This window comes from Schistocerca americana, chromosome 6, assembly GCF_021461395.2.
Source record: "Schistocerca americana isolate TAMUIC-IGC-003095 chromosome 6, iqSchAmer2.1, whole genome shotgun sequence".
NCBI classification, from domain to species: Eukaryota; Metazoa; Arthropoda; class Insecta; order Orthoptera; family Acrididae; genus Schistocerca; species Schistocerca americana.
In genome coordinates, this window is record NC_060124.1 from 397,764,417 (window position 1) to 397,836,505 (window position 72,089).

Genomic DNA, 72,089 nt, shown 5'->3' on the forward strand with positions numbered 1-72,089 from the left:
ATCGAATCTTTGAATCCATTGTGCCTTGCAAAAGTGCTTTAGTTCCAAAATGTTCACGTTAAATATTTTATTTATCCGTAACGTAAATCGTCTCTGTATTTTCTTTTCTTCACACCTCATAATGGAGCAGTGGAAAGTTACCCTTTGATACTATGCAAATACGTAGTTTACGCGATTCTACATCTACATCTACATTTATACTCCGCAAGCCACCCAACTGTGTGTGGCGGAGGGCACTTTACGTGCCACTGTCATTACCTCCCTTTTCTATTCCAGTCACGTATGTTTCGCGGGAAGAACAACTGTCTGAAAGCCTCCGTGCGCACTCGAATCTCTCTAATTTTACATTCGTGATCTCCTCGGGAGGTATAAGTAGGGGGAAGCAATATATTCGATACCTCATCCAGAAACGCACCCTCTCGAAACCTGGCGAGCAAGGTACACCGCGATGCAGAACGCCTCTCTTGCAGAGTCTGCCAATTGAGTTTGCTAAACATCTCCGTAACGCTATCACGGTTACCAAATAACCCTGCGACGAAACGCGCCGCTCTTCTTTGGATCTTCTCCATCTCCTTCGTCAACCCGATCTGGTACGGATCCCACACTGATGAGCAACACTCAAGTATAGGTCGAACGAGTGTTTTGTAAGCCACCTCCTTTGTTGATGGAGTACGTTTTCTAAGGACTCTCCCAATGAATCTCCACCTAAGACTATAACATGCATTAAATGTCTTGTCAAGAGACGGTTATCTTCTCCTCTACAACCATGCTTGATCAGCTTGATTTTTGCCCAGAGTCTCTTGTATAGCTAACAAGAACTGTCAACTGCGTGCTTAGCACGTCATTTTAGCACATCACGTGTTATATAACAGTTATAGATGTAGGTATATTATTACTGTTTCAGTTAATTTGAGAATCCACATTTAGGGTGTTAGGGGATTACGCGATCTCATCCTTTCAACTTGTTGGGTGTTTACATCTTGTTTTGGGAACATTATAAAGCTTCCATTGTGTATTAATATAATATGGAGTGGAAGTGATACAAAGCATTAGAAATATCGTCATAAAGTATCATTTCTAACGTAGCGTGTGCGCTTAAGTACCATAAAAATATAACGTTGATGGTTAAACACGTTATCACGTGTATGTTAAAGTTCTAACGTAATACAAACAGAATAGCTTTCAGTAACATCGATTACATTTTTCTAATGGATAACAATAAGCGTAAAACTTCCACCCCCTGCCCCCTCCATAAACTCGCTTCCCGCGCCCGGGTTCCGGGGTTCGATTCCCGGCAGGGTCAGGTATTTTCTCTGCCTCGTGATTACTGGCTGTTGTGTAATGTCCTTAGGTTAGATAGGTTTAAGTAGTTCTAAGTTCTAGGGGACTGGTGACCATAGATCTTAAGTCCCATAGTGCTCAGAGCCATTTGAACCAATTTGTACACCTCTATAAAAGTGCTCAATGAAATGAAGCATCACCGAAAAACTTAACAATATGTCAGATAGGTCAGGAGTCCACTACACGCAACAAGCGGCTACACGGGTAGCAGCGGTGTATGGCGTGTGCTGGGCGGTTTTTTAGGTTAGACGGCCTTGGGCAAGTACAGAAAGGGCAACAGCCTCAACGGGTGCGGGGCAAAGTCAGGACATGCGGGGACCAAGCAGCAATCGGTATTGTAATTGTCAACTGTCGAAGCTGCGTTGGTAAAGTACCGGAACTTCAAGCGCTGATAGAAAGCACCGAAGCTGAAATCGTTATAGGTACAGAAAGCTGGCTGAAGCCAGAGATAAATTCTGCCGAAATTTTTACAAAGGTACAGACTGTGTATAGAAAGGATAGATTGCATGCAACCGGTGGTGGAGTGTTCGTCGCTGTTAGTAGTAGTTTATCCTGTAGTGAAGTAGAAATGGATAGTTCCTGTGAATTATTATGGGTGGAGGTTACACTCAACAACCGAGCTAGGTTAATAATTGGCTCCTTTTACCGACCTCCCGACTCAGCAGCATTAGTGGCAGAACAACTGGGAGAAAATTTGGAATATATTTCACATAAATTTTCTCAGCATTTTATAGTCTTAGGTGGAGATTTCAATTTACCAGGTATAGACTGGGACACTCAGATGCTTAGGACGGGTGGTAGGGACAGAGCATCGAGTGACATTATACTGAGTGCACTATCCGAAAATTACCTCGAGCAGTTAAACAGAGAATCGACTCGTGGAGATAAGATCCTGGACCTATTGATAACAAACAGACCCGAACTTTTCGACTCTGTATGTGCAGAACAGGGAATCAGTGATCATAAGGCCGTTGCAGCATCCCTGAATATGGAAGTTAATAGGAATATAAAAAAAAGGGAGGAAGGTTTATCTGTTTAGCAAGAGTAATAGAAGGCAGATTTCAGACTACCTAACAGATCAAAACGAAAATTTCTGTTCCGACACTGATAATGTTGAGTGTTTATGGAAAAAGTTCAAGGCAATCGTAAAATGCGTTTTAGACAGGTACGTGCCGAGTAAAACTGTGAGGGACGGGAAAAACCCACCGTGGTACAACAACAAAGTTAGGAAACTATTGCGAAAGCAAAGAGAGCTTCACTCCAAGTTTAAACGCAGCCAAAACCTCTCAGACAAACAGAACCTAAACGATGTCAAAGTTAGCGCAAGGAGGGCTATGCGTGAAGCGTTCAGTGAATTCGAAAGTAAAATTCTATGTACCGACTTGGCAGAAAATCCTAGGAAGTTCTGGTCTTACGTTAAATCAGTAAGTGGCTCGAAACAGCATATCCAGACACTCCGGGATGATGATGGCATTGAAACAGAGGATGACACGCGTAAAGCTGAAATACTAAACACCTTTTTCCAAAGCTGTTTCACAGAGGAAGACCGCACTGCAGTTCCTTCTCTAAATCCTCGCACAAACGAAAAAATGGCTGACATTGAAATAAGTGTCCAAATAATAGAAAAGCAACTGGAACCACTCAACAGAGGAAAGTCCACTGGACCTGACGGGATACCAATTCGATTCTACACAGAGTACGCGAAAGAACTTGCCCCCCTTCTAACAGCCGTGTACCGCAAGTCTCTAGAGGAACGGAAGGTTCCAAATGATTGGAAAAGAGCACAGGTAGTCCCAGTCTTCAAGAAGGGTCGTCGAGCAGATGCGCAAAACTATAGACCTATATCTCTGACGTCGATCTGTTGTAGAATTTTAGAACATGTTTTTTGCTCGAGTATCATGTCGTTTTTGGAAACCCAGAATCTACTATGTAGGAATCAACATGAATTCCGGAAACAGCGATCGTGTGAGACCCAACTCGCTTTATTTGTTCAAGAGACCCAGAAAATATTAGATACAGGCTCCCAGGTAGATGCTATTTTTCTTGACTTCCGGAAGGCGTTCGATACAGTTCCGCACTGTCGCCTGATAAACAAAGTAAGAGCCTACGGAATATCAGACCAGCTGTGTGGCTGGATTAAAGAGTTTCTAGCAAACAGAACACAGCATGTTGTTCTCAATGGAGAGACGTCTACAGACGTTAAAGTAACGTCTGGCGTACCACAGGGGAGTGTTATGGGACCATTGCTTTTCACAATATATATTAATGACCTAGTAGATGGTGTCGGAATTTCCATGCGGCTTTTCGCGGTGATGCTGTAGTATACAGAGAAGTTGCAGCATTAGAAAATTGTAGCGAAATGCAGGAAGATCTGCAGCGGATAGGCACTTGATGCAGGGAGTGGCAACTGTCCCTTAACATAGACAAATGTAATGTATTGCGAATACATAGAAAGAAGTATCCTTTATTGTATGATTATATGATAGCGGAACAAACACTGGTAGCAGTTACTTCGGTAAAATATCTGGGAGTATGCGTGCGGAACGATTTGAAGTGGAATGATCATATAAAATTAATTGTTGGTAAGGTGGGTACCAGGTTGAGATTCATTGGGAGAGTCCTTAGAAAATGTAGTCCATCAACAATGGAGGTGGCTTACAAAACACTCGGTCGACCTATACTTGAGTATTGCTCATCAGTGGGGGATCCGTACCAGATTGGGTTGACGGAGGAGATAGAGAAGATCCAAAGAAGAGCGGCGCGTTTCGTCACAGGGTTATTTGGTAACCGTGATAGCGTTACGGAGATGTTTAATAAACTCAAGTGGCAGACTCTGCAAGAGAGGCGCTCTGCATCGCGGTGTAGCTTGCTTGCCAGGTTTCGAGAGGGTGCGTTTCTGGATGAGGCATCGAATATATTGCTTCCCCCTACTTATACCTCCCGAGGAGATCACGAATGTAAAATTAGAGAGATTAGAGCGCGCACGGAGGCTTTCAGACAATCGTTCTTCCCGCGAACCATACGCGATTGGAACAGGAAAGGGAGGTAATGACAGTGGCACGTTATTCTGCATTTTGATCAGCAGCAGTGTCATGTGCATTTCGATAAATAATATAATTTTAGACACTGAAATATTGTAACATACACCAAATTTATCACTATCTTAACACAGTCTATTAATAAATACAGTCAATTTAGGTAAGGTAATACTTAATTTGGAGAATTGGTGGCTAGTGTAAGGTACAGAGAACAAAGTTAGCGATTGGCAGTTTCGTTTTAAAGGCAAGTTTAATACTGTACTCTGACTGGCTGTTTCAGTTTTCGTGGCTGGTAAATTACTTGCGTGAGACCGGAATACTGAGACATAATGAAATGACAGGAATAGGCACGGCTTAGGCAGGGACATGACCCCCACCTGCCACAGTCGGAGTCTCTACCTACCATCCTCAGAGGAAGGAATGGTGTGCACACCTGACCCAAAAACCCCTTACGTTTCTACTGACGAAGAGTGCAGGTAAGGCGCGCGCAGGCAACCTCACTCTAATTTTAAACGATTAGCGAGGTGGGATCAGCACAGTTGGTATACTCAACGTATAATTAACATCTAGCAGAACCATAATATCTCGATACATCAGTCTGTATTGAACTCCGACACAATTCTGTATCTCAGTAACAGTGAGTTTGTATACAGTGGATAAAAATCACCATTTGGCCATGATCATGGAAGGAGGACGTTCATTTAATCAAAACATTAATTAACCCAATAATTTTAGGTCTGTATAAGATGATAGTTACAATACTACGTAAATGCTGGGAGGCTACCATATGTACCGTTACATTACTATGGCCTTTGGTATTACTTGCATTATACAAGTGCTACTTCATTTTTAATTGTATCAGAACTACTTATTTTTAATAAGTTTACCTATCCAGTGAACCAGTAGCCTCTTGAGGAAGACTGTGGATAACGGGTTTAGTTATTAATTGGTGCACATACCCCCCTTTTTCCCATTATGTGTCAGCATTTTATTACCGTGTAGATAGCGTGGAGTGAGTCACGAGCATGAATATTTGCTGGTGTATCCATAAATGCACGTGTAATGTCAAGTTGTTACCTACCTATGTTTCAAGGAAAGAATGCAAACAAAACAGTTATGACGGAGATACACAATAGTCTGAAATGTGTTGTGCCGTGGTTGGTCACGGAAGTGATTCAATATATTCTACCGTGGAACAGAAAGTCAATGCTGCCTCATCTGTATGCCACGATGAGCATCATATCTTCGTCTTTTAAGTGAGCGGTAGTTCCGTCGGAATGTCCCGTTCACGTGACTGTCTACGGTACAACAATGAGTTATTTAGTAACTGATTAATCGCTTTCTTGCAGGTCTGTTAATAGTAGGCGTGTTGTAACGCAAATACATTTTTATACTTCTGGTAACTTCAGTAGGGACAGCTTAGTCTCGTGGAATTTCCTTTGTGCAGTCATTGAATCATCAGTGTGCGTGAATATTTGCCCAAGCCTTTAGCTTTAGGGCTGCTGTTGTTATCATTATTTAGTTACAGGTGCTCCGTTCTTATTTTTCTAGCAGTTTGTGTAGGATCAACTGATGATTTCTTTGTGTGAAACGTATCAGCCATTGCCTTCCAAGGGCTATCGTTGATGGCCGCACAGACGATTACCTTTCAATTTAACTCGGACATTTCATACCGAATAAGTTGCGTGTTTTCCTGTGTAGTCTATAAAAATATTATAGTGTGAACGTTCTTACAATGATGAATGATCTCACGGTCAGTAAACTGTATGTCACGGTTCTCCATGTACCACGTGGCCATGGCTACACATACAGTGAGCTCTCATGGTTCATCAATGGCTCTCATTTAAGGCAGCATGCGTGTGCAAACATACATTGAGAAAGAATATTACTGTGTGAATATTATCGGAATCAAGATCTATTAAATGGTGAGTAATGTGTATACCATAGTCTTAAAAAAGCCATGTGCGCATGACTGTACAGACAATGGGCATCCGTTCCTTGTGCATAGCTTTCAGATCAGCCAGTGTGCGTGTGTTAATGTGAATTTGATATAAATCTTTTGTGTGCCTTGTAGTCGATGCGTGGACGATGTCGCTGTAAGTAAGGTATATGAAATTTATCTTCTACGCTCGCACGTGGTCAGAACTCCATAGTCGATGAGGTTTCTTCTTTCTTGGCCTGTGCGATGTTGTGCATTCTGTTACGCTGATATACCGATGAGCTCACCTTCTTTTTGTTATTACGGTTACTTGCTTAACTTCTACATTCAGTGGGTAGGTGTGCTCTCTCTGTGTACCGTGCGTAAATATTCAGTCTCCGTTCTGATTGCCCACAATTTCTGGTAGGCGTATTGTGCCCCAGTTGATTTCGTAAGACTTTTAAAGTGACTGTATTACGGCCCAGCTATAAACCCGGCCAGTTAATTACTGAAGACACTTCCCCTCCATACCCATTTTACTGAATTAAATAATAATGAGACCATTTAGCATACTGAGATGCTACATCACACTATGCACCTACTGTATGTACTTACAAGGTTGTATGCTTTGTTTTCCCACCACACATTTGCTTTCAAATAATACACGTTGGTGTAGCATACGGAAAAAGTCTCTGTTGCTCACGCACGTACTTTCGTAGCCCATTAATCGTAAATAACTGGGTCCTTTTACATATTTCTGATGAGCACATAGTGCAAGAATACTCATTGAGGATAGGAATGAATGGTATAATTAAGCTGAGCGGCTTACGATACATTTCTTTCTCGTTAGAACGGATCATATTACCGTGCTACGCAGATGAGAAGCTGGTCAGACAAGGATACGTGCTCGAATGTGGACTTCTCCCCACAGCACCACTCCTACTCTATTTCTCCTCTCTAGGGATTTTCCCGAGTTAAAACGAGAGGAAAACTGGAACAACCCAATTTATTGCGCACATATTATTAGCGAGGAATCATATAACTACTCATACCATAAAATAATGGGAGACAATTCCTCTCTATTGAGGCTTGACATCAGTTTTTATATTCCGGCACGTCATGACAGTATTTTTAAACAAGCTACAGGGAAACTCGATGGAGAAGCAGGGAGCACCACAAACAAAATGTCCCAAATCTGTCAACTCTCATATTTAAGGATGTACGCTTCTACTTCAAACAAGTTAGCTTCTTAGGGGAGAAAAGATTAGAGCAATCTCTGCAATATTCTTTTGGCATTTTTCATCCAACGTACTCCCACACGTGTTGCTGCCATGAAATACACAGATTGGTGACAAGTGCGGACAATTGTCCAGGCAGTGATCCTACCCAGAGTCATTAGAGACATTGGGCCAACGATATTACGACTGGTTACCTAACACTCTCTAGCCACTATAAAATCAGACTGCGTAAATCGGCATTATGTGGTGTTTGCAATACAGAAGTGAATGTAGCACTTACTGATGATTATTATCTTGTATATATCACAGACCTTTCAATGTCACTGAAATGAGCTTCATAAATGCCTTAGCCTGAGTCCCGGGTTTAGTCTACTGTTGACTTCATTGCAACGACAGGGAGACAGTAGGCTATTGAATAAACGGAAAATGAAACGTACTTTCATCTCGGCAACTATTATTGCTGCAGATGTATACTAAAAAATAAGATAACAATTGGTGAAATACGTAAAATTTATTTTTTTGATTTAAATAAACCAAGGATAGATATTGAAAATTGAAAAATGAATAAACACAAACAACATTAAATGAACGCAAAAAAACGAAACACAGAACTCAAAATGAAACCAAAAAAAAAAAAAATAGAACAAAATCTGAAAACAAACAAGAACTTTAAGAACAAACATATTTTTCAGTGGGTAAAAGCGGTACCCAAGAGTTGGCTACAAAGACTCCCGGCTGCCCCCTCCTCCACCTCTACACGGACTTCCTCCAACTTGGCAGCGCCCCTGAGACTCACTGCTGCGTCCTCCTCTAGATATCTAGGGGCTTGTTCCGTCTTGGCAACATTCACGAGAGTCTCAGCTGACCCTTCCTCCTCATCTTCACAGTCATCAACAATCTTGCCAGCACCCATGTGACTCTCAGCTACCTCCTCCTTTAAATCTGGATGGGTTTGTTCCACCCTGGCAGTATTCACGAGACCCTTAGCTGCCCCTTCCTCCTCATCTCCACATTCTGAGTCAATCTTTACAGCATCCATGGGACCATCATCTGCCCCTTTCCCAATCTCTCCAGACACTTCGCCCATCTTGGCAGCACCCATCAGACTCTCGGCTGCCTCCTCCTCTAAATCTTGATTGGCTTGTTCCATCTTTTCAGCATTCACAAGGCCCTTAGCTGACCCTTCCTCCTCATCTACACATACTGGGCCAATCTCTCCAGCATCCAAAAGACCCTCATCTGCGGCTTCCATATTCTCTCTAAACGCTTCACACATCTTCGTAGCACCCATGATACACACAGCTGCCTCCTCCTCTAAATCTTGATAGGCGTGTTCCATCTTTTCAGCATTCACAAGGCCCTTAACTGCCCCTTCTTCCTCATCTACACATACTGGGTCAATCTCTGCAGCATCCATGAGACAATCATATGGCCCTTTCTCAATCTCTCCAGACACTTCGCCCATCTTGGCAGCACCCATCAGACTCTCGGCTGCCTCCTCCTCTAAATCTTGGTAGGCTTGTTCCATTTTTTCAGCATTCACAAGGCCCTTAGCTGCCCCTTCTTCCTCATCTACACATACTGGGTCAATCTCTCCAGCATCCATGAGACCATCATCTGCCCCTTGCTCAATCTCTCCAGACACTTCGCCCATCTTGGGAGCACCCATCAGACTCTCGGTTGCCGCCTTCTCTAAATCTTGACAGGCTTGTTCCATCTTTGCAGCACTCACAATGCCCTTAGCTACACCTTCCTCATCATCTACACGTACTGGGCCAATCTCTCCAGCATCCATGAGACTATCATCTGCCCCTTCCTCAATCTCTCCAGACACTTCGCCCATCTTGGCAGTACCCATCAGACTCTCGGCTGCCTCCTCCTCTAAATCCTGACAGGCTTCTTCCATCTTTGCAGCGTTCACGAGACCCTTAGCTGCCCCTTCATCCTCATCTCCACATACTGGATCAATGTTAGCGGCATCCACAAGAACCTCATGTGCCCCTTTCTCAATCTCTCCAGACACTTCGCCCATCTTGGCAGCACCCATGGGACTCTCGGCTGCCTCCTCTTCCAAATCCATCTTGACAGCAATGACGAGACACTCAGCTACTATCTCCTCCTCTTGATCCATCTTGGCACCATCCACCTAGGCAACCAAGATAGTGTTAGGTGCTTGGTTAAACTAGAAACAACATTATGCTCTAGAACTTACATTATGAAATAATAATGGGTAAGAGTTTTCAGACATTGAGGTGAACAAAAGGTTTATATGGATCGTCACAATTTTATGTCACATTCAAAAGAAATTCATTAAATGAATAGTAGAGATAATATTTAACAGGGAGTAAGCTATTGGAATATAATTAAAGCTTGGCATTAGAAGCTGATGACGATGTATGGTATGAAAAAGAGGGTCTTCCATTATCACCGACTGCACAATAATGTATCGCTGAGGTCCTCATACTAGCAGCATGCCTATAACTAAAAAGTTTCGGGCCTACTGAAGAACAGGATGCAACCCGTCGGCTCTGACCAATGACGTCAGAATTTGCCAGAGATGATTTACTACATAGATTTAACAGCTGAGACAAGTGTTTATAAACTAAGGGATGCAGGAGAGAAAAACAGGTGGTAGACATATTTAACGTCCAGTAATATTTCTACCATAATCTTAAGGATATCGCTTGTTTGAGTCCTAGTGGTATGTAAAAAATAAACGGAAAAAAAGACAGAAGTAGTGGTAGTGTAGAATACCTCAGTTGACATATATATGAGCTGTATCTCGAAATCTTCTATTTAGTATATAGGTCAACTGAAGAATAAGATACTAGTGCTAACGAAAACGAGGAAATCTACGTACGTAACATTGGCAACCTGTTGACCTATGTATGTCAACTGAAGTGTGATATACAACTTATTTTAGGCTTCGATACTAACAGTATCGACTGAAATTTATCACACGCTTGCTATCGACGACAAGAAAACCAGTAACAGTGACATTTGTATCCCATTCTTCAGTTGAGCTATATAGGTGAACTGAGGCCCTTAGCTGATGCTAATTAGTATTAGCGAATGGGAAATAACGGAAATTATAACATGTGTATTCTGAACTTCAACTGACCTATAAAGGTAAATAAATTCAATGTTACATATGTCGCTTTTTTCGTGTAGCTAGCACCAGTATACCGTACTTTAGTTGACCTGTATACGTCAACTGAAGTACGGGATACAAATTTTACGTATGCCGGTCTTTTCGCCTTCTGTAGTGCTAGTATAGACTCGGAAAATAATACTGCCACCTGACGAAGAACTGTGTCAGTTACAAGCGTTATGTGATTTGGGGAATCGCAAATGACACAGAATTCCCCAGTTGCTCTTATTCCCTATGTTTTCAAAGCCGCTCAGATTGTGATTAACGAGACAGCGATTTGAAAACCAGATTTTAAACTAATTTTTTTTCCAGGAGCAGTTATGGACTATATCCATACTTAGTTGGATACAAACGGCTAATTGAATTTGAAAAAGCTGCAGCAAGATTGAAACCGGGAGAAATGGTCAGAGGTAAGTCCAAAACCCACTGAGAAAGGGGAATCATTGCATTAGAAAACGAATGGAAAGCTTGAACACATGAAATGGAAAGGGCAGTAGAAAATCAAATGGGCAAAAAGATTATTCCTAATAGAATTCTTGCCTAATTCACCAGATGCTGCTCGTAACTGTTTAAAGAAGAAAATTAAAAAAGAAAAACAGGAAATGAAGCCTCAAATGTAAAAATAAGTTTTGCAGTAAGCTGAAAACATGAAAACAAGGCTGGATGCAGAAGAAATGCGGAGCAATAGAAGCGTGTGCAACAATCTGAAAGTTAGATACCATATATGGGAAAATTAAGGAAACCGTTAGAGGAGCGAGATTCAGATGCATAAATATCAAACGCTTACCTGGCAAGCCATTACGAACGAAAGGACGGAGGTCTGAAAGCTGGATTTAACGAAGGAATGGGTCCTACAAAATAAACCAGCTTAAAAAAGGAAGTGAATGAAGATTCGATGTGAAATATGGTACACTAAAAAGAGTTTCATACAGCAGTAAAAGACCCAATTCGAAGAAAGACTCTTGGCGTACGCTACAGTGTTTCAAAATTGTTAAGATCACTGGTAGGGAACCTGAAAAAGCTGTTCCAAGTGATATGTAAAATATCCTAAGCTGGTGAAATACACCCAGACTTTCAAAAACATCTAATAATCCCATTCCCAGACAGACCAAATGCTCACAAGTTTCAAAGTTAAGTCACGAGAAATCTAATACGAATTAATGAAGACATCAGTAGCGGAGGTTTCGCGGAAGTATGGGGACGAGTAAGTCATTTCCGACCTTAAGACTCTGAAGACAGATTGCTGCAAGGCAAAAGCAAATCGGTAGGAATTCAGTTTCTGAGGGTCACAGTGATAAAATACAGGGAGTGATGTTGTCCAAAACTTGTGCATAAAACAAAGTGCAATTATAAAGGTCTCATGATATGTCAGGCATACATCAGCTAGGACGGGAGTGAGATACGTTTTTAACCTAGCAATTCAGCAAGCAGAATGGAGAGTAGACAGAAATTAGGTACGGGAATTGAAGCTCAGCGAGAAGAAATAAAACTTTGAGTTCATGACATAACAGTTCTGTAAGATACACCAATTTCCTTTGATTATCAGTTGAACGAAATGAGTAATGTCTCGAAAAAAAAACTATAAATGAATACTAGCAAAAGTAAAAGTAGGAAAGTAAAATGCGGTAGAACTGAATTAGTAGTTGAAGGTGGAAAAATATTAACAAATGACACCGAGGGAAGTAAACTGAGGTTTGTTGTTTGGGCAAAAGTAACAGATTATTAGCAAAGTAGAGGACATGTAAACATCAGGATGTCAATAGCAAGAAAGACGTTTTTGAAAAGCAGAGATTAGTTAACCTATAACATAAATTTCAGTTCTAGGTAGTCTTCTCTCGAGGTATTTGTCTGTAGTGTAGCCATGTACATTGGTGGAACGCTGAAGATAGTTCAGAAAGAATGGAATATATAGCTCTGATATAGTTCTCCAGGAGAGTACTGAAGATAAACTGGGTACAGCGTGTAGCTTGCGAGGAGGAAATGAATCGAAATGGAGGAAAAAGTCTTTTATCACACAATTCGACTAAAAGCTGGGATCAGTTTGTAGTATGCATCGTGCGGTATAATAGGATCTTATGTTGTTACCAGGGTGATCGGAGAGGGTGAGTGGGGAGATGGAAGGGTTGTAAGATTTTTACAGGTAGAGGAAGACTTGAACACAGTAAGCAGATTGAAATGAGTGTCGGTTGCTGCACTTACGGAGAAGCAAAGAGCCTGTCACAGGATAGACTACCGTGGGAACCTGCATCTCATCTTACATCAAATGGGAAACCGCATCATCAACAACACCACAACGTGAAGATTTTCTAACAGATGCCTAGCCGTTACTTACCACGGGGAAATGGCCGTATTGATGTTATTCATAGAACAAGAGAGGCCTAGACTCCATGGATATAGCTTCACGCGGATAAATTTCTATCGTGGTGCATTCTGGTAGCAGGGTCTAACTCACCGTAGGTAATAAAACAGCAGTTCCTATAACTCTACATTCTATAGCTTCATTACCCTTCTAAAATTCAATCCACTTTCATTTTCCTAATCTTCTCTAATTGATTATGCTAGACTATTATTGTCATGGTATTTGATAACACGGCTGTTGTAATTTTTTGTTTTATGTTGCGCACGATGTTTGGTGTAACAGCCGGGATATATTCACTCTGCCGCTATGTGGATGTGTTATATCTGATTCAATAAGTGGTGTATATTTTCGTAACCCTTGAATGTATTTCAAGCTACCTGCTACGCCCTCATGTGGTTCTTTTTCTATGATCATAAAGATGTACTATAATGGTGGAAACAATGCCTTTGTAAAGGCGTATGAGAGAAATAGTGAAGATAAGGAACAGGGAAACCCTAAGGCAAGCATTCCGGTACAGAAGGGAGTTTGTTTCCCGCGTGATCAATTTTATCTCGTAGTCAAGCAGCTAAAACATGGGAAAGCCACTGAAGATGGTGATAAACCAGCAGAACGCGACAAGGCTGCTAGACAAAAGCTACATGAAGAACTGTTCCATTTCATATAAATTACGTACGAAACCAGGGCACACCGAAAAGACTTTGAAGAATAGTTACAGCGCCAACACAAAAGAAAGAATCTGCAAACAAATGTGAACAATGCAGCACCCTCAAGTTGAGAACACACGACACCCAGATCTTGACCTCTTATCATTGTAACGCGGACTGAAGAAAGGATAGGTGTACAAAATACGGAAGATCAATTTGTCTTTAGAGGAGCTGTAGGCACACAAGAAGCAATACTCGGGTTACGGCTAATACCTGAGACAAGACTAAGCAAGAGCCAAGAATGCAGCAGAGTGTCGTAGGAGGAATGGTCAGTATTCAGGTGAATGATAAGAACGATCATACGAAACTTAACCATCTACTAAACATGGGCTCTAAAATGCAGCTATGAGCACTTCATCTTCGATACTGTAACAAAATCTCGTCTTGGCCTTCTATATTTTGAGGGGCGTAAGTATGGCCAAAATCACGAAAACAATTTTCTGTAAATATGGGCTGTAAAGTGCTCACCTTCAGACCTTTGGGCACTTTTGCAGCTTCACTGGTGTGAAATACACCTCTTCGACAAAACAAGTGCTTGCATGTTGAGATTTTCTGATGATACTACAGTGTGTAGTGAATGTGCGGAACTACAGAAGCGAGATGCAGATGAAAGTCAGCCCCATTTCATCCTAACATGCAAATTAATAAAGTTGAGACAACAATCTTGATGAGTAGACAAAATACCGTTGCTCAGTGCTCACTTTACAATGAGGGACTGGAGACTGTAGAATCCTTTTGCTTCCTACGGATTAAAACCACCTTCAGGCGGATCAAGGAAGGATATTGAAAGCCAAATAAACCAGGCAACAGCTGCTTTCAGCAAGAGCAGGAACCTTACACATCTCGTTTCATAGCCCAGTACCTGAGGAAAGACCTCATAAAGATTTTGTGTGGAGTGTGCCGCTGTACAGATGTGACATACGGACAATCGAGGAGAAAAAAGAAAAAAAAAAAAAAAAAACACTGATAGCCTTCGAGATGTGGTTCTATCGCAGAAGGCTCCAGATTTTCTGTGAAAAGAACTAATTAAATGAACTGGTGCACTGCAGGGTAGATAACGTGCAGCTATGTCTGCTAAAGCTTATTGAACGCCACATGTGTCACCCATATGCTGAGACATTATGGTGTTACTAAAGGTGTTGCTGAAAGGACAGCAAAAAGGAAGAACACAGGAGACAAACAGTCTAGTATACATCAACCCTATCATGGACGACACAAATTGCACCACCTATACTGCACTCAACAAAAGGGCCGGAGACAGAAATGCTTGGCAAGCTGCTGATAGCCAACCTGATAATTAACGACCAAAGAAGAAGAAGGAGATCATGATAAGTTTTCAAAACTAATGGCAAGACGCTATAAATGTTCAGAAATTGGTACATGTTTGAGTAATTAGCCTGTGCTACATGTGATGGGAGAAGTGCAGATACACTGTGTGATCAAAAGTATCCGGACATCCCAAAAACATACGTTTTCCAAGTGCATTGTGCTGACACCTACTGCCAGGCGCTCCATGTCAGCGACTTCAGTTGTCATTAGACATCGTGAGAGAGTAGAATGGGGCGCTCCGCAGAACTCACGAATTTCGAACATGGTCAGGTGAGTGGGTGTCACTTGTGTCATACGTCTGTATGAGACATTTACACACTCCTAAACATTCCTAGGTCGACTTTTCCGGTGTGACAGGGAAGTGGAAACGTGAAGGAACACGTACAGCACAAAAGGTTACATCCCGGCCTAGTTTGTTTGACAGAGACCGCCGACAGTTGAGGGAGGCTGACACTATCCACACCATCACACAGGAATTTCAAACTGCATCAGGATCCACTGCCAGTACTATGACAGGCGGGAGGTGAGAAAACTTGGATTTCATGGCGGAGCGGTTGCTCATAAGCCACACATCACGCCGGTAAATGCCAAACGACGCTTCGCTTGGTGTAAGGAGAGTAAACATTGGACGAGTTAACAATGGAAGAACGTTGTGTGGAGTGACGAATCACGGTACACAGTGTGACCATCCGATGGCAGGTTGTGGGTATGGTGAATGCCCGGTGAACGTCATCTACCAGAGTAAAATTCGGAGTCGGTGGTGTTAGGGTATGGTCGTTTCTCCCCTTGTTGTTTTGCGTGGCACTATCACAGCACAAGCCTACATTGATGTTTTAAGCACTTTCTTGCTTCTCACTGTTGAAGAACAACTCGGGGATGGCGATTGCATCTTTCAACACGATCAAACACCTGTTCATAATGCACATCCTTGTAATGGACTGGCCTGCACAGAGTCCTGACCTAAATCCTATAGAACTCCTTTGGGATGTTTTGGAACGCCGACTTCGTGTCAGCCCTCACCCAACGACATCGATACCTCTCCTCAGTGCAACATTCCGTTAAGAATGGGCTGCCATTCCCCAAGAAACCTTCCAGCACCTGATTGAACATATGCTTGCACGAGTGGAAACTGTCAACAAGGCTAAGTGTTGGCCAACACCACATTCAATTGCAGCATACCGATGGAGAGCGCCATGAACTTGTAAGTCATTTTCAACCAGATGTTGGGATACTTTTGATCACATAGTGTATCTCGCACACGCTGCTCTGTTAACCTCCATATATGAGTAAATTTTTTGTCAATCCGCGACAGCTGTGTCAAAGTAAATGTTTATTAATACATCAAATCATAATTTGTACGCTTTACCTCAAACTTGTTGCTCAGTCTGGAACAGAGTATAATCCTCACTATTGTTCTAGCTTTAACTTAATCAGCTCAATTCTAAAGCAGCCTATATCTGTAGAAAACAAAGTAATTCCACTTTGTAGACTAACATCCATTATGGATGTGGTAATATCCTGTTAATTATCTTTTTGGTTCCATAACTTAATTAATATGGTGTTGAAAACTAATGTGGGCATAGTGTCTCTAGCAGCACCCGTATGGAGACACGTGGGAAACCTATCATTCGCCTCAATAAGAGACAGTAATACTTTCTCATAACCAGGGCCACGGCACTTTTTATAAAGTTAAATTGATAGTATGGACTGACAATCCTTTTACAAGATCACGTTTGTTTCAATGTTCGAAGAAGTGTCGTAAAAGAGCAAAGGAGAGCTCACGAAACTGGATCGAATTGTGCTCTCATTGTGTGAGCAGTGTGGGAAGAGGGATGACAATGTTCTTTAGGTGTCAGACGATCATTTATTTACACAGATGGAATGTTTATGAGGCAGAATATATCCTGCTCAGTTGTTTCAAGAGATCGTGACAAAGTACCGTTATCAATTACTAGATGTAGTAATTATACCATTTCAACCATCCGTGGTAGGTGGGATATAATAACCTTCTTGTAGGCAACAATCGTTGAAGTGTTGTAACTGTTGTGACTGCCTTATCCGTCCTCTACCGTTCCAAATGTTCTTTGGTGGTATTCATGGCGTCAATTATTCCCAGCTGCTGGTTTCACATCCACTGACTCCTACGTAGCACGCAGAAGTGCTCTTCTCCCTTAAGAGGTTTGCCTAATTGTACTTATTTTTATATAAGTACATAGGACGTTTTGCCTTTTATTGCGATTTTTCTTTGCGCTAATGTGACTGTTGAAGGTGTGACTGACTAGACGAGTGTATGCTGCTGTGGTCCAGATTTGCATTACACAGCAGCATGTAAAGGACTTCCGCTATCATTGATAGCAAATGACAACGGCAGCAATCGCACTGTAGCCAGACGTTCTTACCCTCACTAGCAACCGTATAATTTTTCAGCTATGATTCAGTAGGATATTTTGCCGATGTCTTACATCTCTGTAAGAGACAAGCCAATCATAAATGATGTTCCACAGAAAATGCCATAAGTTGCACTAGGTCAATTACGACTTTGTCCCAAACTGAAGTTCAGCTGCTGATATTGCAGCATTGCCTGGTACGTGCAGTACTGCTAAACGGATGTGTCTCCGACTGGTAGCAGCCTTCAGACCGTTGAGACCCGTCATGACGGAGTTCTACAGTTGGCGAACTCACAATCGTTGTAGGCTCGCGTCTGTAACACGAGTAATATTTGACGAACCCGTGACAGTTTTACAACGGACTCTTACATTCCCTGAGTTGTACTTTATATTTACATTTGCGTCTTCGAACCAACGGTTGCTATATTATTGGATTCTAATATGGTGAATCCGTCTGTTAATACTTCACGTAAAGATGAGGGACAACTGCATTTTACAGTCATAGAGATATGAGAGATATGTGCAAATCATGAGATTTTCTCGATTGATATCACCTGCCTAAGTGGCTAATTCTGCAATGTGTACAGTCAGAGACGCAGCTGCTTCCACATCGCTCACACTCGCATACTCTTAATGTTAGTAATAAGTCGACTAACCACACTGGGGCCCTCCAGCGGCGCATCGACCAGTATCATATCTCGTTCCTCGGAGCATATCTCTCTTTGTGTAGGCAGGTCGGTGTCTTGATTCTTAAACGGTGGATTATCTTCTTCGACGTTATTCACTTTGAAGCGCCCGATAACGTGGACCTGTGGGTGGTTTGATCTTATATTTACTTACTCAGCTAGGATGGCGTGTATCAGTCATACATAAAGCTTTATGTACTTCACTTCGCATTCTTAAACATATAATATATTAAATTAGCAGCTGTTGAATGTAGGCTATAATAATACGCCATTTAAAAACTAAGTTATTAAATAACGTAGAGAACTGTGGGATACGAGAATGAAAGGTCGATGATTAGTGGAAGGTTGACACGACTATTTCTAACACATCCATGAATAGTTACGCAGGCTCTTGATAGGAAAAGCTGAGACGATGTGCCTAGATTGGAATATAAGAAACAATTTACTACCGAAGCAGTGCATAATGTGCGAGAAGACATGAAGAGTTTAGCTCACACAGAAGAATGAGACCAGCCTCTTAAGCGATAGATCTAACCACATCAGACATGTTTCGCTTCGTGTTTTGTAGGTAACGTTCGTGAAGGTTTCTTCTTTACTACTTACCACAGTACAGCATAAACTTATGTATGCCAAATACACAGTTAAGTAAACACGTATCTCAAACCAGGGTATTGTGCAAACGTTTTCGTAAACCCTGTCTGGTGCCACAGTCAGACTCCAATAACTTCACTAACCGAACGAATCTAAATCAATTCCCAGCAGGAAATAAAAGTTTTTGTTGTAACTGACGTCAGTGATTTTCGTATCTAACACTAGATTTTTATATTATTTCCTGAATCTGGGCGATTGTTTAAATGAGTCGCGGCGAATCCTACTGACTGCATGTACAACACAGGCCACCAGAATAGGGGAGCGTGTGTCGGTGTCAGGCCACAGTATAGAGCATATGGCGTGAGCTCCACGGCGGAGGCACCGTCTGTGTCTGCATCCTAAACGATGGAAAGCTGATCTGTACGTTTTATCTTGGCGTGTCCACTGGCGCAGAGGAGGCCCATCGTGAGTTAGCAGCTACAGGTTATGTTCCCATGTTCTGGGAACTTGAGGCCCACAACGGTGAAAAGGTAAGATTGGAGTGGGACGACAGACCATTGGATCTTATCTGCTTAACAGCACGGATCCCTGAGATGACAGACTGCTGCGAAGCTAACTGAAATATTGTTGACTCTGCTAAGAAACTTGCGTGCACTGACATAGGATAATGCAAATAATTTCTGGAATGGAAGAACAGAGCTCGCATGTGTCTACATGGAGAAGGCCTGATTGGCTGAACGTGATATAGGAGAGATGGTGAGAGTCAAAAGTTGCCAGTCGCTCAGCTTCAGCACAATGAACTTACGACTGGTTTATTATGTTAATCTAAATAGGGAAGGGAGATTTCTACGCTGTTACGATGAATGTGACTGGCTGGTACTCAAATAGTAACAGTAATTGATTATCCGAAACCACGCACACTCCGAAAAGTAAATAAAATTTCTGATTCTTATTGGGATCGCTCTGTAGAGCAAACTTCGATCACAGACTCGCCAGTGGACACATCAGTGGAGAGAGGCACATAGAGTTTCGGGCAGCCTTCAGTAGAGGTCAGATGACAGAGTGTGCTGCAGCCACTACGGCAGCCGCCCGCGGTCACAGGTAACGCTAAGTATGGTGAGCGACAGCGGCGTCCACTAACAGAGTTGCAGGCTGTACGGCTGACATTACGACTTCCACCGTTCAATAGAGTTAACTGGCAATCTCGAACACAACATGTACTCAGTCAAGACAATGGGTCTGTACTTTTTTTATATATGTTTAATATTCGGGAAGCACTGTGGGACTTCTGCGAACTTGGTTCTTTCCCCTAAACTAATGAACCAATCTTTGCCAACGGTATTTTAATTACAGTATAAAGTAAGTTAACACTCAATGAACGTAATAGTTTTCTTTTCGTGTGCGCTTATGTTTAACATGACGTCTGTAGCGAAGTGTAATATCTACAGCTCCATAGTGACCATTGCTTCATTCAGTAGTACCATAAACCCCCTATTTATCGTCTCATAATGCCGTTATGACCAAAATTTGTTAAAAAAATTCAATTTATTAATTTCTGCGCTGCCCAATGACCTTAAACTGAACTCGTGTGATCCTATAGGAAACGATTTGTTTATCGGTAAGGTCACCCGGTACAGATACTTCTGACATCCACAGAGATATGTCGATGGCTTCATCGTAACCTCACGAAGGGAGCTTCCTAACGAAAACGTAATTTATTTTTACATTATTATGCAGAATCTTGTGCGAGATAAAGCATTACTTTCAATTAAAAGTCACCGACTTTTATTTCACACAAGCAGTCTGGCTAAGTTATGTAGTTGTAAACTCACGCTTATCTCATCACGTGAAGAATTGTTGATGGGATTGTAATAAACCAGAAAAGACTGCACTGATGCTGTTCATGTGTCAGGTCTGTTATAAGAAACTTAAGTTGTTCCCGGTATGCCATTTGTGTCAGTCACAGAGGATTTCATTAATACAGTAGGAATGTATTCGAAGTCTGATTAACTTCGACTAATTCTGACCAAGTTTTCTGCTATGTTAAGGAAGTCACTACACTTCTACCGTGTACGTTAGATGAGTCACTACTTCCTTGTAGGCATAATTCGCCGAATTGTTGTAATTGATTCCGAGTGCTTTATTGGTTCCCTACTGTCCATAAGTGCCACTGATGGTATATGGAGCGTCATTGATATTCATGTTTCGTACCAGTGTATCCTACTCAAGTGTTCAGCACCGCTAACAGTCTGGGCTAATATCCCTTATACCTGTATCTTTACATACATGGCAGATTTCTCTTTGATGTGGTATGTCCTGGCATAAGTATTTGTGCTCAGGTTGGGACTGGCTGGGCGACCGTATGATACTGCGATTTATAGTTACTGTGCAACTAACTTTCTCTTTCCTTGCTAGCAAATAGCTAAAGACGCAATCAAATTGGAGCTAGAGGTACTTAAGCTCACCTTTAGCTGAGCCAACCAATCGAGCAGTTCAGCTCTCCAGTCTGATACATAGGCGATATTTCATGTCGCTGTAAGAGACAAGCTGAACGAAAATGGTATTTCCACAAGAAACTTTAACCAGGTGATGGGTCGAGTTGCTTAAGGCTCACTACGCGAAATCAGTATGTGCTCAGTTAAATTCATGTCGGCCAAGCTAATTCCGGTTCTCCGTGTTTTCATAAATCATATACAACGGTTATCGGCATACTTGTGTTTAGAATGAGTCAAACGTTTTCATTCCCCGTCATTCCACACTTCGAACTACATCTATAATGAATTCGTCGATACTGGATGCCGTTCGCTAGTCTTACACCATTACCCCAAATCTGAGATACTGATGGATGGATGTGTCTCCGACTGGCAGTAGTCACTGGCCAGTTGTGACTCGCACAGCTGAAGGTCTATAATTTGTGCACTTGAAGCTGTTTGAAGCTGCAGTGTTTCACATAAGTGTTATAATACAAACTCGTAGATATTTTGCATCGGTCGTTACTGTCCCACAACAATACCTATCCGTATGACCCAAGATTTACATCATTATCTTGTAACCAATCTTTCATTTGATTGTAATAAAGTGAATCTCTTAAACTGTCCTTCCTGAATTTATAGTCAAGGGGACATGTCTGGAGCGTCAGAAATTCTCGATAGACATGATCTGGCAGAGTGGCTGATTTTGCAGTGCGTGCAGTTTAAGAAGTAGATGTTGTTTCGTAGCTCTCAACCTGTCACCCCGTCTCTCCCTGCTTGCTCTTCATGGCAGTAATGAAGCTGACTTACCCCAGCAGGGCCCTCCTGCGGCGCAGCGACCAGTTTATTCTCACGTCTCTTGCGGCGACGGCGACGCTGCTCGGTGTGTCTGCGCGCGCGGTCATCAGACGGTGGTATTTCTTCGGCTGCCTTCCTCTTCTTGACACGGCAAACAGCATGGCCCTGTAGATGGTTTGATTTTACTATCGCTTATTCGGCTAGGATGCCGTATGTCTAACAGAAGAAAACTTTAGACGACTGACTTAGCTTTGTTAAACAGATGGTATATTAAGTAAGCAGACCATAATTGTATCCAATAACAAATGTGAAATGTGATGCTATAGGCGTTTGTCAAAAAATAATATATCAAATAGAGATAGGGAAGTGAGAGGCACACGAATGAAAATGGTACAGAATGTTTTCATGGGGCACACTTAACAAAATAAAGCTTGGTTGACACTAATAATGATAAGGCATCTAGGAATAATGAACCCAGCACCTGAAAGGGGAAGAATGTGAAGGTGTGCAAAGTGTATAAACACCAGATTGTTGTTCGCGCACTGTGTTGTATACAACATATGCAGAAAGCTGAAAAAAGTCAATAGATATATGACTCGAATAACATAGACATTGTCTGTGATCCGTTTTGTATATAACGTTTGTGATGCATGTTTGTTCACTAATTGCGACGGTAGAGCAGAAGGATACGTACAGCAAGAACATAGTAAAATACGCAGGCAATTGTAAACAATAAAATTCGCTAATGAGAACCTTCATTTATATTTATAACACTCCTTTTTACCACCTTAATTTCACTCACTTGATCCTCTGATCGTCACGTGAATATACGTCTAAAGCTCTATGACGCCGCCTCGTCTACCACGAATCCACATTCTGGAAGACTACACAAAGAGATTACAACAATATAGTTACCTTTTGTTTAAGAGCCCTACACACTATACAACTCTGTGTTATACGTTCGAGTATTCTTCATGTTTCATAACCTTATTCTGCATGTTGCATTGATGGGAGCCACAAGTACTGGAACTGTAAACCATATTACGTCGCATTGGTATCGTGTGTATTTCTCCTGCAACTACTGAGCAGAACTCAAGTCGGATTTGTGCCTCTTATTACCGACAGCATATGCCCACTGCAGTTCATAGCAGAACTTAGTCTCATGAACAGGTACTGAAACTGACACTCCGTATGATCGTACATCGTGTACTGGACACTTGAGGTAGCATGTCGAATGCACATGGGAAACCATGTAAGACTGAATTGACTGTTAACATGCGTTTTTAGCTTGTAATTTTACAACGGAAGTTTACTTTCTACAGCAATATCTTTCCGTTGTATGTTACATTTATTTTAGGATATTGTAACCACTGCTATTTTGTGTTAATGGATGACAACAAATTGCGTTCCTTACTTAGTCCCACGTGTGAAAATGAGAGAGCTGTCTGGGAGATTGACTGATGCATACTCGGTAGTAGTGATGTTTGCTCACCTCTGCACGGCCTTCCTTCCGAGTATCGTCCTTATCCTCTTCTTTCTTGATGCGAGGGGCAGGTCCTGGAGTCGGTTGACAGGGAAAGATGTCGAAGATGGACGGATATTCTGGCTCCCTTCTCTCTCTGAAGCGTCCGTACTCCATAAACTGTGGGTGTTTTGTTTTTGCTATTACTGACTCAAGTAGTATTGCCTATAACCAACACATAGCAATACTCTAGAAATTCGACTTACCGCACATGAATCGATTTTCTATCGCATAGGCAGTTCGTAAGTCTAAAGCCTGAAGAATGTGTTACATAGTGTTACAGGGAGCGGTTATAAATTAAGAAATCAAATAAATTAGAGAAATGAGAGCTACAAGAGTGAAAAGGTGTCGTAAACCTTTAATGGAACATGCTCTACAGGATTGGACAAAGGTTAATGGGAATGCTGCTAAGAAATCCTAAACTAGTTAACTTCCACTTATTAATAATACACCCATTATTTTATTTACACAAATTTATTTAATTGTTAGTATTTGTCGTGTTATAAGACAAATATTTCGACTATAAAATACTATGCTCCTCGTTTAAATGTATGTTCATTAGGTATGAAAATATAGTTGCTTCGTAAAAACGTAATATTATCTTAAAGTGAGATCTGAACCTCTTAATGGGAAGTGATCGTGGATGTCTGAGGGCAGAGAAATTTGGACAGTGAACCACCAACAACAAAGGTGAGCGTCTCCTTGAGTGTTCAGATGAACATGACATGATAGAACAATCATAATCTTTGAGGTGCATAAAATAAAGAAGTGCACCTGGAAATTCAGTGTGATAATAACAGCCACCTCATCGATTTTATATTAATATGCTAAAGACATCAAATAAAGTCTAACAACAGTTCTCCAGAATTAGACGCAGACTCCAAAAATGAGTGTATGTTTGTAAGGTCTAATTTAAGATTTAATATAAACCAGGAAACTAAAACAAATAGTGGGAATATTAAAAAAAACTGGGAAGTTAAAAGAACAGATGTTGCTACTAGAGTAAGCATTGTTACTAATTTCAGTAATGCTTTAACATCACTGTGCCGTTTTTTAAACGTCTTGCAGTTGCTCACCATGTTCAGATCCATTATTCCAGCATCAAGGTCTTTCTTCCACTCTTTTCTACTTGTGTAGCGCTCCACATAAGGTGACTCTTTCTTCGTTTTCTTCGTTTTCTTCCTGCAGGGAAGACATGAACAGCACAAGATGCTCCGTAGCACCTGAGAAGCCAAAACAAAATCACTATACGCGTAAACCAGTGCCTACACATTAAGACAACGGTAACGCCGCCTCAAACGTGGACTACATAGCAATCAGAAAATAGAGATTTATTGTGGCCTATCTCCGACAAGGGCTTGACCCTTGCCTCAGTTTTTTGGAATAATCTCTTGAAACAGTAAAATGTTTTCCAAACGTTGAGAAAAAATGAATTATAAACTTCCAGCAATGATTCACGTTCAATGCGACTGTGGTGAAGTGCAATATCGAACAGTGAGGGTATGCAGATGTTTTCGAATTAGTTTTATGCCACATCAAGTGAGGAGATGTGAGACACAATGGGGGCTCACACAGTTTCCCCTTGCTTCATTTATCCCAGGCGAACTGGAATTCCATATCACCAAGCCGTAGCACAGTGTAAGTGTTCAGGACGTCCACGACGAATGGCAGTTGCAGTTAACTCAGAGATAATATCTGGAGTATCATATTAACAACTGAGGTATATTTCCTTACCAGAGCAGAGTTATTTCAGCGCTCACACCTATATTTAGGGATATTCGTGTACAAGAGACCCAGGACAGAGCTCACCTAATGTAATGGAAGACAGCCACCACATAGTCCTCAACTACGGCTGTTCTATCCTGGAGTCTCTTTCCCACTATAGTGGCTCACGTAATGCTTGCCACCAAAAGTGAATATTTGTGCTCGGTCGATATTGCATCAGAAATCAGGATCAGGTAATTTTTCCTGTTACTTGGACGATGGCGCGACAACAAGAGACGTGGAATTCTTTCCTAAATGTTACTGGAATATCAATAACGCAAACTGGCACTCTTTCAAAAAGCGAGAAACGGTTGCTGAAGTAACTTTACCAGAGACCGGCTCAGTGTAAATATTACACTACACATTCTGCGTAGTATTATATGCGACAGACTTCTAGTATCAAAAGCGACATTTCACTTAGTTACATGTTACGAACTCCGTGGTGCGATGGAATACGGAATACTCACCAGAGACTGCCGAACGGCGACTAGAATGTAAGAAGGGTAACATCTTCTCATCTGGGGTAGATTACCCGTGAAACTGCTAGGTGAATGCTCGAACTAAAATGTTTTGAAAATTGTGAAAACCTTTTAACTGGATAAATTCCCTCTAGGAGTCATCGCATTGATCATATCCTAAGATATCAGGCTCGCGGAAGTCCTCTACGAATTCAGTCCTTGGAATGGATTATGTTCACTGTCCCATGCTCTCTCTCGTGACAATGCGTCCCTTCAAAACTTTTCTACGAACCTTATCGATATCTGAATTAGAGCTCACTACCTCCCTGAACTTTTCAAATAATGCTTCCAGTTCTATAATCTAAAGCGGTGCCTGGAATTCCAACTTCCTACATACCCATCCCGTTGTCGCCTTGTCAGCGTTTACTAAAAGAGCTCTTGGAAGACTTATTTTGTTTTGTGTTCAAATCTTTCCCAAGGACAGTACCACATGTGTAAGAATAAAAAAAATTGCTAGTACAAACTCAAGAGGACTCCCTAAATCCTCATATCAGAGCACTATTCTGTTTTTAATATACACACGAGATATGAAGAACATCATTACACCAGAGGTTAAATCTCTCCAGTATGCAAATGATTTATGGCTTTTTCTTCTACACTTAAAGACCAAATCACTGTATGAATGACAACGATCTAATAGTGTGACTAAGAAATTTTCTGTAGTTCTCTTCAACCCACTATGTAACCACGAAAAGAAACAGAATTAACGCAATGAGACCTGCAGCTGGAACTTGACGGTGTGCACACTGTAACACTGTCTTCGTCCGCTGCATCATAGATTAGAATGATCGTTGTACCATACCGTTGCGAAAGGCGCAGTTCATCAGTCTGACTTAGTACAATTCGGATGCAGGGTTGTGGGCCTTGGAGCAATGCGATCAACTTACAAGAATGTCTTACTAGGAGTAGTTGTTGAAACTCCTCTGCTTGTTCGATGTCAGTACTTGGAGAGATATTTTAATAGCCTAGTAGGGCAGCAGCCCAATACAGATTAACATGCAGCTGCGACAAATGAGGGTACCTTCCGCACACAAGGTCTACATCGGAAATGAGGAGTGTTTGCCCTCTGTTAGTGAAAGCATTAATCTCAGTGCACAGTATCTACAGTTGGGTTCAGACAGATACATCCATAGAAATACATTCCGGTATCAGATGTAAAATCTCGGTATTCACTATTTACAGTACCATGAAACATTGCCTTGGCACGATGAGTTCAAGTTTAATTGCCTACTTTAAATTTTACTGACGCACTTTGTTCGCTTTTATATTTATGGCTTTCAATTTCAAGAGACTTCGGCAGTAAGATCCGTATTACTTCTGCCGCAGCGGAAGTATTCCAAAGAACTTCGTCTGCCACCACGACGTCCAATTTTTACTGCAGAAGCGGCAGTGATTCGAGATGCTCTGCCATTAGGTATTTATTTAAGGCTCCAGAACCTGCTGTAGTCAAGGACTCAAAAAGCATGTTCCAATCTATTCAAACAAAAGTGCAACAGTAAGATGAATATTCAGGTATTTGAAATTTTACGATAAGCATTCAGAAATAACTAAACAAGTATGAGAATTTTATTCCAATGGGCCATAGATCCTATATGATTGGGTTAGAATACTTAGTCGAAAAGCTGGCGAAGAATTCCAATGGCTCTGGATGTGTGATGAACGTCGTTCTACCATCCTCAGATTTCCAGTTGTGGGTGCGGAAGCTGGCCATAAATTCAATGCGACACTACGACCAAGCCAGTAAGTAGAAAGTTCTACTGTCTTCGAGAATTTCAGACGAGCAGGAAGCTGAAAACTATCTTGGTACTTATTCATATGAACCGTAGTTCATCGTACCCACTTACATTTGGTAGATGTCAGGCGTAACCTTTGTGCGACTGTCGGAACACACAAGAAGGAAGGAGACTTGTAAACACATCAAAACTCTTTACTGCAAAACCTTGCGAAGCTGATGCCTTCCATTCCAACAAGTGCTCATGTTTCTTTATATCATAGGGGTCCTCAAATATCCTCCTCACTCTTTATGATGCGTTTACGCTACATACAAATTTTATATTTGTCTAGCTCAGAAAAGTAAGGAAATTCGCTGTCCTCAATTGTAGCTTGTAATTCACACCACGTGCTTTCTGTTCACCACATGCTTTCGTTTCTGCAAGCTCCCAGTAGGTTTCAGCACTTCACCAAAGAAACATGTTTATCGCAGTGTTAACATGATTTTGAGATAAAGAGTTACTTACTGTTTGAATTTTGTATTTTTGAACTAGATTGACAGTAAAATGTGCTTTAGAATATCAGTATACCCTGCGCTCTAGAGAGAGAGAGATCATTTATTTCCTCAAAACAACACAGCGACGCTTTTTATAGGTGTAGCGCTAAGTCTCCTTTAGGCACGTTCACAGCAGAGAATACTAGACGTAGAAGAGAGCGAAGAAGAGAAGGCGGAATATGTTGACAAAGATTACGCATTTCCAACGCACAACGCACTAGAACGCCAAAGCCTATTCCTACGGAACAGTTATGATGTTTCATACAGTGCATCTACCTGAGACGTTGAATAAAACTTGTAAAAGTTGATTCTGATTGAGTTGCCTGGTTTTATGGATATCTGTCTGACGTCAGGCACAGAGATTTGGCCTTTGAGCGTAGAAGAAAAAGGCATAAAGCATCGGTATACTGCAGAGTTATAACCTCTGGTGTAATGATGTCATTCATACCACATTAGTGTAGTTCACTAAATGCAAAATACGTTTTCGTTTCAGAGAAAGCGAAAGAAGGAACTTTTTTTCAGTTACATAACAAGTAGGGTCAACGCCCTTGCCGCTGTGATAACACTGGTTCCCGTCAGATCACCGAAGTTAAGAGCTGTCGGGCTGGGCTAGCCCTTGGATGGGCGACCATGAGGTCTGCCGATCGCTGTTGGCAAGCAGGGTTCACTCAGCCCCTGTGAGGCAAACTGAAGAGCTACTTGTTTGAGAAGTAGCGGCTCCGGCCTTGTAAACTGACATATGGCCGGGAGAGCGGTGTGCTGACCACATGCCCCTCCTCATCCGCATCCAGCGACGCCTGTGGGTTGAGGATGATACGGCGGCCGGTCGGTACCGTTGGGCCTTCATGGCCTGTTGGGACGGAGACAGAGAGAGAGAGAGAGAGAGAGAGATAGCAAATAGAAGAAAGAGTATAAAGGAGCTTATATATAGGGACTTGGAAAAGTAAGTGACACATATCGGCCCATGCTTGTGCAACAAGTGTGACGCGTTGTCAGAAGACAGTACTTGTTCTGGGTGTCCTGCAGACACAGTTCTTCAGAGATACGGATAAGAAGCGAGAGTGAAATCGCGCGACAAATGGACACTAACTCCAAGTTTGACGTGGGCATAACGTCTGACACACAGATTAACCGTGAATGCTGACGCTGTATGGACCACATTTAATACCGTGTTCAGGAAAAGTGAAATTTTGCCAATGGTTTGATCAAAGCCGGACAGATGAAGGTCATGCTGATCACTAAGGGAGGCCATCGACTTGTTCGTCTACCACAGACGACAATGTGAAGGTATCCAGGAACAGATTCACGCAAATTACAGATTTTACGACGTTGAAGACATTTACACAGCTGTCCTACAATGGCGGATTTCTATAGTAAGCGACTGTTAAAACGTTTCGAGTCTTGTTTACAGAGATTTGATAACTATGGTGCAAAACATTGTCGTGTATCTGTGACCGTTTGAAGTTTAATGTAGCAATCAATATAATTCACTCGGCGTGACATAACAACGTGCAACTTACTTTCTGACGGCGCTAGAGTGTAAAATTTTTTTATAGTATTTTATGACATAATTATTAATTAACATTTTGCGATACTTACGTAAATATGTTTATGTATTTCAGTTGTCAGATTACAAACAATGTCTCTAAAGATAAACCGTGAAACAAAGTTTTTATTAGGATAAAAAACAAATTTGATGAATTATGTAGCATATATGAATCTGAATCCCCTACTACTCTTACGATTCACAAGAATTTTTTAAAATTTGGTAGCTCAGTTTTATTCAGTCCCAGAACATTTCATTGACAACCAATAAAAAGTTTTCATTCGCGAAACCCAAGCTCAGAACCGAGGAGGACATATAAAGTTCCTGTTTGAAATTTATGCTTTCCCAGAATAATGAGTATCGAAAGTCTCCTCAGAGACCTGTATATTACGAAGACCTGCAACCTTGGCATCAATTTTCAACAGAACTCAGCATCAGCGTTCTGATAAAGATGGAGAACAGCTGGATCGCCGAAATATGGAATGAAGTTGATTTTATAATGCGGCAGCCAACCTGAGGTGTCATTCGAGAAAGCCGTTATTTGGGTTACAGGAAATAATAGTGTCTTTATATGAAATATGGGTTGTTATTTGTAAGTGAATACTCTTGTTAATATCTGTGTGTACGCCTTTCATTCTCTCTTTAATACTACTTCGTGTTTTCGGACTACGTTTGATAAGCGATAATATAGCAATAATAACAATAATAAGACAGCAACAAAATAAAGAGTCTGTCTGTGTCCCCCCCCCCCCCCCCCTCCTCACAGCCTATTAAAGCTGATTTGGGAGCTGAATATGGGAGGACTAACAGGAATGTCGTTAGATAAACGACCCCAAGAGGGAAAGCAAACCGGTGCGTCAAATATATCTAATGCCTAGCAGTGCCTACAGCCCACATCTGATGTCTTAAAGAGATACAATGTATTCTTTGAGTTATGGACGAGAAAGAAGAGTAGGCCGTGTTGGCGAAGTGGTTAAAGCATTTGAGTTTCATACATCTTGAGCTGCTGAGTACCTCATTCAACGTTCTCACTTGAATTTTGTTCATTTTCTCAGTCCACCTCAAGCAGGTGCCGGAATGGTTCACCTGAAAAGGTTATGAACCATTTAATGGTACACTTTTGTCCGATCTGAACGATGTGGAGAAATTAAAACCAAAATTCCGTTTCTACTTATCTAGTTCATCACAAAGTAGGATGAAGTTTGAGCGCGGCTCTACAAATAACTTTAATCAGATGGCAACTTTTTGGATCCTTAATCGATAGCTTGGATACAGAGTAATCAAGTCTGCATCATGATAATTCCTTCCTTCAGCCTACTAAAATCATTCACTGTTTTATTTAGAGTTGAAGAGTGAAGAATACACGAATGCCTTATAGGGTAAAACGGCCAAGGTTTAGCATTCATATCCATCCACGCTTCCTGAGTTGATGTTGTCTCCCTCAGGTACTAGACGTACCCTAGTAGCAATAACCCTAATCAGTTTCTTTTAATGAATAATTCAATGATCAAACATTTGGGATTCGAAAAATAACTTTTAGTTGCGTTTGCTGTGTGTCCTCATCCGTGTTACACCAGTGCTCAATTTGCTCCCGTCGCAGAATGAGGAAATTCTGTGGGCTCTCAGCTCTTTTTGTGTACTTGCATATCTTGTAATTTATATGCACATCACACTTAAGCACGTTTACATAATTATATTTCAGTCACGCCTTTCATGTTGTTTATATATCAGTGTATTCAAATTAGAACACTGAAGATCGTGTCGTTATTTCTCATACTTACACCCAAACAAATTTATTTTCTTCAGAAACGCTTTCCTTGCCATTGCCAGTCTACATTTGATATCCTCTCTGCTTCGACCATCGTCAGTAATTTTGCTCCCCAAATAGCAAAACTCCTTTACTACTTTAAGTGTCGCATTTCCTAATCTAATTCCCTCAGCTTCACACGACTTAATTCGACTACATTCCATTATCCTCGTTTAGCTTTTGGTGATGTTCATCTTATACCCTCCTTTCAAGACACTGTTGATTTCGTTCAATTGATCTTCGAAGTCCTTTGCTGTCTCTCACAGAATTACAATGTCATTGGCGAACCTCAAAGTTTTTACTTCTCCGCCATGGATTTTAATGCCTAGTCCGAACTTTTCTTTTGTTTCCTTTACTGCTTGCTCAATATACAGATTGAATAGCATCGGGGAGAGGCTGCAACCCTGTCTCACTCCCTTCCCAACCACTGCTTCCCTTTCATGTCCCTCGACTCTTATAACTGCCATCTGCTTTCTGTACAAATTGTAAATAACCTTTCGCTCCGTGTATTTTACCCTGCCACCTTCAGATTTTGGAAGAGAGTATTCCAGTCAACATTGTCAAAAGCTTTCTCTATGTCTACAAATGCTAGAAACGTAGGTTTTCCTTTCCTTAATCTTTCTTCTAAGATAAGTCGTAGGGTCAGTACTGCTTCACGTGTTCCAACATTTCTACGGGATCCAAACTGATCTTCCCCGAGGTCAGCTTCTACCAGTTTTTCCATTCGTCTGTAAAGAATTCGTGTTAGTGTTTTGCAGCTGATAGTTCGGTAATTTTCACATCTGTCAACACCTGCTTTCTTTGGGATAGAATTATTATATTCTTCTTGAAGTCTGAGGGTATTTCGCCTGTCTCATACATCTTCCTCACCAGATGGTAGAGTTTTGTCAGGACTGGCTCTCCCAAGGCTGTCAGTAGTTCTAATGGAATGTTGTCTGCTCCCGGGGCCTTGTTTTGACTTAGGTCTTTCAGTGCTCTGTCAAACTCTTCACGCAGTATCATATCTCCCATTTCATCTCCGTCTACATCCTCTTCCATTTCCATAATATTGTCCTCAAGAAGATCGCCCCTGTATAGACCCTCTATATACTCCTTGCACCTTTCTGCTTTCCGTTCTTTGCTGGGATTCCATCTTAGCTCTTGATATTCATACAAATGGTTCTCTTTTCTCCAAAGGTCTCTTTAATTTTCCTGTAGGCAGTATCTATCTTACCCCTCGTGAGATAAGCCTCTACATTCTTACATTTGTCCTCTAGCCATCCCTGCTTAGCCATTTTGCACTTCCTGTCGATCTCAATTTTGAGACGTTTGTATTCCTTTTTGCCTGCTTCATTTACTGCATTTTTGTATTTTCTCCTTTCATCAGTTAAATTCAGTATCTCTTCCGTTATCCAAGGATTTCTACTAGCCCTCGTCTTTTTACCTACTTGACCCTCTGCTGCCATCACTATTTCATCCCTGAAAGCTACCCATTCTTCTCCTACTGTATTTCTTTCCCCCATTCCTGTCAATTGTTCCCTTATGTTCTCCCTGAAACTCTGTACAACCTCTGGTTCTTTCAGTTTACCCATGTCCCATCTCCTTAAATTCCCACCTTTTTGCAGTATCTTCAGTTTTAATCTACAGTTCATAACCAATAGATTGTGGCCAGAGTCCACATCTTCCCCTGGAAATGTCTTACTATTTAAAACCTGGTTCCTAAATCTCTGTCTTACCATTATATAATCTATCTGAATCCTTCTAGCATCTCCAGGGTTGAATCCTTCTAGTATCTCCAGGGTTCTTCCATGTATACAACCTTCTTTCATAATTCCTCAACCAAGTATTTGCTATGATTAATGTTGTGGGCTGGCAAGACAGCCAATCCACTATGACAGGAAGACGAAAGGCACGCGTTTAAGCTCACGCAGGCTGGCGTTAGGTCTGGAACAGGACAAGGAATTTATAGTAGCAAAAATAGTACGTAGCTGCTGGAATACTTAACTTTAATCCATAATTGGTGAACATCGGTCTGATGGTACATGCATCACAAGATAAATAGCAAATGATAATGGCGCCTTGCTAGGTCGTAGCAAATGACGTAGCTGAAGGCTATGCTAACTATCGTCTCGGCAATTGAGAGCGTAATTTGTCAGTGAACCATCGCTAGCAAAGTCGGCTGTCCAACTGGGGCGAGTGCTAGGAAGTCCCTCTAGACCTGCCGTGTGGCGGCGCTCGGTCTGCAATCACTGACAGTGGCGACACGCGGGTCCGACGTATACTACCGGACCGCGGCCGATTTAAAGTCTACCACCCAGCAAGTGTGGTGTCTGGCGGTGACACCACAATTAAGTTATGCTCTGTGCAAAATTCTAACAGGTGGCTTCCTCTTTCATTTCTTAGCCCTAATCCATATTCTCCTACTACGTTTCCTTCACTTCCTTTTCCTACTGTTGAATTCCAGTGCACTCATGTCTAGTAAACTTTCGTCTCCCTTTACTACCTGAATAATTTCTTTTATCTCAACATACATTTCATCAATTTCCTCATCATCTGTAGAGCTAGTTGGCATATAAACTTTAGGTGTCACCGCCAGACACCACACATGCTAGGTGGTAGCCTTTAAATCGGTCACGGTCCGGTAGTATACGTCAGACCCGCGTGTCGCCACTATCAGTGATTGCAGACCGAGCGCCGCCACACGGCAGGTCTAGAGAGACTTCTTAGCACGCGCCCCAGTTGTACAACCGACTTTGCTAGCGATGGTTCACTGACAAAATACGCTCTCATTTGCCGAGACAATAGTTTAGCATAGCCTTCAGCTACGTCATTTGCTACGACCTAGCAAGGCGCCATATTCAGTTACTATTGATATTGTGAATCATGTACCGTCGAGAGCGACCTTAATCATTAATGGATTAAAGTTATGTATTCCACCAGCTACGTCCGTTTTTCTAAATTCTAATTTCCTTGTCCTGTTCCAGACCTCACGCCAGCCTGCGTGAGCTAAAATGCGTGCATTTTGGCCTCCTCTAGTAACACAGTGTTGGCTCTCCTGCCAACCTCAACATTGGCGAGGAGGCAAAACCGCGTTCTTATGTATACTGCCCTGATTTACTTGTGTAATGGCTTCGCCACAATCTCCAGATGTACTGTCCGAATTTTATCACTTACAGAATCAACAGACGCAGGCATTACTGGATGTCCTTGGACAGCTTGTCCAGGGTCAACGTGCAATGCAAAACGATGCGGCAGCCGCCGCTCCACCGCTAACGCAGCCACAACACGCTGTTGCACCAACTTTTTGACCTTTTGATGCTGCACTGGAAAGCTGGACGGAGTGGTCACGCCAATTTGGATTCCATCTCGCCGCCTATAGATTTCACGGTAACGAGCGGCAGCCTTTTTTGTTGTCATCAGTCGGGGTGAACATGTACTATGTGATAGTCAAATTATTTCCCCAACGCGCTGTAGCAACTCTGTCCTAAGAAGAAATTTTGTCTGCATTAGATGCATATTTCAAAGAATCAGTCAATGTAGTTGCAAAACGGTATACCTTCTTTCGTGCAAAACATATGGCAGGTCAGACTAATCGAGAGTGGGTTGCAACCTTGAAAGGCCTTACTAGGGATTGTGCTTTTGAGTGTCAATGTGGACTCCCTTATTCAGACAATATGGTAAGTGATGCAATTGCACAGAACGTTTCTGATGTTCGTATAAGGGAACAGATTTTGAAACTAGTCAATCCCTCCCTTCAACAAGTACTGGGCATATTGGATCGGCAGGAAACACTTGACTTTGCTCAGGAATCATTTGAAACTTCACCACCCGGGTGTCAGGTTAACTGGCCCGCCGGACGAGCTGCACGGAGCTGTAAACAGCCCTCGCACCCAGCCGCGCCGCTGCCACCAGGATCTCAGCCACGTGTGCTGCGCAGGCAAGCAAATACAGTGCTAAAATCATGCCCGCAGTGCGCTACTAGACATTCGCGTGAGAATTGCCCATCACGCCAAGCTATTTGCATTTACTGTAATAAAAAAGGACATGTTCAGAGTGTTTACCAGAAAAAGCTCAGGTCGGAAGCTCAAAACCATTCCAGGCCCTTTGCTTCACGCCGGAATCGGAATCGAACCAAGGATACTCAGGCTCGCGAAACTTCACCCATGGAAATTCATGTAGTTCATTCCACTTCGCCCAGTGCCACTCTCTCTAACAGTGACTGTGTTCGTCCCACAAATAGTGTGCGTCGACATCGCCAGAAATCCCGTCAAGTCTCAAATGATTATGTACCAGTGTCAGTTCACGTTGCACGAGACAGTCGCTCTTGTCGTCAGGAGGACAATAAACTCTTTGTAGACTTGGACATTAACAGCAAAGTGATACCATTCCAGCTCGATACCAGAGCTGCAGTTTTCTCTGATCAATCAAGACATGTACAAACAGCTGGGCACACCTCCGTTGCATGCTGCAAATGTTAAGTCAAACAGCTATTCAGGTTAAGAGATCCCTGTGTTAGGACAGTGTAGCCTTCTTGCAACATACAAAGGACAAACAAAACTTGTGTCATTTTACGTCATTCGTTCTTCTTCTGCAGTGAACTTGTTTGGTTTCGATTTATTTCAGTTGTTTAACTTGTCTATAGTAAATCAGGTCCTATCAGTGAACCAGACTGTGCCTTCAGACAGTGTTTCTCGTCTCTGTGAAGAATTTGCAGACATTTTTGCACCGGGCCTTGGTTGCGCTAAGAACTGTAAAGCACATTTGGAACTGAAAGTAAACGCGCAACCGAAATTTTTCAGAGCGCGCAATCTTTCCCACGCATTGTGTAATGAGGTCGCAAAAACATTACACGATTTGGAATCACAAGGTGTAATTGAACATGTGCAGGCTTCTCTCTGGGCATCACCCGTAGTAATTTTGCTAAAACCGTTGGGAAAATTGAGACTTTGTGTGGACTTCAAGGCAACAGTGAATTCACAACTAGTGATTGCAACTTTTCCTTTACCCCGCCCGGTAGATCTTTTTGACAAACTGTGCCCAGGTAAATGTCTTTCGAAGTTGGACCTCGCAGATGCGTACTTGCAAGTACCGGTGGACGAAGAATCCCAGCGCGTTTTGGTGGTTAACACGCATCTTGGGTTGTATCAATTCAAACGACTGCCATTTGGGTGTGCATCCGCTCCTGCATTGTTTCAGCAATATCTACAAACTGTATGTGCGTCGGTCCCTACTGCAGCAACTTATCTGGACGATATTGTGATCTCCGGAAAGACAGAAGAAGAACATTTGGCCAATCTCAGAACATTATTTCAGGTCTTGCGACAAAATGGTCTTCGCTTGCGGAAGGAGAAATGTCTGTTTTTTACTCGTGATTTGCCATACCTGGGACATGTACTCAATGCCCAAGGCATACATCCCAGTCCCACGCACCTTCGTGCCATACAAGACCTGCCTTCGCCGCAGAAGTTGAAGCAGCTACAGAGTGTGCTGGGAAAAATAAATTACTATAACAGATATGTGCCACATGCATCTTCCATTTCAGCTCCGCTTCATCGCTTAGGCCGTAAAGGTGTTCCGTTCATGTGGACGACGGAATGCGAACGCGCCTTTCGCCAGTTGAAATCGGCGTTGCTTTCCAATACTTGCCTTACACCATTCGATCCCCAGAAGCCCCTTTTGTTGATGGTGGATGCATCGGATTTCGCGATCGGTGCTATGCTTGCACACAAAGATGGATCGCACGATCGCTCTTATTGCCTTTGCGTCCAAATTGCTCTCGTCTGCGCAAAGAAATTATTCACAAATCGAGAAAGAAGCATTGGCTCTCGTATTTGGTGTTACAAAGTTTCATGATTTCTTGTATGATCGTCACTTTACCATAATCATGGACCACAAACCTTTGACATCGCTTTTTCATCCTACCAAGCCTGTACCTCAACGTACGGCGCAGAAATTCATTCGCTGGTCTATTTTCCTCTCGCAGTACCGCTACGATATCTTGTATCGGTCCACTGCTAAGCACGGAAACGCCGATGCGTTGTCCCACTTGCCTGTTGCTGAGGATAGGGCATTCGATTCCTCCGAACTTGCCTGCATGTTCATTGATGCGGAAACCGATGACGTGGTAGAATTGTTTCCGATTGATTTTCGGTGTGTAGCTACAGCCACAGCTGCCGACCCTGTCCTTGATACCATTCTGCGTTTTGTTCCTACGCAATGGCCCTTGTCAAAGTCAGGGATCGGGGATCCGTTGATTCGCCGATTTTTTGCTCACCAGGAGAGACTTTTTGTACGACGTGGTGTTTTGCTGTTGCGTTCTGATAATGATCAGTCCAGGGTCGCGGTACCACGTTAGTTACAGTCCTCTGTCTTACAGCTTCTCCACCAAGGACATTGGGGTATAGTGAGAACGAAACAACTTGCTCGTCAGCACTGTACTTGGTTCGGAATCGATGCCGCGATTACGAATATGTGCTCTTCTTGCATGGTGTGTGCCAAACAACAATCAGCACCACCGCAGAAATTCTTTGCATGGCCAAAAGCCACTTCCCCTTGGCAACGCTTACACATCGATTTTGCTGGTCCATTCTTGAATGCTCGATGGTTGGTTGTGGTAGATTCATTCAGTAAGTTTCCTTTTGTTGTCCGGATGTCTTCCACGACGTCATCTGCCACCATCTAAGCGCTATCTGCTATCTTTTGCATTGAAGGTCTTCCACAGACTATTGTTTCCGACAATGGCCCACAATTCATGTCCGCAGAATTTCAGTCATTCTGCAAGGCCAATGGTATTAAACATCTGACGTCCGCGCCGTTTTCGCCGCAGTTAAACGGTGCCGCTGAACGATTGGTCAGGACTTTCAAGTCACAGATGTTGAAGTTGAAAGAGTCGCATTCTCAGGAGGACGCGTTATTGCTCTTTTTGTCCTCGTATCGCTCTCAGCCCAGAGATGGTCGCTCGCCGGCTGAGTTGCTCCACGGTCATCATCATCGAACCTTGGTGTCTTTGCTACATCCGCCGCATCAGGTTCCTGTGCAGCGGCAGAAACCTGCTTTTGCTCCAGGCGACGTTGTCTACTATCGCCACCATCGAGGTTCACGGCGTTGGCTCGAAGGGCGCATTCTTCGCTGCCTCGGCCGCGCTATGTATCTGGTTTTGGGAGCCTCTGGTGAGTTGTGTCGGCATCTCAATCAGCTGCGCCTCTGTCGTCGCACGGGATCTCCCGTTCCCCGTCTGCTTTCAGCGATGGTGCCGTCCGGTCAGCGCCCTGGGCACCCATCTACTGGCTCGCCTCAACCCCAGGTGTTACCGACGCTGCCTTCCATTTTGCCCCATGGCGACGCGCCGCCGCCGCCGCCTGTTCTCCCGCTGGCGACGCCCGCAGTGGACGCTTCGCTGCAGCCGCCGGGCGCCTCCCTGGGTCACGCGCCGCCGATCGCTTCCTGAGACCAGTTGTCCTCCGACATGGAACTCTTGCCCACTCCAGACCATGTGTCGTCTTCGCCCGTCGGGTGCCCCGGCCCGATGGAGGTCGACCCTTCGGCCCCTCCTGTCTCTCTGCGGGCGCATACACCGCATGTTGGCGTGCACCCCGGAGCAGGTTTTCAGGCGTTTCCTAGCTTCCCACGGTCCGAATGGCAGGGTGCGGGTGGCACAGCCTCGCCTGTTGTTAGGCTCCCCACCTTGTCGCATACGTGAACATGGGGTCCTCCCCACGCCAGGCGGAAGCCTTATACCACAACCGTACGCCGATTTTCCGGGGAGGAATGTGGTGTCACCGCCAGACACCACACTTGCTAGGTGGTAGCCTTTAAATCAGCCGCGGTCTGGTAGTATACGTCGGACCCGCGTGTCGCCACTATCAGTGATTGCAGACCGATCGCCGCCACACGGCAGGTGTAGAGAGACTTCCTAGCACTCGCCCCAGTTGTACAACCGACTTTGCTAGCGATTGTTCACTGACAAAATACGCTCTCATTTGCTGAGACGATAGTTTAGCATGGCCTTCAGCTACGTCATTTGCTGCGACCTGGCAAGGTGCCATATTCAGTTACTATTGATATTGTGAATCATGAACCGTCAAGAGCGACGTTCATCATTAATGGATTAAAGTTAAGTATTCCACCAGCTACGTCCGTTTTTAAATTCTAATTTCCTTGTCCTGTTCCAGACCTCACGCCAGCCTACGTGAGCTAAAATGCGTGCATTTCGGCCTCCTCTAGTAACACGATGTTGGCTCTCCTGCCAACCACAACAAAACTTGTACTACTGAAGTAGGCGTGGGCGTCTTGTCTATCTTGGCCACAATAATGCGTTCACTATGCTGTTTGTAGTAGCTTATCCGCACTCCTATTTTTTTAATTCAATATTAAACCTGCTCTTGCATTACCCCTATTTGATTTTGTATTTATAACCCTGTATTCACCTGACCAGACGTCTTGTTCCTCCTGCCACCGAAATTCGCTAATTCCCACTATATCTAACCTTAACCTATCCATTTCCCTTTTTAAATCTTCTAACCTACCTGCCTGATTAAGGGATCTGACATTCCACGCTCTGATCTGCAGAACGCCAGTTTTCTTTCTCCTGATAACGGCGTCCTCTTTAGTAGTCCCCGCCCGGATATCCGAACGGGGGACTATTTTACCTCCAGAATATTTTACCCAAGAGGACGCCGTGATCATTTAACCATACAGTAAAGCTGCATGCCCTCGGGAAAAATTACGGCCGTATTTTCCCCTTGCATTCAGCCGTTCGCAGTACCAGCACAGCAAGGCCGTTTGGGTTAGTGTTACAAGGCCAGATAAGGTAATCATCCAGACTGTTGCCCCTGCAACTACTGCCCCTCTTCAGGAACCATACATTCGTCTGGCCTCTCAACAGATACCCCTCCATTGTGGTTGCACCTACGGTAGGGCTATGTGTATCGCTGAGCCACGCAAGCCTCCCCACCATTGGCTAGGTCTATGGCTGGGTCTGACTCTTATATACAACGAATGTTTGAAGCTGAGGGTCTAAATTAGGACCCTCAGTTTCAAACTTTCGTTGTATACATCTATATCGACATCTTCATGAATACTCTGCAAATCACACTTAAATCCGTGACAGAAGGTTCATCGAACCACCTTTACAATAACTCTTGTTATTCCACTCTCAAACAATGTGGAGAAAAAACGAACACGTATACCTTTCCGAGCGAACTCTGAATTCCCTTATTTTATCAACATGGTCTTTTCTCCCAATGTATGTTGGGGTCAACAAAATATTTTTGCATTTGGAGGAGCAAGCTGGTGACTGAAATTTCGTGATTAGGTCCCGCCGCAACGAGAAATGCTTATGATTTAATGATGCCGATCCCAAATCTCGTATAATGTCCGTGACACTCTGCCCCCTATGTTTGGATAGTACAAAACGTTTTGCCCTCCATTAAACTTTCTCGATTACTCCAATCATTCTATCTGGTTAAGGATCCCACACAGCGCAGCAGTACTTCAAAAGATAACGGATAACCGTTGTGTAGGCAGTCTCTTTAGTAGATCCGTTACATCTTCAAAGTGTTCTGCCAATAAAACGCAGTCTTTAGTTGAACTTCCCCACAACATTATCTGAGTGTTATATTTACTGTGTGTTCTTTCCTATTTGCGTTGTTGGTAATTGTGATTCCTTGGTACTTAGCTGAATTTAAGGCCTTTAGAATTAACTGTTTTATCGTGTAACCGAAATTTAATGGATTTCTTTTAGCACTCATGTAGATGGCCACACATTTATGATTATTAGGGGTCAACTGCCAAATTTCGAACTATACGGATATCTTATCTAAATCGTTTTGCAATTGGTTTTGATCTTCTGATGACTTTGCCACACGATATACGACAGCATCATCTGCAAGCAACGCCAGAAATCACTTCACTTTTACTTGATAAATTTGTCAGCAACTAAGAACTATGAGGAGGAGGAGATTAGTGTTTAACGTCCGGTCGACAGCGACGTAGTTAGAGACGGGGCACAGGTTCAGATTAGGGAAGGATGGGGAAGGAAATCGTTCGTGACCTTTGAAAGGAAACAAAATACGGAAAATATAATTATGGATTTCCGGGCGCGAGTTTGAACCGTCGTCCTCCCGAATGCGAGTCCAGTGTGCTAACCACTGCGCAGTCTCGCTCGGTCTACTAGAAACTGTGACTTCTCTGACAATAACTCACGTATCCACTTGCATAAGTGAGGCGATATTAAATAAGCACGCTATTTGATTACAAGGCACTTGTGAAGTACGGTGTCAGAAGCCTTCTGGAAATCTAGAGAAACGGAATCAATATGAAATCCTTTGTAGATAGCACTCAACACATGTCTGTGTATAGAGCTACTTGTGTTTCATAAGAACGATGTTTTTTAAATCTTCGAGGTAAAGGTTCGATCACAATATATGTTCCATAATCCTACTGCCTCTCGACGTTATTGGTAGGGTCCTGTAATTTAGTGGATTACTCCTATTGCTTATCTTGAGTATTAGTGTGACCAACGAAATTTTCCTGTCCTTGTGTTCCGATCTTTCGTCGAGAGGGCAGTTGTTTATATTCTTAATTGTGGAACTATTGCATCAGCATGCTGTCGTAGGAACTTAATTCGCATACATTCCGGACCGGAGAACTTGCTTTTATTAAATGATTTGAGTTGCTTCACTATTCCGAGTCCATTTAATGCTAAGTTATTCATGTTGGCAGCTGTGTCTTGATTCGAATTATGGAATATTTAATCCGTCTTCTTTGTTGAAGGAAATTCGGCGGGCTGTGTTTAGCAACTCTGCTTTGGTAGCACTGTCATCGATACTATTTCCTTTGCTATCGCGCAGAAAAAAAATTGATTGTGTCTTCCCGCTAGATACTTTACATATGAGCGAAATCACTTTGGATTTTCTGCCAGGTTTCGAGACAAAGGTCCGTTGTGGTAACTAACATATTGATATCCGCACTAAATTTCGAGCTTTTGTAAAAGATCGGCAATATTGAGTGTTTTGCGTCCGTTTATGTTTGGCATGCTCTTTTCGTTATTTCTGCAGCGGTATTATGACCTGTTTTGTGTAGCCGTTTTTTGATTTGTTTGCTATAAATCTTTCAATTGCTATCGATGCTATTTGTTTGAATTCAAGCTATATCTGGTGTACGCTTACATTGTTAAGTAAGAAGGAAAGGAAATTGTCTCTCAGGAAAGCGTGAAGCGAATATTTATCTGTTTTTTTGAATAGAAGTATTTTTGGCTCTCTACGACAACCCTGTGTTCACTAATTGCTATACCCGCTTTGGTGCTCGTTACTAGCTCAGAATTATTTGCTGCTAAGAGGTAGACACTGTTTTTACAGTCATTTAGAATTCTAATTGGTTGATCAACTAATTAGTCGACATAATTTTCAGAGAATGCGTTTAGCACAATTTCGGATGATTTTCATGCGTACCTTCAGATTTAAACATGTAGTTTCACCAACATATCGAGGGCAAGTTGAAGTCACCAACAACAGTAACTGCATGAGTCGGGTACGTGTTTGAAATTAGACTGAAGTTTTCTTTCAACCTTTCAGCAAGTGTATTATTGCAGCTGGGAGGTCGGTAAAACGATCCCGTTATTATTTTATTCCGTCTGCCACGAATGACATGCACCCATACTAACTCACAGGAACTATCTTCTTCAATTTCGGTACTATATAAACTGCTTCTAACAGCAACAAACACGCCACCACCAGCTGTATTTAGGCTATCCTTTTTAAACACAGTTCGATTCTACGCAAAAAATGTCGACTGAGCATAAATTTAAGTGCCTGTAACGATTAGAGCATCAGTACTTTCTATTAGCCACCTGCAGTTGGCTGCACTCTGTGATCTTCATGGCATCCAGAAGGACACGTGCCATGTCTGGATTCTCTCCACCTGGTGTGCACATGGGCTTTCTTCCCTTCCTTGGGGGTCATATCCCTAAGGGTCTCTATAACGTGCCTGACACTGGACCTCCCAGCTACCAATAATACACCCCTTTGTGAGTGCCTGAATCTTGCTGCCCGAGAGATTTCCTCTGAAATAGGGCAAGCGACTGCATCTGACTGAGGGACATGGTCAGCCGCAGATAGCACCTGGAATCTGTTTGTCAGCCTAACTGGGTTAGCCTCCCAGGGAAGTCTTTCGTAGACTGCCCCCTCCATCCCCCTCCCTACCCGAGGCGACCACCCACACGACCATGGTTGAGGGTTCAACCTCTGTGCGAGCGAGAACTGGGCTGGCCACCAGTGTGGACTGATCGGAGGACTCTTTAGTTCTACTGGACGTCCGTTGGAACCACACGGTCCGTCCACAACAGTGATGCCCATCCACTGCAGCCTCAAGCTGTGTAATCGAAGCCAACGCAGCCAAAAGGTGACAGCCAAGTGTCACCAAGTCAGCTCGCATCCGCACACATCAATCACAGCCGCTATCCTTTTTAAAAATGGTGGAAAACTACACTACAAAAAAAAAACCTTAACGATACGAGCTACGAAACTGTGATATAGACTCTGACGCAAAAGCAAGAACTGTGTCTAATAAAATAAATTAACACGCAGAGATTCAAAAAGTAAACTTCCAAAGCACACAGGTGAAACTAAATGATTCACTCCTTGCTAGTAACTCGTAAAATGTTACAAAATCGGTTACTATGTTACACAAACGAAATTGCGAGAACTGTGTTTGCTACATATTAGGTGTTGAATAAACCCCTAAAAGCCTATTATGATACGCATTGCTCAGTTGAAAGGGTTTCACATGTGTGTAATACGCTAAATGCAAAGTATGTTTTTGCTGCAGAGAAAAAAATGAACTTTTTGTGCAACTCCATAATTAACAGCAGAAGGAACTACGAAAGACACACATTGCGCCTCGCTAAGACCACTTTGCAAGAAGAGTGGGGCATTACTGGAGGACAGTACACGCTCTGGGTGTCCTGCAGACACATAGTTCCCCGTGGAACAGATAACAGGTGCCTCACAGTGTGACAGTGAAATGGCGTAGCAACTGGCGACCAACTCCAAAGTTGAATTACGCGGGACAGTACGATTTTAGTGGGCAAATCGTCTAATTTGCCCACAGATTATCCGTGAATTCTGGTGGGATGTGGGCCAAAGCCAATGTTGTGTCCAACCACAGTGAAGTAGTCCCGACAGTTTGAGCAAGGCCGCGCAGATGTGGCCGATGCTGATTGGGAAGGCGGGCCATCGACTTCCATGTCGACCACTAACGACAGTGTGACGGCAGTCGTGGAAGTGATTCACAGCGATGAAAGATTTTGCTACGACTAAGCAATTTACACAGCGGTTCTGGAATGGCTCCTTGACCGAGGGTGTGATTCCGGTAGTCGGGGAACTGAGCAACTGGGAAAACGATCCGGGGGTTATTTTCATAGTTTTGATAATTATAATGCAAAACAGTCTCATGTATTTGTGTAAGTTGGAACTATAATGCAGCTTTTAATAACAGTCACTTGACCTGCCATGGCAATGCGTAAATTACTTTCTGAAGGCCCTGGAATGAAAATTTTGTGTTAGTTTTCTCAGATATAATAAGTAACAAACATTTTGTTGTAGATACATAAATATCTTCATATATTTGACTTGTCAGTTTAATAAATAAAATCTATGAAAGTCGTCCGTGGGAATATAAAATTACTAGGATGAAAAACGACGTTGATTTATCTTGTAGCCTATATCCCAGATGACAACAATAAAGAGCACCAAGCTGTCTCTTAAGATTTTTTTTAAATTTGGTGTTCTGGTCTTGTTTGTCCCCAGAGCAGCTAACTGACCACAATAACTTTTAGTCACAAAATCTAAGCTCTAAATCGAGGAGGATCAACAAAGCTGTTTTATATTCTGTCTATGTTTGATATGTGAAAATTCCTTATCTATATATACTGAACCTATGTGACATAGTTAGATAATTTAACGGAATTGTACGCACTAATTAGACCCTTTTTTCTCTGAATATATGAGTTTAGATGTGTACCAAGCTTTTTGCATCATCTATAAATAAACCCAAGCCAAATAATAATACTAAAAGTGCAACAAAATGAACGCCTCATGTGCGTGTGGCCTGTCCTGCTAACGGCTTCTTCACCTTACACTATGCCTACTGTGCGTTGATTAAAGCAGCTTTGACAGTTGAACATAGAGGTCGATTCATAAAGAAACAACAGATTTCACTTGTTTATTTTAGACGAACTATGACGGACAGAACACTTTCTGCACGTCACTGGATAGAGCAATGCTGAAAGTTTTATCTTCGCACAGACACTACACCATACACTCAAGATGTGCATCATGCGTTCCTGGAGAAACATCGAAACGGTAGTCCATTTCATTCTACACATGAATCAACAAGTCACTGTTTACTGAAGCGACATCTTCAACAATTTATCTGTTGCTAATGAGTAGCTGCCATAGCTGGGAGGAAGTCCCTTTCTTTCATGCACTCCCAGAGAAATAAATCTGAAGGTGTGACGTCTTGTGACCTGGGAGGCGAAAAGGAATGAACGAGATCTTGTTGTTCACCTCTTCCAGTCCAGCGTTTTGGGATGGTGTTCTTAAAAATATTCTATACTTTAGGGTGAAAGTTAGGCGGACTCCGTCACGCATAAAAATATCGTCATTCGAATCTTCGTGAAGTTGAGGAAACAACCAATGTTGTGACATGTTCAGGTATCACATTCCTGCCACAGTTTCCTCCGCATTAAGGAAAGGTGTACAACCACTCCGAATAGAAACGGAACAAAACACCTTCATTTCCGGTGTTCGAAGACTACGACAGGATTTTGTGATCCCCAAATTGTTACATTGCGGCAGTTTACCAGGTAGATGAAACATCTATTCGTCTGAGATGTTGAGTCCTTCGAGAAAAGTGTCCTCCGCCATATTCTGGAGCAATGAAATGTTAAACTCGTATCTTCTCTAACGGTCGACGGGACGCAATTTCTGCAACAACTGCAACTTGTAAGGCTTCATATGCAGACGTCGTTTCTGAACATGTGTGAACGCGTCTCGGATCTGCTCGACCTTATCATCACACGTGCGTACCCGGCCAATGCCCTTCCCTGTGCGTATCCAACCAACTTCCAAAGATTTTGTATACTACTAATAGATCTACGTGTGCAGAGGTGGCGTCTTGTTGTATCGGCGGCGAATTGCACCTTCGACTGACCTCACGCAAATTCCAACACACAAAATTATTTCTCTTCTAAAGTTGTAGCCCTGTTGTAGTGTTGGTGGAGTTTCATACGTCTAAAGTTACTCACACCGTCATTCAGCGATCTCACTTGAAATTTAATTCATTTCTTCTAGCCACTTAAAAAACGGCATTGGTTCCCTAAAAAGTTTATGATCCATTTAATTGTACATCTTTGCCCAATCCGAAAGTCGACGAGACGTCAAAAACAAGTTTACGCATCTGTTATGTAGAACTTCACAGCCTAGGCTGAAGCTCCAACGCAGCTCTAGAAATCAGGTGATAAATTTTTGGATCCATAGTCGATGGTTTTCGCCCTAGTAATCAACTTTGCATCATCTTCCTTCCTTCCCGGATCTTACTGAAATCTTTCATTATTTTGTTGAGAGATGAAGAGTATAGAGTGAAGCAGTGCGTCATGGAGTAAATCGGCCACGGTTAGCATCCATATCCATCCCTCTTTCTGGGTTGTCTCTTAAGTAATGAACGATTCCTACGACCAACAAAGCTAAACAGTTTCTTTCATTGCATTAGTCAAATTTCAGTAAATATTCCGATAGCAAATATATCATGATCAGACATTTGAGACTCGCAAAGTAACTGCTAGTTGCGTTTACTGTAAATAGTTATCAGTGTTACAACATAGCTCAATGTGCAGCCGCAGCAGAATCAGAGAATTCGGTGACTTTGCAGCGTACATCTTCTGATGAACACGCGCATCAGGCTTAAGAACATTTAACTAAATATACTCACGGTACACCTTTCTTGTGACTGATATATCGTTGTGTCAAAATAAAATACTGAAGATTGTAGTTTCAGGAACATGCAAACAGGTTGTTAAAATCTAAATTGTCATCTTATGTCTCGTACTTAGATGCACAATGCTGCGGAGGGGAGGAAGATCAATACGTACATCCAGTGGCGACATGCATGGTGCAGAGTCTTTAACTTATAATGCCTAAGAAAACTTGGGTAATACATACTTTACTGAACATGTAAACTTCTACAAAAGTTTCGAGAAAGTCAATGGTAATACTAATGCTAATCTGATAATGACATTCAGTATGAACGCTGTCCTACGAAACACTTCAAGTCCGTACCCCATAATGTATGGTTCTAAGTAGTGGAACAGCAAATTCCGATAATAAAAGGCAATAGTGAAAATGATTCCGTATCTGTCTTTTTTAAATTATTTATTCCTAGAATTCTTCTCAGATGCTTCTAACCACATATTTTAATTCACTTCCATCTTCTTGTGTACTGAACAAAAAGGTCTAAATGGTAGTAAGACAAATAGGTTCATACCTGCTGACAAAATACGTTATTTAATAGGTATGCTTGTTTTGCTATGGTAGCTTTACATTCAAGCTACAAACGCAAAAAACTTTTATTTGATTGACAATGGATATAAGGCGATCTGTTTGCTTACCATATATGGCGAAGAATTTATCTAAGATGGCGATGGGTCGGGGGGTTACAGACAAACCATTTAACAGACATTTTTCCTTCTGACGTATGTTTACTGCTGTTTGGAAGAATATGCACACACCTCAGATGGAGTTAAAATTTATCAGCGCGCATTCTCGATAACTGCATGAACACTATGAACTGGTGAAACTCGTTTCAATTGAGTTAGCGAAAAAGAATACGTCACTCGCCTTGTTTGGCGAAACTCAAGAGGCTCATGCTGAGACTACCGTAAGTGTCACTCAACTGAAGTGGCTTACAAAAATTTTGTTTGACCGATTTTTAAGAATTGCTGATCACTCTGGAGCCTTTGTCTTGTTAGACTAATATAAGTGACTGAGAAGATTCGACTAAGGATTCTTGAGCAGGTGCGAGAACGTTAAGAGTATGCTCACAATACATATGCCAGCCCCAGATGCCACAAGATGTCGTTGTACACCACGAAGATGGTACTGTAAAAATTTCAAGAGCATACATGCCGAAGAGAGATGGGCAACATATTCTCACGAAATGCTAACGACTGGGAAATCGGGACAATTGGAGTCGTTACGATGGCTTGTTTACAGGAAACCTTCCCGGTACCACGTGCGAATACAAGAGGGAGGGCAGGAGTGCAGAAGCACTCTCTGCCACACACCGTAAAGCGTATCTGTCGAAGCAGAGTGATGCGCCATTCAGAGGAGACTCCTACGCCAAAATACTAAGGAAATACCCGTAAAAACTTTGGAAGTGGCTTTGATGTTGCTCGGATTCACGCTGTATCTTACTCGGATTAGGTCACACAGCATTCAGCAGTATCAGCTTTTGAAGTTGTAGCCTACAGTATCAGATTTCACCGTGGACGTGTTATGATAGCTGAATATGGATTGGTCACTTACCTCCATTGTTTTTCGTCAAAGTCTGCTTTGCTTCAACAGTTAACCTCCTTTTACAGTCTTATGTAACTTCTGTTTGCTAATAACGGCAGCAAACTCTTTAATCACTCTATTCCTTTCAGAGAACTCCGACACACGTCCGAATAGCTTGAACTCTCAAAGCAGACAATTGCTAAGCAACGGCAGTGTCACGTCGCACGATTTTTTCATTGTTTAGAGCCCGCCCTGGGACCGATGCTAGGCAGTGAATATTGGTGATGACTAGCGCCCGCATTATTGGGTTTTTGTAAAAGTGATTTAAGCGTTTTTGGAGTCCTTCAATGGAAAGTGTAATGGACCCCAATACTGACACAGAAAACGTCATTATATTTTTGACAGAGCCATTCTAGTTCTTTCTGTCAAATGAGGGACTAATTATTCCCTGTGTCGAACCTCGGAAAAATTCACAAGCAGTTGAGATATCTACCGGTGTTACAACTATTTTCTCTTTCGGTAAAATAGTAATGGGACGCGTTTTACGGAAAACATCCTATCACATGTCACTCACACAAAAAGACAGACTTGTAATGCGTACCTGAGTACGACCACTGTCCGTGGCCTAACGCTACAATCATATTACATTTTGGAACTGTAGTACGCAATGAACCACACTTCTAAGCTATGTAATATGGAACATTTTCTACTGTCTCTCAGAAATTTTTGCAGACTGAGGAAGTTCTGCCATAGACGTCAGTAGTCTCGTCGACTGAAAGCCAAATGCAGTGGTCACAAATGTCTGTTTTAATACCAGCAATAGCCTTTTCATACATCTGTTACAAATAATATTTGCGGTGTAGACTTTCCTGGTATATTGCAAGAGGTTCTTAAGATGTTGTTTCTTTAGACCGTCCCATGGCAGATTAGATAACACTAAATCCTCGCACAAGTCTAGATGAAAGATGTCCACTTTTATATTTGCCACACGAGACTTTAATTGTTCAGTCTGTGTTTGCTCTTCTTACTGGTGCAGCTCTGGAAACGTGGTGCTGAAGAAAATGTGTCTTTTTAGAACGGATTACCTAAACAAACCGTTACTAAGAAGATGACAGTAACTAAAAAAATTAGATGGTAATCATATAAAATGTCTACTTAATTCAGTCACATATGCCTGTTAGTTATCTAATTTTGTAGAAGACGATCAGAAAGTTTGTGCTCAAAGGCCGTACAGTCCAGAACCGGTATGCCGACCAGTAAAATTCGCCGTGACCATTGAGGATATTATCCCACCGACGCAACAGAATGAAGACAACTGTTGGCTAAATCGACAAGTCGTGCTGGTTGACGAAGTCCGAAACTCGCTGATACACATCCTCCGACAGGTATCGCTGATTTGTCAAGGTCTCATTTTAAGAGAGCGGTGGCGTGATATTCCAGTGGGATGAGATCAGGGCAATAGGTCGGGTGTTCAAGTGTCTCCCACTTTAGTTGGCGTAACTTGTGCATTACGCCTTTTTCGATGTGGGGACGTTAGTTATCATGAAGCAGCAGATTCCCTTTGTAGCAGTTTTCAGGGACGTTTCGCCTAACATATACGGCATAATTTCTCAAGCGTTGCGCATTACCGTTATCCAGTGAAAGAGACACCACGCTTCTTAAAATCAATGAGCATTAGCCTCTGGTAATCAAATAACAGGTTAAAGAGATTGCTGACTCTTGAACGTCTTGGGACGAAGTAACGATGGATGACAACAATGTATCGTCAATGCTTGCGATTTCAGTTCTCAGTGGTGGCATCAGGTTTTGCCGCCTGAAACAATGCGCCAAAAGAATACGTTGCCTTCAGCATTGTCTAATCAGTTATTTCAGACAAATAGCCATCCGGTTTGCCTTTTTGTTGGGGATTCTACGCTTGTTATACACTGGCTCTAGATCTTATGGTAGCCTAATTACTGCCGAAGTACGTGTTGCACGCTGGAGAAGGTGATGTCGGCTTCCTTTTCTAGCGCACGAGTTATGTTCCAGTCCGTACCAATGGCATCATGAACCGCCCACTTGTGGTTTTCCGTCGTGGATCGGGTGGTTTCCCAGATCGACCGACACCTTGTATCGAATCGCGACCATCACAAAACTTGGCGCACCATGACACAACGGTGGTTTCAGACTGATATGCTAGACCCCATACTTTCTTCACTCTGCGATGGATGTCTATTGGCGTTTGCCCTTCGACAAACAAGAAAATAGTAACAGCACGTAGGTCCTGTTTGGAGGCATTTGATAGTAATGGCGCCGTAGTTCAGGTTTCCGTTTTTACGGTACACACATAGTATATATACGACTGCCCCACTAAGATCATACGTAGATGCTGGTGCTTATATAACCATATCGGAGTCGCGCTGCGCCTTCCGGTTGCACATACAACTTCCGCTCGCCCATTACAAATTCGATTTACAAATCTCAGGGAAGAAGACCAGCAAGAAAACCGTAGGGTAAAGTGAATGATAAAAATAACCTATGTTTAGTTATTTGTTCTTGGCAGGGTTCGAAAAATTACCATTCGACAATCACTTACGACATTTGAGACTTTTCCTATACAAAACTGGTAAAACCAATTTTTGATGATGACAAAATTACACTTAAACGATGTACTCAGTGCAAGTCAACACACCACGTGAGTTTGGTTCGCACATATAAACATAAATATATCCATGTTTCGCTCACTTCTTGCTTAGATATACCTCCCTATTTTCTAATGACATTTAAGTTAAAGCTAAGCGGGTCTGTCCTGACGAAGCGAGCGTGTGGTTGTACTCACGCGGCGACAATGCGTCATACACAATGTCGATCTCAGTGTGGGCTGTACACAAGCGATATTTTGCCACACGACTTTCATGATTTCAGGACAGCGTATAAACTGTGATCCCGTCTTTTCTTAAAACGTGCAAAATTACGTAATTTTTTCGCACTATTGGATTAGAAATTCTATTTAAAAATCTTTTTTGCATCAACAAGTCTTTTTAGTCCTTACGTTTTCTGTGTAAGTCCAATCTAGCTCCTTTTAAGGCGTTTAACAAGGATTTTAGCGTTTTGAGGTATGTTGCACAGTGGAATAGTAAGTAGTGCAGGGATAACATTTTGTTAAGAACCGACAGAGATGGTGAGTGGGCCGCATCTGCTACCCGTTTCGTAACGGTATTGTAACTGAATGTCAACGTAGGAGGCCAAAAGTACAAACAAACTAAGAGCACATTTCATCAGACTATGTAACTGGGAATCCGAGAACCATCGATTGAGCATTTCCACAACAGTGCAAAACAGACAGAACGTGCTACTGTATCGAGGCTACATTAGTAACTTCACTTAGAGGTATCATGAAGATACCTTTATGTATGCAAAGTTCACATAATGGAACCATCTGAAACCTTGAAGTTAAACATTAGAGCAGCCCAGAGGGCTTACAGGTTTAGAAAAGAGAGGACATTCAGACACCTCAGTCACCAGTGTGCGTTTGGCAGAGGGGGGGGGGGGGGGGGGGTAGTGCACTTCATCGTCAATTTAGAGGGTGCTCTGGGGTGAGCTCAAATTCCGTCTACAAGCTTCCGGCAATTTGTAGTCCACTGCTGCAAATCTACAGCCGTCCGGCCTCAGAGGGGACTTTTGATCTGCGATCCGCATCCCTTCCGACCACAACAGTGGCTGTCTGGGGATGGTGGTGGCGGGCTTATCTTTTCTGGATAAAGAACCGATCGGCCTGTCTTCGAGAGCTGGGTGCCTATGTCGCCGCTACTGGGACAGTACAAGTACCGCCTTATCAGCTGTGTGCTGGGACCGCCACTCCAGATTTCTGTGGCTGAGCCTAGGTGCAGCTTCACTCGTGGAGAACGCCAGGCTGCGTGGACGCACGGCCGAAGCAGTCTCCCGCGACGGGGCCGCAGCGCCCACCACAGGCAGCGCGGGACCTGTGCGCGCCAAGTTGTAAAATTCTCGCAAAAAAGATTGTTAACTGAATGTCGTTGTATTTCACATAAAGGAGCAGCTTGCTTCGTCCAAAAATTCAAATGGCTCTGAGCGCTATGGGACTTGACATCTCAGGTCATCAGTTCCCCAGAAATTAGGACTACTTAAATCTAACTAACCTAAAGACATCACACACATCCATGCCCGAGGCAGGATTCGAACCTGCGACCATAGCATTCGCGCGGTTCCGGACTGAAGCGCCTAGAACCGCTCGGTCGCCGCGGCCGTCGTTTGCATACTAATCACTTACATGTTATCTGGCAAATGTATTCCCGAGAACTTTCAGGTCTCCGCTTTAATTACTTTTCGGTGCTGAGATTTTTTCCCTTTACCATACACAGTATGCGAGTGTGTGTTGTCCTTAGCGTAAGATAGTTTAAGTTAGATTAAGTAGTGTGTAAGCTTAGGGACCGATGGCCTCAGCGGTTTGGTCTCATAAGATTTTACCACAAATTTTCAATTTTCCCATACAATACTAATTTATTGAACATTCCATTCCAGGTGTCATGTACTAGTAGCTACGTACAAAAGTAATTTAATCACGTGTAATTTTGAGCCTCGCGATGTAAGTCGACTTGCAGTGAATCGAGCGACCACAGAATGAAATAGCCTCCCATTACATGCTCAATTAACATGCTTATAATTTGCAATCATTTGAGTATCCGTTTTCAATTGCTTTTCAATACATTAATGTAGGGTTTCATGCCGTATTCACTACAGACACACGGGTGATTCCTATAAGGAACAAATTAGATAAGTTAATATACTCAAATGTTGCACTGTTCAAACATTTACAGATTAGTAACCATTCAGTTGGCTTACACAGCGAGAATTAGCTATGCCACACGACATAAAACCTAATTGTATCTTGCAAAGGGCTTACCATGCAGGATACCTCAACTAGCAGTTCAGTACAATTAAAACACTACTCTTCCAGTGTACACCAGAATGAAAATCACCTATTCTTACAAGTGAAGGCTATAGAAACACTGTTCCATGTACTACATGGTCGCTTGGTGCAGCAGAGAAAAACAGATCGACACAGGAAAGAAAAAAGTGATGTAATCGACAATGAATGAGCTGGAAAGATTAAAAATGGAAAATTGAGATCGCGAGAAACATGAGAAGGCCTGACAGTTTATAGATTGACCTGCTGTTACGACAGAGGTAACCTGGTAAACAGGCATTGAAGTGGCTAACATTCCATGAGTGCCGGGATAACGGAGCCATAGCGAATGCCATTTACGTTCATGCTGAGGTTGTTGTGAGGCGTGGCCGCTGCTTGTTCCCTGACTATGTACAGTGGCTTCTGAGAGCCACCTGTTTCCAGCTGAAGCCACGCACAGATTTTCTACGTATCGTTTGACTCACCCCGGAGCTCACTGATTTACGAGACTTCTGCGTCTTCCGTGTAGCCAGCTGGAAAACTTAGGTGACACGCGCATTGTCTGAGGGAATGAAAAAAAATTATTGTACGTGGTACAGTAGTGGGTTATTATACTGACACTTAGGCAGAAGTAGCGCATCCTACGTAGCTCGAGACTGAGTCACATCATACCTAGCTCATCCGAAGGAATCGTAACAGATAACGTTACCTGGCAGCCACATACGTACGATATTAGTGAGAATATTTCTGTTGAATTTGAAATTGTACATGGTCCAAGAAAGGTGACGAACAGGTCCAATACCTTACTGACGTTCCGGACAGCGTGTTTTGAAACTTTTCATTTACACACTGATGTTATGGTCGCTGGAGAAAACCAGCTCGCAGGGGAAGGTAACTCAATGGTTTCTAATCTGTAAATTTTGTAGCAGTACAACATTTGCGTATATTAACTTGTTTGATTTGTTCCTTATAGGAATCACCCGCGTAATACACATGTGTCTGTAGTGTCTACAGAAAACTGAGGTGACGCACGCAGCGTCTCAGTGTCATATGTTTAGATGCAGTCTTAGAAAGAAGGAATGCAAAATTATACATATATAATGTTGAACGGCTGAATATCAAGGGATCATCTTTTCCCCACTGACCATAAAAGCTGTATATAAATAAAAAATTATGGTTTATTAAAGTGTCGCTTGCCTCTTACTTGACTGTATGTCACACCTCACATCCATATTTTGAATCCCTTCGACACCGTAAGCCGGTTAAAGTCAGTGCCTGGCGGGATCTATTGAAGAGGATCACAGCTCATTTCCTTTACTATCCTTTTCCAATCAGAGTTTCTGATGTCATTGCGAAGATACTGCCCTTACCCGAAATTAAAAGCAAATCTTCATTTTATCTATGAGGAGAAGTTGAACAAATGCTGGTATATTTATCTAATGGAAATGTCGTGTGGCTATGTCCTCCCGTCGGGTAGACCGTTCACCTGGTGCAGGTCTTTCGATTTGACGCCACTTTGGCGACCTGCGTGTCGATGGGGATGAAATGATGATGATTAGGACAACACAACACCCAGTCCCTGAGAGGAGAAAATTTCCGACCCAACCGGGAATCGAACCCGGGCCCTTCGGATTGACAGTCTGTCACGCTGACCACTCAGCTACCGGGGCGGACATGTATCTAATGAGAACAGAAGAACGAAAAGCCCTGAGAACAGAAGAACGAAAAGCCCATTGAATAGAATTACTGTGAAATGATGAAGTATAACCTCAGGAAAATTTAATAAAAAAGATAAAATAGGTACAATGCCTCTACTTCTTGGAGAATTTATCCTTAAGAAATCTTTCTGATTTCGACTTAGTGTATCCCTCTGGTGTGCCATGTACTATCTTGAATGCCGCCTATCCACACCCACATACACATTCCGCAAGCCACCGTTCGGTGCGTGGCGGATGGTGCCTTGTACCAGCACTTTTCATTTCCTTTCCCATTCCACTTGCAAATAGAGCGAGGCAAAATTAATCTCTACGTGCCTTCATACGAACCCTGATTTCTCGTATCTTTTGTTCGTGTTCCAAAGACGAAATGTGTATCGGCGGCAGTAGAACCATTGTGGAGTCAGCTCACATGACAATATTCTACTTTTTTCAATATGTTCCTAGAAACAAATGTCGCTTTCCCTCCAGGGATTCCATTTTGCATTTCCGAAGCGTTTCCATAACTATAGTGTGTTGTTCGATCCTACTGGTAACAAATAAACAAATATAGCAGTCCGCCTCTGAATTGCTTGCATGTCTTACTTTAATCTATCGTGGTACGGATCCCAAACACTCGAGCAGTACTCAAGAATAGGTTGCACTAGCGTCCTACGTGCGGTCTCCTTCACGGACGAACCACAGTTCTCCAATATTCTCCCAATAAACAGCAGCCGTCCGATCACCTTCCCTACCACAATACGCACATGTTCGTTCCAACTCATATCGCTCTGTGGCATTTCCCCCAGATATTTTAACGACGCGACTGTGTCACCTTGGAAACTACCAGTGTTGTATCCAGACATTAAGGGTTTGTTTTTCATACCCAATTGCATTGCCTTAGATTTTTCTACCTTTAGAGAGAGCTGCCATTCATCACACCAACTAGAAAGTTTTTCTAAGCCATCTTTTATTCTCCTACAGTCGCTCAATTGTGACACCTTCCGTACACTACATCATTATCAGCAAACAACCGCAGATTGCTACCCACGATCTCGCCAGAACATTTATGTATATAGAAAATATAGTGACCCTATCACATTTCCATGGGGCCTATCGACGATACCCTTGTCTATGATGAGCACTCGTCGTGAAGGACAAGATGCTGAGTAGTGTTACTTAAGAAAACTTCGAGCCACTCACATATGTAGGAAGCTGTTCCGTATGCTCATAGCTTCGTTAAAGACCTGGATCGGATAACTGCGTCATACGCTTTCTGAAAATCTAGAAATATGGAACCCGCGTGTTGTCCTTATCCATAGTTCGCAGTATTTCATGTGAGAGCTGATTTCTAAAACCGGGCTGAAAGCTGAACATAAGCTTCTTGGTCTCAAGAAAATTTATTATATTCGACCTGAGAATATGTTCAAGGATTCTGCAGCAAGCCAATGTTAACGATATTGGTCTGTAATTTTCAGGGCGCCACGACTCACCCGTGGCCTCACACTGTCCTTGACTGCGTCCAGACTAGAGCAGATTTTTTTCCATATCCTTCGGATTATCTACTGTCTTACCAGCATACACTGTCTTTCATATCTCTCCTGGACCCTAACGTTCTTTTCTCAACAACATGGCAAAAATACCTACTCCAATCAGAGAAAAATCCTTTCTACACCACTCCAAGGTTGAACCTCTTTCACGAAGCCCTTCTCAGAAGCAGGAACTCGTCTCTGGCATAACCTCCCGCACTATACTAGATAACTGAATAACATTTAGAGCTTCAGAAGAGAGCTAGTGACATATCTACTGAAGCATATGTAATGACTACTATTGTCTCTGAACGCACTCGTTATCGCTAAACATCCTTAAATATCCATTCCTCAGAACTCGCTGTATCGAAACACATCATTTTTGTACGCCTACACATTCGTTTTTCATCCGGCGCTATCAGAATTGTTATAACTGTCATTATTACCGTTTGTTAATGTTATTAGCGTTTTAGTGGCGGCAGTAGTGGTAGCAGAAGTACTGCCAGTATTAATCTCTCAGGTCAATAGTCAGCATTATTTACGTTATTTGTATAGATACTATAATCATTTTAATACTATTTGTCATATTAAAAGTTGTATTTCTTAGGTAAATGTGACGTAAGAAATGTCCTCCTTGTGTGAAACCTTGGTCCGATGCAAGACAGAGCCTGATGGCCCCAAGCAGTTCAAGTTTAGAAATAAGCAAATATTTCTCCTGAAAATAACTGTAAGCTGATGGCTGGGAGTTTAACGGTGTGTGTCACAACTACGGCTGCTGCTGTCGCAGCTGAAACTGGAGTAAGTGTCACGTTTGCAACCGATTAGGATGCACTGTCTGCAGTCTTTCATATTCCCTTCAAAACTGCCTTGTTAGCGATGCCGACGCATTCTTCGCACTTCTTTATGTCAGCGTCATAGCCTGTGTTAGAAAGCAGCTCCTGAATTGCGTCATCTGTGTCTCTCGAACGGTCTAAAACCTCTTGCAGTCGTGGTAGAAAGTACTCATAATCTGTATCTTTGCCTTTACCTCCCTCAGCAGTTGCCGTACTAAACAATGTTACTAGCTGTATGTAAATAAGTTATATAAAACTGCTGCCAGTCACTTTCTCGAATAATTGTGTTTTATTCCATGAAGTGGTTTTCGAACATTTTCAGGTTCATCTTCGGATGGCTTCTGGAAGTTACATCATTATTTCTAGCATAATGCTGGATACTGGCTCTATGACAAAAAGATTTTCAGAAAGCCTACAACCACCAACGTTACCACACAAAAATCCTCTTGCCATCCAGACCAACATAAAAAAGCATTCTTCAGAACAATGGTTAATCGTATACTTAAAATCATAATGGACACAAGTGAAAGACAAAAAGAAACAGAAATTGTTAAATCAGCTGCCTCCAGCAATGGTTATAACCCTGGAATTATAGATAAACTAATCCAGACAGAAAAATTAAATCAACAAACTACTGAACAACCACCCACAAACAAGAGGACCGCATTCATAAGCCTGCATTTCCTAAGGAAGATTTCTCACCAAATTGCCAACCTCTTCAAGACATAGAACATAAATGTAAGCATCTTCACCAACAACAAAATACAAAATAAAATCATACACAGTACCAAAACCAATACAACAGTATCAAAATTGAGGTGTATACAAGCTCATTTGCAACTCATGTCCAAGCTTCTATATTGGACAAACTGGTAGAAGCTTCGCAACAATTTTTAAAGAACACATAGATGTACTCCGTCTTAACAACCTGAATAAATCCATCTTGCCCAACATAATCATTCTGCAAACAAAGTAGAACAAAATCTCGAAACACTACATTTTGCCAACAAAGGCACAATACTTGACCCTCTTGAAGAAACTGAAATATTTTTCTACACCAATACAGCACCTCACTACCTGCTTAGTAACCAAATTGAACTGAAAAATAAATTTTTCCTTCAGAGCTTTGAAGATCTACTAGTTCAAAACAAGTAACCACTCAACCAACCCTAAACCGCCACCCCATCCCCCCCCCTCCACCACGCCCCTCCACTCCTCTCCTGGAAATGTAATATCGTACCACAGAATAAAACCTGTACTATGTTTCTAAATGGTAAAGCCCTCTACTATTAACATAAATCAGAGCTTTTGTATATATTACTTCTAACTGGAGCAAACAGAAGCTGCCTTTACCAATATTTCCGATCACTTTAATGTAAGAACAAAAATAAGCTAACAGTTCAGTTGAACTTTTGTTCTTGGTCTTAAATATAAAGTGTACAGTCATACAAACCGCTTTAGTCCATTACAAACACTATAACTTTTATACATATACCTTCAGCTAAAATAAACAGAATATACTCTCACTAATATCCCAGATCATGTTAACGTAACAACAGAAATTAGACAAAATTTAACTTGAAGGTTTCTTGTTAATTTAAAAATTTTAATTTAAATAAAAAGGTCCTAGTCATACAAACAGCTGTATCTCATTACAAATACAATAACCCTGTATTATTGATTCCTGGGCATTCATGTTTCACGATTAAAGTATTTGCTATCAACTGCCTGTATTATACGTTAATATACAAATAGAAATAAGACGAAAGATCACCCGAACTTTGTTCTTGTAGTAATTTATTTATTTATTTTATTTTGTGCTCTCATGTTATCGCCAGTCTGATTAAAATGTTTGCTCTTATATCGATTTTAATAAATGTAAAAAAGAGCAAATTAGATTTCGGTGTAAAGTAGGCCTATACCATATCTTTTTGTCAAGATCTTTGTTATAATCAACAGTGTAAAGCGCATGTTGGATGCTGGCAAAGTCTCGCTGTCAGAGTGTAAATTAATATAGTTTGTGTGAAAGTGTGTGTAGTGATATAACAATTAAACATCATGTGGTGTCACCGCCAGACACCACACTTGCTAGGTGGTAGCTTTAAATCGGCCGCGGTCCATTAGTACATGTCGGACCCGCGTGTCGCCACTGTCAGTGATAGCAGACCGAGCGCCACCACACGGCAGGTCTCGAGAGACTTACTAGCACTCGCCCCAGTTGTACGGACGACTTAGCTAGCGATGCAACACTAACGAAGCCTCGCTTATTTGCAGAGAAGATAGTTAGAATAGCCTTCAGCTAAGTCAATGGCTACGACCTAGCAAGGCGCCATTAATAGTTGATATTCTTAATAACGTACCGTCAAGAACGATGTATACAAATGATGGATTAAAGTTAAGTATTCCAGCAGCTACGTACTTTTCTTTATAGCATTCATTACGTATCCTGTTTCAGACCTCACGCCAGCCTGCTTGAGTTTAACGCGTGCATTTCGGCCTTCTCTAGCAATACAACACATCAAAATTGAGGCAGACAGATGGACAGTAAAGAAAAGAGCCGCCCATACTATCGGAGTAACTAAAAAACTAAATTTACATCCATATCGACAGATAAGCAATAGTCATGGCGATACATTAAAGAGTGTTCCATCTTTTTGTCATAGAGCCAGCAGCCAGCATTATATTAGAAATAATGATGTAACTTCCAGAAGCCATCTGAAGATGAATCTGAAAAGGTTAGAAAACCGGTTCATGGAATAAAACGTAATTATACAAGAAAGTGAGTGGTTACAGTTTTACATAACTTATTTACATTCAACTAACAGTCACTGTTCTAAAATATTCGTAATGGATAAGAATGATATAATGTTACTAGCTTGCTTCCAGTGATTCGTTCCTTATTAAAAGTGTACAAATGTATTTCTGTATCCGTCTCCGACACCGTACCTTGATTTGATGTCGCATGCGAACAATCGGAGAATATAGTACAAGAAACTGTCCATAGATTGCGCTATCGCGGATTAATGCTACGCTGGAAAGCTCAAAGATTATAAACAAACAATAGAAAGCGCTACTTGTGGTTAAATATTTTATCACTAATCGACTGTGTTTAGACCTGTGAACGGACCTCACAATACTTGCAGAGTTTACTTAATATACGTTTGTTAAAATAGTAAATCGTACAACTCAATTGCTGTGCCGAGGCAGTGTGACTACAGAGTATGCTGCTATGTGCTGTCTCAGCTCTTACCTCGACTCGAGGACGTGAAGCAAGCGGGCGACGATTTTGGTCTGGTAGCTGGACTCCCACTCCACTGCCATACTATCTTAGTCACAAGTTCCCGGGTTTCGGCACCGTACTGTGTACAGTGCATTAGCTAACGTGTAATGTTTACTGCTTTATTTTCGTCTCCAGTCAGAGATATACATATTACAGAGATGAATAAAGATCAGAGCACATTCACGATGAAGATCTTGTAGAACCTGTATTCGATCTAGATGGCTGAGGAAGCCCTCATGACTAAACGTAATGCAAATTATGTAACTTAAAAACTTTATTTGCCTTGGCTGTGTGAAACCAGGAATCAAAGCTTAGAGGGCATGTTTGACGATGTTTGTCCATAATATTACCTTTTACTGCTCGTTGATGACTGATATTGGACTGCCCTTTGGAGTCTTCCACTTCTGTATATCAGCGATCGCCCCTACCTCATCGACTACTTCATTAAATATGATGTTAGTGTGACCTTTGATCTACATAAATGTTAACACCTACGCATAAGTACAGGCCGTTATTTTCTGGCATTCGTAGTGTCCGCTAGCATTAGATTAGTTTTCCTAGGAAGAGCTCATGTCTGAATATCTTGGAACAACCTTCTACAGTACAGTAAAAGCACAATGTTTATATTTACATTTCTGCAACTAATGTAAAGCTTCACTCATAGTTCGTTGGAACGTATTTGGAAAGACACACTGGGAACTGAAATTAGATTCCTTGCAACATGTGTTTGTACACAGAAACACGCAACAACCCCTGCGGTTAGCTGTGGTTTTGGATCAGTCATTATATACATTGCCGGTCAAAAGTTTACGATTACCTATCTCAATTACGGACTTTTAATTAAAACAGGGAATTCATTCCGAATTTTTATCACATCCATAATTCCCATAATGAAACAAATATAATCGTGTAAAGTTGGAAGCTCCTGTGTTGTGTATTTGACTGGTTGTTCACCTAGAGAGGCACTGATGAGTATCCGCAGCAACAGTGACTTACTTTAACCTAAGTTGATTCCATTCTAAATGGGCCTCATTCCTTCAGTTCGCGTTAGTGTACAGTACAGCGGGTGAATCTGGCAGTGTGCTCGTATACTTAGTGTGGTTCATACCGTGTTACCTCCTAATGGGACGGAATTAGAAAGGTAGCGTAGCTACCGTTCATCACCGCTTTCGTCCACGTTATTGGTACACAGGGCGTTGGCCAGAAATGAAAGTGACAGAAGCGGGAGCTCCAGATGGCAAAAAAAAAAACATAGAGTAGGAGCAAGTCGGGCTCACTCTCTGAGGGTTCATACAAACTTAATTATGTATACCAACAGTAAATCCATCGCGGCAGTCGAGAGTCCCGAGGTTTTATGCTGTTATCGGCACTGATACTGGCACGATACGATTCCTGGGAAGTCCAAGACTTCTGAGAATGTTTCAGTTATAAGTTAAATATGGGACAACAAGTGAGAAAAGATATATTTTTTGTGCGATATAATTACAAATTAACAATTTTCGGATTTTTTTCCTTTACTTATACGGGGAAACATCGCTCCTTCCCAAATTTCACGATTCCAGGTCAAGGGGAAGTATGCTATAGGTGTTGATGAGTGAGTTTCCGAGTATCAAACTATATGATAAACAGGGTGACAATTGAAACATCCTGGCAGATTAAAACTGTGTGTCCGACCGAGACTCGAACTCGGGACCTTTGCCTGTCGCGGGCAAGTGCTCTACCAACTGAGCAGGAGAGCTTCTGTAAAGTTTGGAAGGTAGGAGACGAGGTACTGGCAGAAGTAAAGCTGTGAGTACCGGGCGTGAGTCGTGCTTCGGTAGCTCAGTTGGTAGAGCACTTGCCCGCGAAAGGCAAAGGTCCCGAGTTCGAGTGTCGGTCGGGCACACAGTTTTAATCTGCCAGGAAGTTTCATATCACCGCACACTCCGCTGCAGAGTGAAAATCTCATTCTGGAAACATCCCCCAGGCTGTGGCTAAGCCATGTCTCCGCAGCATCCTTTCTTTCAGGAGTGCTAGTTCTGCAAGGTTCGCAGGAGAGCTTCTGTAAAGTTTGGAAGGTAGGAGACGAGGTACTGGCAGAAGTAAATCTGTGAGTACCGGGCGTGAGTCGTGCTTCGGTAGCTCAGTTGGTAGAGCACTTGCCCGCGAAAGGCAAAGGTCCCGAGTTCGAGTCTCGGTCGGGCACACAGTTTTAATCTGCCAGGAAGTTTCATATCAGCGCACACTCCGCTGCAGAGTGACTATCTCATTCAGGGTGACAATTATTTAACTGAATGAAAGAAATGAACGTAAATTAGTTACATACTACAGCGAGCACACACTCCATTCAACATGTAAACGTCACTACAGATATTCGTATTTAGGTTGTGACATGTTCGGTATGCCTGCAATCTTTGGGGGTGATGTGACCGAGGCGAATAGCGAAATTCTGAAGACCCGCCCAAGTGTCGGAAAATCGATGCCGTCGATGACCTCTTGAGCGGCTGTTTTCAGATCAGCAATGGTTTTTGGGCTAATGCTGTACACGTTGTTTTCAACTTAGCCCCACAAAAATGACTCGTAAATGTTCAGATCCGGAAAATATGGTGGGGAATCGAGGCCCATGACAGTAGACGCTTGGGACCCAATAGCCAGCATGTGGTCCCGAAAGTGCTCTTGCAGGACATCAAACACTGTCTTGCTTGGATGGGGTCGAGTTCCATCTCGCATGAAGCACATTTTGTCGAAATTAGGGTCACTTCAATGACAGGGATGAAATCATCTTCCAAAACCTTCACGTGCCATTCGATAGTCACCGTGCATTGAAGGAATATCGCACCGATTATTCCGTGACTGGACACTGCTCACCACACAGTCACCCGATGAGGGTGAAGAGACTTCTCGATCATGAAATGCGGATTGTCAGTCCCCCAAATGGGCCAATTTTGCCTATTAACGAATCCATCCAAATGAAAATAGGCTTCGTTGCTAAAACAAACCGTGAATGCGTGTACTAATTCTCATCATGTTCGTGGCCGACCGTGCAATTTGGATGTCCTAACTCAAACCGTTGAGAAGCTGTGACGATTTTATTTCACATAGTTCGGTTAGTATCACCCTGTAAATAACCGCACTTTTTGACTGCATTCATCTAGAAGTTTCCATTTTTTCCACCGCCAAGAGGCCGTAAACTTTAGTAGGTGGCAAAAGGTATAGAAATTTCAGCTTGATACGTGCACCTGTTGCTGAGATAAACGGTTTTTTAAGTCAGATAGGCAGACAGACGGAAAAACGGACATCAATGTGGCCGTATAAGGTTTCCGTTCTTGCCGACTGAGGTACGGAACCTGCGAGGAATGAACCGTTTATAATACCATTGTTTCCAGCCAGCCATTGGTACAGCGGAAGATATACAAAATGGTAATTCCAGAGCCGTGGGGTCGAGTCCTGGACGGAAACTTATTTTTATTTTTGTTTGCACTTTCAATTTTTACGTTACACAAAGAGTCACCGTCCACTTCTTCACATTCCCCTCGATCGTCTTCTTCGGAGCAAGTCAGTTCCTCATCGTACATAAACGTATACGGCTGCTACCATCATGATGCTGTAAACAGAACCTGGATTCATCCGAAAAAATTACGTTTTGCCATTCGTGCACCCAGGTTCGTCGTTGAGTACACCATCGCAGGCGCTCCTGTCTTCGATGCAGCGTCGAGGGTAACCGCTGCCATGGTCTTCGAGCTGATACTCCATGCTGCTGCAATCGTCGAATTGTTCGTGCAGATGGTTGTTGTCTTGCAAACTTTCCCATCTGTTGACTCAGGGATCGAGACGTGGCTGCTCGATCCGTTACAGCTATGCGGATAGGACGCCTGTCATCTCGACTGCTAGTGATACGAGGCCGTTGGGATCCAGCACGGCGTTCCGTATTACCCCCCTGAACCCACCGGTTCCATATTCTGCTAACAGTCATCGAATCTCGACCAGCGCGAGCAGCAATGCCGCGATACGATAAACTGCAATCGCGATAGGCTACAATCCGACCTTTATAAAAGTCGGAAACGTGATGGTACTCATTTCTCCTCCTTACACGAGGCATCACAACAACGTTTCACCAGGCAACGCCTGTCAACTGCTGGTTGTGTATGAGAAATCGGTTGGAAACTGTCCTCATGTCAGCACGTTGTAGGTGTCGCCACCGGCGCCAACCTTATGTGAATGCTCTGAAAAGCTAATCATTTGCATATCACAGCATCTTCTTCGTGTCGGTTAAATGTCGCGTCTGTAGCACGTCATTTTCGTGGTGCAGCAATTTTAATGGCCAGTATTGTATTAAGGGGAACCCAACAATTCTCCACCCAATTGCGGAGGTCGAGAAATTCGTATCTGCTACCTCGGTAGAGTCATCTGTACGTCTGGCTTGGACCTTCCACTCTGCTCCGAACCCGAGGACCGCAGTCGACACTGGGTACGATACTATGAATAGTCAGCATAGCCTGCACTCCGTGTGTGATGCTAGTTACCTTCACCAAACCAGCCAGCCGCCGAAAAGAGCCGAGGATGACCTCAGAACCCAAGGGGCAGACGTCATTCGTGCCGACATGCTACAAGGGCGTTCTCTTGCCTCGGCGCCTGACACTGCACTTATGAGGAGTTGCCCGACCACCGTACACTAAACTCCTAAGTGCTGGCTTTATGTCAGATGGACTGCTGGCAGTACTTTGGAAGGGACGAGTGATGCCTTTCGCTGACCTCATACAATTTTTTACACCCATCCTCCACAATGCTCGACTTTTCCTGCCCCTTAATACAGGAGGTCTGCCTTGGTCTTGATTCAGCTGTGGTTTCTCCTTTGCATTTTCACTTCAGTACCAACTAACCAACAGCCGACTTGGGAAATTTAAGACCGACTGAGACGTCTGTCGATGCATTTGTTACCCAGGTGACATGTAATGACTTTCGAAGTGTCTAAGTTTTTCTGACTCACCTGTTCTGCAGTTATTGCCTCTCCACTGGTAGCATAACACGCTCCGCCGTCTTTGATACAGGCAAGTCAGCCTCTCGCGACGCATAGTGGTCGCTTCTATAATACTTGGTGATGTCCGAGTACTTTTGATCAGACAGAGTAGCAGATGCCTGTGAACAGTGATTACCAAGTGCTCTCCCTCTTTCGCTGTCATAGTAATGTGGTAGATGCTGAGCAGATTATAATACCTTTTTGATAGTAGTTTATAATTTCACCTGCTAGCACCATGCTGAATAATATCTCGTATGTACATAATGCTTTTAACAAATTTGGTCTAAACACGTATCCGAACAGGAAATTTATCGTGTATTAAACAGTACCGATGTGGATGGTTTTACGTAGGTTACTCACCCCATGATGTCCTCACAGGTGAACGACATACCTAAATCAGTCTATGACCATCTAGCCCATGAAACATATAATAGTATCAGGGGTGGGACAAGGGGTGGGACATCCCACTAATACACTTATCAAAACAGGACAACATACCGTATATTAAAAGTAATACTTCCTGGATGCTTTTAGCATATTTTTAGTGTGAGTATAAGTCATTACAGAGGCGTGCGACCACATTCGATAAAATTACTAAGTGAATTTAAAACAACTGACAGATCGCGGATTAATGGTCACATATTGTTACTAGAACATTTCAGTTTTTCAATTAGGCGTTTCGTATGCTGCCCACATTCAGATTCCTGTTAAAAAATAGTAACAGAAACATTTTTGGTTACAAGTATACACAGATACACAAGTTACATTTGAGAGACATCTTAAAGAGGACATACCACAGAGAGTGAAACGAATACAAGCTGTCAAACCGTCGCCAATTGGAAAGACACATGATATTCAAAGAGAGACTCTTGTAACTACAGTTTCATGTAACCTGTAGACCATTAAATGTAGCAGCTGCAGTTCCGCGCAGGTAAGCTCGGTAACACTGGATGGCGTAGACGTATAGGTTCTATCACTCGTCACTGTGGAGACGTCGACAATTGCATTATCTCACACAATGTTTGTTTTCCAAACCATAAAATTATATAAAATTTGTAATAAGTAATACCTTTCACGCCAACGAATAAGTACACTACTGGCCATTAAAATTGCTACACTAAGAAGAAATGCAGATGATAAACTGGTATTCATTGGACAAATATATTATACTAGAACTGAGTATCATTACATTTTCACGGAACTTGGGTGGATGGATCCTGAGAAATCAGTACCCAGAACAACCACCTCTGGCCGGAATAAAGGAAGCATTGAGTCAGCCAGAGCTTGGATGGCGTGTACAGGTACAGCTGCCCATGTAGCTTCAACACGATACCCCAGTTCATCAAGAGTAGTGACTGGCGTATTGTGACGAGACAGTTGCTCGGCCACCATTGACCAGACGTTTTCAGTTGGTGAGAGATCTGGAGAATGTGCTGGCCAGGGCAGCAGTCGAACATTTTCTGTATCCAGAAAGGCCAGTGCAGGACCTGCAACATGCGGTCGTCCATTATCCTGCTGAAATTTAGGGTTTTTAAGGGATCGAATGAAGGGTAGAACGACGGGTCGGAACACATCTGAAATGTAACGTCCACTGTTCAAAGTGCCGTCAATGCGAACAAGAGGTGACCGAGACGTGTAACCAAAGGCACCCCATACCATCACGCTGGGTGATACGCCAGAATGGCGATGGCGAATACACGCTTGCAGTGTGCGTTCACCGCGATGTCGCCAAACACGGCTGCGACCATCATGATGCTGTAAACAGAACCTGGATTCATCCGAAAAAATGACGTTGTACCATTCGTGCACCCAGGTTCGTCGTTGAGTACACCATCGCAGGCGCTCCTGTCTTCGATGCAGCGTCAAGGGTAACCGCAGCCATGGTCTCCGAGCTGATAGTCCACTCTGCTGCAATCGTCGAACTGTTCGTGCAGATGGTTGTTGTAAACGTCCCCATCTGTTGACTCAGGGATCGAGACATTTCTGCACGATCCGTTACAGCCATGCGGATAAGATGCCTGTCATCTCGACTGTTAGTGATACGAGGCCGTTGGGATCCAGCACGGCGTTCCGTTATTACTCTCCTGACTCCACCGATTCCATATTCTGATAAAAGTCATTGGATCTCGACCAACGCGAGCAGCAATATCGCGATCCTATAAACAGCAATCGCGATAGGCCACAATCCGACCTTTATAAAAGTCGGAAACGTGATGGTACGCATTTCTCCTCGTTACACGAGGCATCAGAACAACGCTTCACCAGGGGACGCTGGCCAACTTATAATATTTCTGGCCTATTCAGCCATCATATTAAGCTCCAGGATGCTATTCCCAGGGCAGTGGAGATGCAAGAAGCTTAGAGATGACGCAATGTGGGATGAGGTACCGGTGACAGATGTTAGATTCGGTACCATCCCCATGAGAAAGACCGCCAAAACGTTAAACTTTAGTTGCTATTATTAATTAAACCTGTCATCCAAATTACTTCATTTTTTTAAATAAACATCTCTGAACAGCCAGCTATCAATCAGTCATTTCAAAATTATTAAAATCAAAGTATTATTAAAACAAAAGACTGACGATATTACTGCCGATGCACTTCTGTGGCGTTCGGGCGTGCGCCGTCCGGCTCTCCAGTTCTGACCGTTCCAGTAGACAGACATGTTGTCTGTTATAGCACCATTTGTTTCATGCAATTTTATTTACTACAGTTCCGAACGTCGCTAGGTACAGACATGTTGTCTGTAATAGTAGTATTTGATTCATGTAATTTTATTCTCCAGTTTTGACGGTTCCAGTAGACAGACTAGTTGTCTGTGGCAGAATGTTCAGATGGCTCTGAGCACTATGGGACTTCACAGCTGTGGTCATCAGTCCCCTAGAACTTAGAACTACATAAACCTAACTAACCTAAGGACATCACACACGTCCATGCCCTAGGCAGGATTCGAACCTGCGATCGTAGCAGTCGCGCGGTTCCGGACTGCGCGCCTAGAACCGCGAGACCACCGCGGTCGGCTGTGGCAGGATGTATTTCATGCTATTTTAGCCAGATATAATGACTGTGGAAAGATATGTTCAATACGTTGTGATCAAGAATAATTTCTCGTGTCTATATCAATAAAACCGCGAGTGGCATCCCAAATGAGTTATAGTTTATTCGTAGCAGCAGTTCCTTGCGAAGTTAATTTCAGCCTCAAGAAAAAGAATCCACGACCTGCGTGCTGTTTTCTGCGCTGGGGACATCATCATCATGAAGACAGCAGGTTCGTGAAGTGTACAAGAACTTACGTATTCTATACAGGGCAGTGGAAACAACTGGGCACCTCACGTGTACTGCATGCACAGTACAAATGTGTTCAGTGACACGCCATCTGCAGTAATGCAGAGGAGGTAAAGAAGGATGAAAGTATTAACACTATCTCACTTCTATTCCTTTTTTCTTGCCGTACATGGTATCCCTGGCGGAAAAATCTTCGATGTTTGAGTGCTATGGAGATATGAGGCTTGATTATTAGCGAGGTCTGTGAACTGTGAAAAATTCTTGGAAAAATTCATAACACCAAAGTGACTCTTCTGCTACTATATGACAACAGGAATGTGTAGGAACTGTTGCAAATTATTTTTGAATTGTGTTGAACTCTTCTGAACTTTAGTTGAACTTCGATTTTTGATGCCACAGATAAGTTTTTTTATTCACGAGAACATAACGTCCGTGTATAGTAGATGCTGATAGTGTTAAAGTGCAAGTGACAGAAAATCAAATACGTGTGCGCGGTCAATGGGATTCCGTTCAATTTTCGTCGAGATTTCGACGTGCTACGAGGCTACGCAATGCAGCGCGGGGAGGCAGTGCCAGCGGCCGCAGTTCTCCGCGTCAGGTGCGAGGATCGGCAACCAGCAGCGGGCGAGATCAGTAGCAGCCGCTGAACAGGGTGTTCCAGCAGTGCGGACAGCAGTACGACACTTCAGCTTCAGCAGCCAGAGCAGAGAATGAGCTTCTCGACGGCAGTATGCAGAATATCATCGAAGAGTAAGTGTTATTCTGGTTCAAATAGCTAATCTCTGTAACGGACAGTAGAATAATAATGTAACTTCAAAGTCTAAAATTGATTCCTTTAAACATATTTGGCTAAAATATGTAAATTATATTAAGTATAAAATGTCTGACAAAATTGGAAAAAGATATCCTCTTAGAAGTAGGGAAAGGGATCAAAAAGATATTGATGGCAATGATCCTTCAGATCAGCCACAAAACTTGCAAGTAGATAACATTGTTGATGATCTATCTGATAACTCGCAAAGTTTAGATAATGAAACCCCCCATGAACCATGGACCTTGCCGTTGGTGGGGAGGCGATACAGATGGCCGTACCGTAGGTGCAACCACAACAGAGGGGTATCTATTGAGAGGCCAGACAAACATGTGGTTCCTGAAGAGGGGCAGCAGCCTTTTCAGTAGTTGCAGGGGCAACAGTCTGGATGATTGACTGATCTGGCCTTGTAACATTAATCAAAACGGCCTTGCTGTGCTGGTACGCCGAACGGCTGAAAGTAAGGGGAAACTACAGGCGTATTTTTTCCCGAGGACATGCAGCTTTACTGTATGATTAAATGATGATGGCGTCCTCTTGGATAAATATTCCGGAGGTAAAATAGTCCCCCATTCGGATCTCCGGGCGGGGACTACTCAAGAGGACGTCGTTATCAGGAGAAAGAAAACTGGCGTTCTACGGATCGGAGCGTGGAATGTCAGATCCCTTAATCGGGCACGTAGGTTAGAAAATTTAAAAAGGGAAATGGATAGGTTAAAGTTAGATATAGTGGGAATTAGTGAAGTTCGGTGGCAGGAGGAACAAGACTTTTGGTCTGGTGATTACAAGGTTATAAATACAAAATCAAATAGGGGTAATGCAGGAGTAGGTTTAATCATGAATAAAAAAATAGGAGTGCGGGTTAGCTATTACAAACAGCATAGTGAACGCATTATTGTGGCCAAGATAGACACAAAGCCCATGCCTACTACAGTAGTACAAGTTTATATGCCAACTAGCTCTGCAGATGATGAAGAAATAGATGAAATGTATGACGAGATAAAAGAAATTACTCAGGTAGTGAAGGGAGACGAAAATTTAATAGTCATGGGTGACTGGAATTCGTCAGTAGGAAAAGGGAGATAGGGAAACATAGTAGGTGAATATGGATTGGGGGGAAGAAATGAAAGAGGAAGCCGCTTGGTAGAATTTTGCACAGAGCATAACTTAATCATAGCTAACACTTGGTTCAAGAATCATAAAGGAAGGTTGTATACCTGGAAGAATCCTGGAGATACTAAAAGGTATCAGATAAATTATATCATGGTAAGACAGAGATTTAGGAACCAGGTTTTAAATTGTAAGACATTTCCAGGGGCAGATGTGGATTCTGACCACAATCTATTGGCTATGAACTGCAGATTGAAACTGAAGAAACTGCAAAAAGGTGGGAATTTAAGAAGATGGGACCTGGATAAACTGAAAGAACCAGAGGTTGTATAGAGTTTCAGGGAGAGCATAAGGGAATAATTGACAGGAATGGGGGAAAGAAATACAGTAGGAGAAGAATGGGTAGCTCTGAGGGATGAAGTAGTGAAGGCAGCAGATGATCAAGTAGGTAAAAAGACGAGGGTTAGTAGAAATCCTTGGGTAACAGAAGAAATATTGAATTTAATTGATGAAAGGAGAAAATATAAAAAGGCAGTAAATGAAGCAGGCAAAAAGGAATACAAACGTCTCAAAAATGAGATCGACAGGAAGTGCAAAATGGCTAAGCAGGGATGGCTAGAGGACAAATGTAAGGATGTAGAGGCTTGTCTCACTAGGCATAAGATAGATACTGCCTACAGGAA

At 42.6% G+C, this 72,089-nt stretch overlaps 1 protein-coding gene across 1 annotated transcript; it reads right to left on the reverse strand.

The window, feature by feature from the left end:
• Positions 1–8,223: 8,223 nt before the first annotated feature.
• On the reverse strand, positions 8,224–48,998 carry LOC124620168. The gene is made up of 5 exons (XM_047146838.1): positions 48,993–48,998; positions 23,504–23,698; positions 22,024–22,176; positions 18,122–18,274; positions 8,224–9,681 (listed from the first exon to the last, which is right to left on the reverse strand). Exons 1-5 carry the CDS (start codon positions 48,996–48,998, stop codon positions 8,224–8,226), a joined length of 1,965 nt encoding a protein of 654 aa, XP_047002794.1.
• Positions 48,999–72,089: the final 23,091 nt, after the last annotated feature.

Bases quoted from the DNA above. Each gene is read 5' to 3' on its own strand.
- LOC124620168 (XM_047146838.1), bottom strand. The intron at 22,177-23,503 runs GTGAGCAAACAT...AACCATCTACAG, and splicing joins GGAAGGAAGGCCGTGCAGAG to GGCCATGCTGTTTGCCGTGT. The intron at 9,682-18,121 runs GTTAGTCGACTT...TTGGTTGCCTAG, and splicing joins CGCTGGAGGGCCCCAGTGTG to GTGGATGGTGCCAAGATGGA.